Here is a 72,089-nt window from a genome sequence, read left to right as displayed (position 1 = left end):
CTTTCCCTCCAGGTACCCACAACAACAGGGGAGGTCAGAAGCTGCTTGTAATTTTATTGTATCTCTTCACTTCTTTTTTTTTTTTTTTTTTTCCCTCCCACCTTTACCTTCACTCGCTCCTCTATTCACACCCACCCTGTTACCGAGTGTGTCTTCTTACGCACCTATTAGGGGCTACTGCCGGAGGTGTATGAGGGCTGTAAGCAATCAATCCTTCCTGTGAAATTACAGGTGGGGTGTCAGGTATAGGTGGTGCTGCGCACGCTCCTGGAACAAGGATTTATCCATACAGTTCACTCTTAAATAGGGTTTTAAGTAAAGTAGAAAGTCACTTACCCTCCTTGCTGGGAATAAAAGGAAACTTTGCAAGATCTTACCCACCAGGCTTACTATCTTACTGTTGCCTCCTTTTCCTTTTGCAGTTTTCCTGATACCTTTCCTTATACCTCCTGGGTGCTTCCACTGCTTTTCAATCTCTCCTTCACGGTGCTGTCATTCGTGAGTGTTTAGCCCCTGCATCGCTGGCCTTGGCTGCGGTCTCTTTCTGTGAGGCTTCCTGATGATCCGCCGAATCGCTGCATCAAGCGGGGGGGGGGGTGTGGCGCGGCCAAGCGTGTAATCCCGGCCGCTCACTATTCCTGTCAGCTGCTGCTCTGGTGCCCACTCTCCCCCCTGCTTTTGCTGTCAGAGCCGGGGAGGGGTCTCGTATAAGGCGGAGGGGTGAGAGCCGCATACACTGCACTACTCTCCGGGATGTGGGGACGGGAGGACGGAGGATTAGCTTTCGATCCGCGGGCTCCTGGAGCACATCACGGCTGGAGGGACGCCGAGCCTCTAGCTCACAGCTCTAGCAGTCCGACCTCGCCCACATCCGGCTCCTCCCTCCTAGCATATGAATCCTACTTAAACCCTGCTTGATACCTGTTGCTGAACTTGGCTTTCCTTGATCCTGCTTTTGGACTCTGTTACATGCTTGATTACTGGTTCTTACTGGTTCTTGATTTCGGCTTCCTACTGACCTTGCTACTGCCTAATGCCATGGTACCTTACTGCCCGCCTGCTACCAAACCCGGCTATCCTAGTGACCTTGCTCCTGTTCCCTGCTTGGCTCAACGCTGTCTCCGAAGGCCTGTGCTGGCTGCCCTTCACACTAGCTCCATTAGGTCCAGTGTACTTCTGTCTCCAAACTACAGAAAGTTCCGGCAAGCCACGTATCCTGAACGTGCAAGCTGGTTGGAGTTCCCCTTTAACCTCGGTTGATCTATCCAGCATCATTCCAGTTCTTTATCTGATGTTCTGCCTGAATCACTAAGCCTTCTGCCGCAAGTTTGTCAAGCAACACTTACAGGCACCCATGTTCCTTCTGACCATAGCCACCATCTGTTCCACCATCGGTGGGGCCTGGGCTGGAGATACAAGGGAGGCCGCCCTCGTAATTTCAGTCTCCTACCAGGTACGTGACAGGCTTGGTGAGTGCTTCAGCAGTCATCTCCTCTGATGGGCAGCATGAAATGTCAATAACACCTTGCTCTTGATTGTCTCTCAGTAAGTGATACTTGACGTTGATGTGTTTGGTCCTAGGATTGACCCTTTTTGATTGCGTAAGCTTTATACATCTACGGTTGTCTTCAAAATGTGAATTGGTTTTGGCATGACTTTCCCAATGTCCACAAAAAGTTGACGAATCCATATTGCTTCTTGACATACGTGTGCCAGTTGTCTGCCTTCGACTAGACCAATTTATGGTTCCTTCCCCATACTGGAAGATGAACCCACTTGTGGATTTGCAGTCTGTACAGTCCCCGGCCCAATCAGCATCCACATATCCAACCAGAGTTGGATTTGATGTTGCTGGTAGCCGTAACTTCATCTGAATTGTTCTCTTAAGGTATTGTATCACTCTTTTTACTGCGTTCCAGTCACACTGACAGGGAGCTGAGACTTTCATTCATAGTATGCCCACTGTTGTGGCTATGTCTGGTTTTGTCACAGTGGTAACATATAGCAGCTTACCGAATGCTCTGCAATACATGTCATTGTTGGGCAGCAAGTTTTCTGCTTCATTGCTCTTTAGCCTGGTTCCATATGAGTTTTCACTTCCTTTGCATCTTGCATATGGAATTGTTCCAAGATATCTGAGATTTTCTGAAATTGGTTAAGAAGATAACTTCTTCTCTCTCTATTTGGATTCCTAGATAGTTGCTAATGTTCCCTAGCCACTTACCGACCGGCCACTGTATATATACGTCATTAGTTTGAAGGTGGATATCTCGGTAACGGCAGCAGCTGCTGCCACAACCGAGATTTCCATCTTTAGGGCCGGCAGTTCTGTTTACGATAATGGTAGTCTCTGCAGCCGATTTGCCGCGAGATCACCGTTGTCGGCGGCGGGAGAGGTGCCAGCCCCCTTCTGCCGCTCTCCCGCGCCCTCCGCCGCTTACCGGAGCCGTCGTAGCGGCGGAGGCGATCGGGACCTGTCACGTCCGTGGTATGGAGGCGAGTGGGGGGAAGATGGCCCCCACCCGTCTCCATACCATAGGAGGGCAGAACGCTACGTCATAACGTCAGCTTCGCCAATACGTCCTAAAGGCATATTTTTTTGTTGTCACTTTTTTAAAATGACAATTTTTTTTTTTTTTGCATTTAAGTCCAAATATGAGATCTGAGGACTTTTTGACCCCAGATGTCATATTTAAGAGGACCTGTCATGCTTTTTTCTATTACAAGGGATGTTTACATTCCTTGTAATAGGAATAAAAGTTATCCAAGTTTAAAAAAAAAAAAACAGTGCAAAAATAAATAAAATAAAGTAAAATAAATAAGAAAAAAAAAATTTTTTAGAGCGCCCCGTCCCAACGAGCTTGCTCACAGAAGGAACGCATACGTGAGTAGCACCCGCATATGAAAACGGTGGTCAAATCACACATTTGAGGTATCGCCGTGACCGGTAGAGCGATAGCAATAATTCTAGCCCTAGGCCTCCTCTGTAACTCAAAACATGCAACCTGTAGAATTTTTTAAATGTCGCCTATGGAGATTTTTAAGGGTAAAAGTTTGACACCATTCCACAAGCGGGCACAATTTTGAAGCGTGACATGTTGGGTATCAGTTTACTTGGCGTAACATTATATTTCACAATATAAAAAAAAAGGGCTAACTTTACTGTTGTCTTATTTTTTTATTCAAAAAAGTGATTTTTTTTCCAAAAAAAGTGCGCTTATAAGACCGCTGCGCAAATACGGTATGAAAAAAAGTATTGCATTGACCACATTTTATTCTCTAGGGTGTCCGAAAAAAAACAATATATAATGTTTGGGGGTTCTAAGTAATTTTCTAGCAAAAAAACCTGTTTTAAACATGTAAACACCTAAAATCCAAAACGAGGCTGGTCTTTAAAGTGGATGTAAACCCAATGTCATCCTTTCTAAACTACTCCGATGACAGGGAGCAGAGATCAGTGACACTGTCACTAGGCAGAACGGGGAGTTGCTGTTTACATCAGCATCTCCCCGTTCGTCCTCTCCGTGAGGCGATCGCGGGTGTCCCCGCGGCGATCGAGACCGCGGGACCCGCGACTCGACTCATGGAGCTCGTGGCAGGCGCACGCACACACGGCGGCAAATTCAAAGTAACCTACGGGTACGTTACTTTGCGCAGCCGTGCCATTCTGCCGACGTAAATGTACAGGAGCCGGTCGGGAAACGGTTAAGTAGCTAGCTTTTTGATTTCAAAATTTTCTTACAGCTTGTGAACTATCTGATTGTAATCCCCTTCTTGTTCAAAACAAGTTATAATATCATCAACATAGATAAGGATGTTCAGTGCCTTGAAAAAGTATTCATTCCATTTGAAATTTTCCACATTATTCATGTTACAACCAAAAATGTAAATGTATTTTATTGGGATTTTATGTGATAGACCAACACAAGGTGGCACATAATTGTGAAGCGGAAGGGAAATTATAAATGGTTTTCAATTTTTTTTACAAATAAATATCTGAAAAGTGTGGCGTGCATTTGTATTCAGCCCCCTGAGTCAATACTTTGTAGAACCACCTTTCGCTGCAATTACAGTTGCGTCATTTTTGGGTATGTCTCTACCAGCTTAGCACATCTAGAGAGTGACATTTTTCCCCATTCTTCTTTGCAAAATAGCTCAAGCGCCATCAGATTGGATGGAGAGCATCTGTGAACAGCAATTTTCAAGTCTTGCCACGGACTCAATTGGATTTAGGTGTGGACTTAGACTGGGCCATTCTAACACATGATGAATAGGGATGGCCGAACACCCCCGGTTCGGTTCGCATTCAGAACATGCGAACAGACCGAAAGTTCGTGCAAACATTCGAACACTGTTAAAGTCTATGGGACTCGAACGTGAGAAATCAAAAGTGTGAATTTTAAAGGCTAATATACAAGTTATTGTCCTAAAAAGGGTTTGGGGACCCGGGTTCTGCCCCAGGGGACATGTATCAATGCAAAAGAAAGTTTTAAAAATGTCCGTTTTTCCGGGAGCAGTGATTTTAATGATGCTTAAAGTGAAAAAATAAAAGTGAAATATTCCTTTAAATATCGTACCTGGGGGGTGTCTATAGTATGCCTGTAAAGTGGTGTGTGTTTCCTGTGCTTAGAACAGTCCCTGCACAAAATGACATTTTTAAAGGAATAAAAGTCATATAAAACTGCTTGCGGCTTTAATGTAATGTCGGGTCCCGGCAATATGGATGAAAATGAGTGAGACAAACGGCATGGGTACCCCCCCCCCCCCAGTCCATTACCAGGGCCTTTGGGTCTTGTATGGATATTAAGGGGAACCCCGCACCCAAATTAAAAAAAGAAAAGGCTTTGGGCCCCCAGGCCCTATATACTCTGAACAGCAGTATACAGGCAGTGCAAACAAGACAGGGATTGTAGGTTTGTTCTTATGTAGAATCTGTTTGTAATTTGGAACAGGTACATTTTGTAAGTGTAGCTCCAGCCAAAAAATCTATTTTAAAGCTTTTTGGAAAACATTGGGAAGGGTTATCATCACCTCTGTAACATTTGTTTTGCTGTCTGTGCCCCTGTTCAGAAGGTTTGGGTTTTTTAAGGGAAACAAGGATTGGTGATAAATCAGTGGAGGAGACACCTTTTTCCCATATTAACTCTTACAGGAGAGAATTTCCCTTCCTAGGGGTAGATTTCCTCTCACTTCCTGTTTTCTCCCTGTGTTTGTAAGTAGGAGTCGTTTGTAAGTAGGAGTCGTTTGTAAGTCGGATGTTTGAAAGTAGGGGCCTGCCCTATATACTCTGCAGAAAATTGGGCCTTAGGTGTCGGTGGTACCAGAACACTGTAAGCCCTCACAGTTACTCTTGCTGGGTGCTGGAACGGGCCCTGCTGTGAAATATTATATCAAGAATTGTAATTACATGCCTCTGTTGAACAGGGTCAGAAAACTTGGGTCTTTGGTGGTGGTGTGGTGGTGTTGCCACAACACTGTAAGCCCTCACAGTTACTCTTGGTGTACGCTGGAACGTGCCCTGCTGTGAAATATTATGTCAAGAATTGTAATTACATGCCCCTGTTAAACAGGGTTAGAAAAATTGGGCCTTTGGTGGTGTGGCAGTGTTGCCACAACACTGTAAGCCCTCACAGTTACTCTTGGTGGGCGCTGGAACGGGCCCTGCTGTGAAATATTATATCAAGAATTGTAATTACATGCCCCTGTTGAACAGGGTCAGAAAAATTGGGCTTTAGGCACTGGTGCTGGTGCCACAACACTGCAACCCCTCATAGATACTCTAGTTGAGTGCAGGAATGAGCCCTGCTGCAAAATATTACAGCAAACATTTTAATTACATGCCCCTGTTAAACAGGAGCAGAAAAATTGGGCTTTAGGCACTGGTGCTGGTGCCACAACACTGCAACCCCTCACAGATACTCTAGTTGAGTGCAAGAACGAGCCCTGCTGCAAAATATTACAGCAAAAATTGTAATTAGACGCCCCTGTTAAACAGGAGCAGAAAAATTGGGCTTTAGGCACTGGTACTGGTACCACAACACTGCAACCCCTCACAGATACTCTAGTTGAGTGCAGGAACGAGTCCTGCTGCAAAATATTACAGCAAAAATTGTAATAACACGCCCCTGTTAAACAGGAGCAGGAAAATTGGGCTTTAGGCACTGGTGCTGGTGCCACAACACTGTAACCCCTCACAGATTCTGTTGTTGTAACGGTTCATGGCACCAAAATAGACAGAATGCTGTCTGCTCTACAGCATTCCCAGTGTGCCCCTGCTAACCAGTATCTGATATCTGTTCCTGTTGTTTGACCACAGCTTGTTCCTGACATTCCTGCCTTCTGTCTGCATCCAACCCCGGCTTGTCTTTGACTCTGCACCTGCCTACTCCTTCTACTACTTCGCTGTCAGCCTGTTACCGATCCGGCCTGTACCCTGACTCCGCTCCAGCCTCTGCATCAGTTCCTGATTTGTCTGCCTGTGTATGACCCGGCCTGTCTGTACCTGCCTTCTCTCCAGCCCTTTGGGAGCATCCATCCCGCCTGCAGCTGCATCTGCTCCTCAGCCTGTGGTTTTCAGTACCAGTCTGTTCCAGCTTCCTGCTTACCGCTGTTCCTTTTCTTCCACTGTGTTCCTCCACAGTCCCACTAGGAGTTCCAGTCCAGCTCTGCCAGGCACTCCTGCAACTCTGCACTCCCGCGCCTCCTGTCTGCTCTACCAGGGGCCTCGAGTCAGAGGTGTAAGAGAGGCCGTCCTCTGCATATTAGGCTCTACCACCAGGTACGTGACAGTCTGTCTGTATTTAGCGCCAAAAGTCCTCCTTGCTGAGAAACATTTCTAGCTTAAACTTCCACAGCTGGTAATTGTTCAGCTTTGCAATTGCAAACTTCACATCTGAACCACTTGCTATCATTCAGTAGCTTGTATACAGTAATCACAGATTTCTCTCCGGAGTCTGGGTGCCTGGGCCCATAACCTGTTGTCAGAGTATTGAATGATACGCTGGAAGCTTGTTGGATGCAGAGATTAGCTTTACTTTCATGTAGAATTGCAAAGCATGTCTTTACATCATGGAGACAGGAACTGAACATATAATAACATGGAACAGGAAATAAAAGCATACAAGAGAACAGTTAGGAAAGCAAACACTTCCTCTCATTATATTACCATAGAATACACATTATAACACTGCAGTGCCACCTACTGGTATAGACAGGTATAATGCATATATATCGTACACAGTACAAAAAACTACTTTCTGTTGCTCTTCCAACAATGTATAGCCTCCAAATGGCTATATCCTCTATCCCCTATGTTTGAGGAGTGGCACACACAGGTTAATACTACCCTTCTTTGAAAGCAACATATATTCCAACAAAGGGATACCTCTTGCAGATTTGCAAAGCTATGGGATCCATGGTTACAGAACCCAGGCCTGACTCCGCTAGCCCTGGTGTCCTTACGGATTTGCCAAAGCTAATGTTTATGACACATCACATGACCTATACTTTATTATTTACAATCTTATACGTACTTAGTTACTTATATACGTTATTGTCAAATGAGTAATAGTTGTGCACTGATTTTGAGGTAAGTTTTAGTTGTGCAATTCTTTTTTGTTTTCCAGTGGAGACAGTGGCACTTTTCTCGCTGATACATTGGATATGGTTTACATCGCAATATTTAGATTTTCTAGTAGCCATCTGCAAGAGTAGGGGATGAGTAATGAAGTGTACAGCTTTAGGATACATGCAACGCCGATCCTGACCTCCCTGGGGCCCTAAGCAAAATTCTGCTAAGGGGCCCTCTACCTGCCCCGTGATGCCGTGAGCTATGTAAACCATTTGCCATTGCCACACAGTCACACCTGACACTTCAGTGCTCCCAATACAATCCTCCCTACTTTAAACAAAATCATTCAAAGAATAAGTAAAACAATATAGAACAGACATGTATATAATATACGTGTGTGTGTGTATGTGTATATATATATATATATATATATATATATATATATATATATATATATATATATCGTTACATATCTGAGTGCGGATCCCCCACTTACATCAGGGCCCCCAGAGATCCCTTACTTACATCAGGGCCCCAGAGAGTCCCTCCTTACATCAGGATCCCCAGAGAGCCCCTCCTTACATCAGGGTCCCCAGAGAGCCTCCCCCTACATTAGGGTCCCCAGAGAGCTTCCCCTTACATCAGGGTCCCCAGAGAGCCTACCCTTACATCAGGGTCCCCAGAAAGCCCCCCTTACATCAGTGTCCTTAGAGAGCCCCTCCTTACATCAGGGTCCCCAGAGAGCCTCCCTACTTACATCAGGGTCCCCAGAGAGTCTCCCCCTACATCAGGGTCCCCAGAGAGCCTCCCCTTACATCAGGGTCCCCAGAAAGCCCCTCCTTACATGAGGGTCCCCAGAGAGCCCCCCTTACATCAGTGTCCTCAGAAAGCCCCTCCTTACATCAGGGTCCCCAGAGAGCCTCCCTACTTACATCAGGTTCCCCAGAGAGTCTTCCCCTAAATCACGGTCTCCAGAAAGCTCCCCTTAAATCAGTGTCCTCAGAGAGCCTCCCCCTACATCAGGGTCCCCAGAAAGCCCCCCTTAAATCAGTGACCTCAGAGAGTCTCCCCTACATCAGGGTCCCCAGAGAGCCTCCCCCTACATTAGGGTCCCCAGAGAGCCTCCCCTTACATCAGGGTCCCCAGAAAGCCCCTCCTTACATCAGGTTCCCCAGAGAGCCCCCCTTACATCAGTGTCCTCAGAGAGCCCCTCCTTACATCAGGGTCCCCAGAGAGCCTCCCTACTTACATCAGGGTCCCCAGAGAGCTCTCCTTACATCAGTGTCCTCAGAGAGCCCCTCTTACATCAGGGTCCCAAGAGAGCCTCCCTACTTACATCAGGGTCCCCAGAGAGTCTCCTCCTACATCAGGGTCCCCAGAAAGCCCCCTTAAATCAGTGACCTCAGAGAGTCTCCCTCTACATCAGGGTCCCCAGAGAGCCTCCCCTTACATCAGGGTCCCCAGAGAGCCTCCCCTTACATCAGGGTCCCCAGAAAGCCCCTCCTTACATCAGGGTCCTCAGAGAGCCCCTCTTACACCAGTGTCCTCAGAGAGCACCTCCTTACATCAGGGTCCTCAGAGAGCCTCAGTACTTACATCAGGGTCCCTAGAGAGTCTCCCCCTACATCAGGGTCCCCAGAAAGCCCCCCTTAAATCAGTGTCCTCAGAGAGTCCCCCCCCTACATCAGGGTCCCCAGAGTGCCTCCCCTTACATCAGGGTTCCCAGAAAGCCCCTCCTTACATCAGGTTCCCCAGAGAGCCCCCTTTACATCAGTGTCCTCAGAGAGTCCCTCCTTACATCAGGGTCCCCAGAGAGCCTCCCTACTTACATAAGGGTCCCCAGAGAGTCTCCCCCTACATCAGAGTCCCCAGAGAGCCTCCCCTTACATCAGGGTCCCCAGAGAGTCTCCTCCTACATCAGGGTCCCCAGAGAGCCCCCCTTAAATCAGTGACCTCAGAGAGTCTCCCCCTACATCAGGGTCCCCAGAGAACCTCCCCCTACATTAGGGTCCCCAGAGAGCCTCCCCTTACATCAGTGTCCCCAGAGAGCCTCCCCTTACATCAGGGTCCCCAGAAAGCCCCTCCTTACATCAGGGTCCCCAGAGAGCCCCCCTTACATCAGTGTCCTCAGAGAGCCCCTCTTTACATCAGGGTCCCCAGAGAGCCTCCCTACTTACATCAGGGTCCCCAGAGAGTCTCCCCCTACATCAGGGTCCCCAGAGAGCCTCCCCTTACATCAGGGTCCCCAGAAAGCCCCTCCTTACATCAGGGTCCCCAGAGAGCCCCCCTTACATCAGTGTCCTCAGAAAGCCCCTCCTTACATCAGGGTCCCCAGAGAGCCTCCCTACTTACATCAGGGTCCCCAGAGAGTCTCCCCCTACATCAGGGTCCCCAGAAAGCCCCCCTTAAATCGGAGTCCTCAGAGAGTCTCCCCCTACATCAGGGTCCCCAGAGAGCCTCCCTACTTACATCAGGGTCCTCAGAGATTCTCCCCCTACATCAGGGTCCCCAGAGAGCCTCCCCCTACATTAGGGTCCCCAGAGAGCCTCCCCTTACATCAGGGTCCCCAGAAAGCCCCTCCTTACATCAGGTTCCCTAGAGAGCCCCCCTTACATCAGTGTCCTCAGAGAGCCTCCCTACTTACATCAGGGTCCCCAGAGAGTCTCCCTCTACATCAGAGTCCCCAGAGAGCCTCCTCTTACATCAGGGTCCCCAGAAAGCCCCTCCGTACATAAGGGTCCCCAGAGAGCTCCCCTTACATCAGTGTCCTCAGAGAGCCCCTCCTTACATCAGGGTCCCCAGAGAGCCTCCCTACTTACATCAGGGTCCCCAGAGCGTCTCCTCCTACATCAGGGTCCCCAGAAAGCCCCCCTTAAATCAGTGGCCTCAGAGAGTCTCCCCCTACATCAGGGTCCCCAGAGAGCCTCCCCCTACATTAGGGTCCCCAGAGAGCCTCCCCTTACATCAGGGTCCCCAGAGAGACTCCCCTTACATCAGGGTCCCCAGAAAGCCCCTCCTTACATCAGGGTCCCCAGAAAGCCCCCCTTACATCAGTGTCCTCAGAGAGCCCCTCCTTACATCATGGTCCCCAGAGAGTCTCCCTACTTACATCAGGGTCCCCAGAGAGTCTTCCCCTACATCAGGGTCCCCAGAGAGCCTCCCCTTACATCAGGGTCCCCAGAAAGCCCCTCCTTACATCAGTGTCCTCAGAGAGCCTCCCCTTACATCAGGGTCCCCAGAGAGCCCCCCTTAAATCAGTGTCCTCAGAGAGTCTCCCCCTACATCAGGGTCCCCAGAGAGCCTCCCCCTACATTAGGGTCCCCAGAGAGCCCCCCCCTTACATCAGGGTCCCCAGAGAACCTCCCCTTAAATCAGGGTCCCCAGAAAGCCCCTCCTTACATCAGGGTCCCCAGAGAGCCCCTTCTTACATCAGGGTCCCCAGAGAGTCTCCCCCTACATCAGGGCTCTCCTCCTGATTGGCTCTGACACAGCAGCGGCGCCACTGGCTCCTGCTGCTGTCAATCAAAATCAGTTAGCCAATCAGGAGAGAGAGGGGGCAGAGCCGAACTGAGGCTCCATGTCTGAATGAACAGAGGGAGCTGTGACTCGGCTCGGGTGCCCCCATAGAAAGCTACTTGCTGTGGGGGCACTCGACCGGAGTGAGGGGCCAGGAGAGCCGAAGAGGAACCTGAAAAGAGGAAGATCTGGGCTGCCCTGTGCAAAACCACTGCAACAGAGCAGGTAAGTATAATATGTTTGTTATTTTTAGAGAAAAAAAATTAGACTAGGTCTGGAGACATCTTGGTCTCATCAGACCACAGGATATGGTTCCAATAATCCATGTCCTTAGTCCGCTTGTCTTCAGCAAACTGTTTGTGGGCTTTCTTGTGCATGATCTTTAAAAGAGGCTTCCTTCTGGGACGACAGCCATGCAGACCAATTTGATGTGTGCGGTGTATGGTCTGAACATTGACAGGCTGACCCCCCCGCCTCTTCTACCTCTGCAGCAATGCTGGCAGTACTCATACGTCTATTTCCCAAAGACAACCTCTGGATATGACACTGAGCACGTGCACTCAACTTTGGTCGACCATGGCAAGGCCTGTTCTGAGTGGAACCTGTCCTGTTTAAACCGCTGTATGGTCTTGGACACCATGCTGCAGCTCAGTTTCAGGGTCTTGGCAATCTGTCTTAGCAATCTTCTTATACCCTAGGCCATCTTTATGTAGAGCAACAATTTCTCACATGCTCAGAAAAGTTCTTTGCCATGAGGTGCCATGTAGAACTTCCATTAACCAATAAGAGAGAGTGAGAGCGATAACACCAAATTTAACACACCTGCTCCCCATTCACACCTAAGACCTTGTAACACTAACAAGACACATGACACCGGGGAGGGAAAATGGCTAATTGGGCCCAATTTGGACATTTTCACGTAGTAGTATACTCACTTTTGTTGCCAGCGGTTTAGACATTAATGGCTGTGTGTTGGGTTATTTTGAGGGGACAGCATATTTACACGGTTATACAAGCTGTACACTCACTACTTTACATTGTAGCAAAGTGTAATTTCTTCAGTGTTGTCACATGAAAATATATAATAAAATATTTACAATAATGTGAGGGGTGTATTCACTTTTGTGAGATACTGTACATAGGTGGAATCATAAATGTCTTTGAAATGAAATGCTGTTGCAAATTAGCCTGTCAGGTCAAAAATAATTCAGAGGACAGGTCCCTGCAATAGAAATGATTTTATACTCCCCTCCGGTGGCCTGTTCCTTCTACTTTCCTTCTGTTCCAACTCTGTATCCTCCTTAAAACTCTTCACTATTCAAAAAACCTGGGACCCCTAGGTCACCGCAGGACTCAGCAGTCAGGAGACAGCAGGGGACATGAATATCAGAAAGAAGTGCAGAATGCTGACAGAGGCTGCACCGTCAGAATGAAGGAAAAGTAGGCAATGCTGGCCACCAAAGAGGTAAGTATAAAAGCTCTTCAATTGCAGACACCATTCATCTGGATTATTTCTTAACCTGACAGGGTCACTTCAAGGAACAGGCACACTTTCTAACAAAAATTTACTAGCTCATCCTCCTTAGCCCCCTAACATATTTTACCTAGAACCCAAACACACACAGCTCCCCAATTACCTTTTTATGACATCGGCCTCCTCTGGTGTTTATCCTACTCCTGCCCAAAATCTTTTATGATGATGGCTTAACTTCTCTTGTGTTACTCGATGCAAGCCTATACATGCACACAGTGTAGGCACAGACAGGCTGGGGAAGATTTTGGAGTTTGCTGAAGTCATAGAGTGATAACTAAGCATCTATACGAGGAAATCATTCTAGGTTAAATTAGGTTAGGGGGCTAGGATGCTTTACATGCCTGTGTAGTTATCCACCATACCTTTTTTTTGGTAGGAACTCGAAAATAGCTTTAGGAAACACTGATGTAAAGGATTGATTATAGCCACAGTTTTTTCAATAGGTCAGGTTCTGGACTGTAAATAAGCTTTTGTGCCATTGAGGAATTAGTTAAACCTATTAATTGGATATTGATTTACCAGCTTCTCCTTTCAAAAACAGTGTCCTGTAAGTTCATTAGCCCGAATAAGCTCTTGATAGACCAGTTTTGGTAGGATTCGTTATTTTGTTGTAAATTGAGCAGTAAAATATAATTTATGAAATATATAAGCAATTCTTAATGAAAAAGAGTGCAATGGTGAACCTAGCATAAATCCAATTGTGAATTTCCCTTTATAAAGGTATCCCCTTCAAGCTTGTTAAGCACATAGCTATGTAATGTCCCTTTTTCCAGTGTCCTGATCCAGCCCCTCCCTTCCTCTGATTTTACTCATCAAGGTCCATTATTCATGCAAAGTCTTTTCGTCTTGAGTTCTGTCTCTTTCATTTTAAGCAGAGTTGAAATGGCACAGAGAAAAAAGATAGAAAATTTCCAAATGTGGAACGCAAAGACAGAAACTGGATAGGAAGAAGCTTGTGTACTTGATCAAACACATTTATTAAAAGGCCAACGCAGAAAGAAAAAAACAAAATTAACTTTTATTTTTGAAATCTCAGTTTACTTTCAGCTGTTATCATAAAAATACTATTATCACAGTAACAAGATCAAATATTTTACAAAATAAACCAATAATAATTTTTTCATAGCTACTGTTTTTAGGGGGAAATACAGTATAGATTTTTTTTTTATTCAATAGAATAAATAAATAAATAAATAAATAGGCTTCTAACTCTAATATAGAAAAGAATAAGTAGGGTTTAACTCTCCAAGGATTACATACATTATAATACTATTTGTATTCTAATGTCAGCACAATCCTTGGTCAAATTCAGAGCTGTCTACCAAAAGAAGAAACAGTTAACAGGTCAATATCATAGGATTATAATATAAAAACATATTTATATAGTATAGAGCTTACATTAAACCATTGGAATGTCTTTTTTGTTTGTACTGGCTGAAAGAAATCGTCATAAAGCTCTAAATATACAATATTAATAAACCCTTACTTTTATTTCTGCTGCCCTGGATTACAATCTCATAGGTCTAGCTAAAAACAATTAAAATCTGGCAAAAACTGGCAAACCCTACCAAAATCAAGGAGCCAGCTCTACAAAGCTGGGAGCCAGGGCAACTCAGTTATCTGTCAATAATGTTGTTTGGAAACATGTACATTGCCAAGAAAGACAGACCCTCTGTTCTGTCATACAAATCTGTCTTCTTTTTATGAGTCAGTAACTAAAAACTTTGACAAAGTAGTGGCTGTGGATATATTATATTTGGACTTTGCAAAAGAGTTTGACATAGTTCCCCACACACGGCTAATGTGTAAGTTGAAGTCTATAGACTTAGAGAATACAGTTTGTAAATGGATACTAAACTGGCTAAAAGGCCATATTTATAGAGTAGGGAATAATGATTCATACTCTGAATGGTCTAAGGTTATTAGTAGTGTACCCCAAGGATCAGTGTTGGGAATCTTACTTTCTTTCTAGATAATGTTTATATCATTTATAAATCATGTAAAGTCATTTTTTATCATTTATAAATAATATAGAATTTGGGACTAAAAGTACCATTTCAGTGTTTGCAGATGATGCCAAGCTGTGTAGTAAAATAGTGTCCCTACAGGATGTCTCCAACTAACAAGTAGACCTCTGTAATTAATGAGTATTTTGTGAGTGTGTGGTATTCAGCACATGTGTGTGTGTGGTGTATACATGATTAGGCTTAGACTGTATTAAAGATATATAAAGCTTTGTTTTAAAAAATAACAAACATGTCATACTTACCTCCTCTGTGCAGTTGGTTTTCCACAGTGGGGCGCCGATCCTCCTCTTCTAGGGTCCCTCAGTGGCGCTCATGGCTCCTCCTCTGCTCGAGTGCCCGGTTAGAAAGCCACTCTCCCTTGGGGCAGTCGTGCGGGCATGCTCCCGTGTCCTGCTGCTGTGTCTATTGACACAGACAGCAGGACTCGGTTCTGCCCCCCGGCTCCCGCATCATTGGATTTGATTGGCAGCAACGTGAGCCAATGGCTCTTGCTGCTATCAATCTATCCAATGAGGACCTGACACACCGGCTAGAGCTGGTGTGCTCGTCCCCATCGCTGGAAAGACCAGGTTCAGGTAGGTAAAAGGGGGGCTTTGGGGGGCAACTGCATCACAGGAAGTTTTTCATCTTAATGCATAGAATGCATTAAGATGAAAAACCTTGAGGGTTTACAACCACTTTAAGCCATACCCAATATTAAGCACAGTTTAACCATGTCTACTTTTCACTGTGTCACACTATGCACACTGCAGGTCGTAATCTCCCTGAGGTATCCCTCTTTCCCTAATCCTAAAGTTCGGAGGTATAGAATGATCATTTCTATGGTACAGGAGGGACCTTTTATGTAGAATGATCAGTGATTGTTTCAGGAGGTCACTGATTTGCATGGGCGTGCGCACGGGCACACCCTAATGTGTGTCCTGAGATCTGCTGTAAAAGGCTGAAAGAGACTGTATAGCATGCTGCCTGTGATATATGTTAATGGAGACAGAGGCTGAATTCAGATTATAGTGTTAAAAACTACTTTTTACCACACAAGTTGTCCTGTGTTTTACTATAATTTTTGCACTTGCAAAAAAAACCTACAAAAATGCTGAAAAAGTGGAAAAACATGCATTAACGATGTAGGCTAACACAGCTATAGCAGTAAAAAGCAGTAAAAGAGAAAAAGCAAGCACTTGCAGTCTGTATTTTTATAGAAGGTATCCTTCAAAACCATGTGTGATTACCTAAAGTGCTGAAGTGTGAACTGAAATGTAAACTGTAGCCCAGAGGCGTAATTAGAACCTTCAGGGCCCCGGTGAAAAAAACCATGAAGGGCCCCCCTGACCTCCCCGCCCATTCGGATCCTGGGGCCCTTCCGTGACATGTTGCCAACCCCAGATTCCTTTTTTTATGGAGCACATTTTTTACTGCACTCCTACATCAGTTCCCCCAGAGTGCCCCATCACATCAGTGACCCCCTACATCAGTGTCTCTAGAGTGCTCCCTTACATCCTCCAGAGTGCCCCCTTACATCCTCCAGAGTGCCCCCTTACATCCTCCAGAGTGCCTCCTTAGTACCTCCAGAATGCGACCTTAGTACTACTGTACTAAGGGGCACTCTGGAGGAGGATGTAAAAGGAGATCCCTAGTGAATGTAAAAGGGAACTTTGGAGGTACTATGGGGGCACTCTGGCAGGGGCTGTAAAGGGGCACTCTGGAGGGGCTAAGCGGGCCCTCTGAAGGTACTAAGGGGGTGCCCTGGAGAATGCACCACCAGACCCTCCCCCTGTTGCCTGAGTAGTAGCAGAAGTTCCGAGCCATAGCACTCTTCTCCTGTCATGGACATATGGACAGGACAAAAATGCTTGGTTTTTACAGCACCGATTGGCTGCCAGAATGCCAGGGCCTGGTTGCCAGTGCAACCTTTGCGACCCTGGTAGTTCCACCACTGGATCAGTGGCAGCGGTGGTGGTGGGGTGGATTCGGTGGTGGTGGTGGTGAGGGGGTTTGGATCAGTGACAGCGATGGTGGTGAGGGGGGTGGGATCAGTGGTAGTGGTGGTGGTGAGGGAGGTGGGATCAGTAGCAGCTGTGGTGGTGAGGGAGTGGGATCAGTGACAGCTGTGGTGGTGAGGGGGTGGGATCAGTGACAGCGGTAGTGGTGAGGGGGGTGGGACCAGTGACAGCAGTGGTGGTGAGGGGGGTGGGATCAGTGACAGAGGTGGTGGTGAGGGGGTTGGGATCAGTGACAGCATTGCTGGTGAGGGGGGTTGGGATCGGCAGCAGTGATGGTGAGGGCGTGGGATCAATGACAGCGGTGGTGATAAGGGGGTGAGATCAGTGGCAGATGTGGTGGTGAGGTGGTGGGATCAGTGACAGCCATCGCGGTGAGGTAAGTGGGGTAGGTAGGGTTGAGATTGGTATTGGGGGGGGATGAGATCAGCTGGCTTTCTCATTCAGTGTCCCTTCCCTACATGGCTGCGGGACGGTCTACAGTGTCAGTGCTTAGCCTCCCTTCAGAGGCGAACAGGCAGTGGCCGCCCCCCATCCCACAGTTGGGAGAGGGGTGAGTGGGCACCCCACGGTGGCAGAACAGGCAGTGGGCGGGCCCCTCAGTGGCAGAATGGGTGGCAGTGGGCTGGGCCCTCAGTGGCAGAATGGGAAGCGGCCGCCCCCCTGTCCCGCAGTGGTGAGAGGAGCTGGCAGGCCCCTCACAGTGTCAGAACGGGGAGCGGGCAAGCCCCTCAGTGACAGAACGGGCGGCAGGGGGTGGACCCCTCAGTGGTGGAGGGGGCAGGCAGCCCCCCCCATGGTGGTTGAACTCCAGGGCCCAGTCTTAAGTGCGACGGTTGCAACCCTGTGTTGCCTTATGGGATTATGTGAAATCTCCATTAATCGCTGTAAAATATTGCAATTAGAAATATATTTCAGTTAGAGGGAAATATATTTAAAATACTGAGTGTTGTGTTGGTGTTATTGTAATTAGTTCAACTTCAAAGGTTGGCCTTTTGTTCTCCCTGAGAACATCTTCCCTGGGTAGTAAACAACAGCCTTCTTTGACTCATCCAATCAGGCTGTGCCCAATATACATTTACTAGGTACAGTGACCAATTAGGGAGAATTATATTAGCCACACTACAGAAAGGAGGGGGGGGATATAATGCTTTGTGACCAAGCTAACTCACTCTTTGGTGTGGGAACAGACAGCAGTCACCATGGGCTGACCTGAAGTTAACAGGTAATCTAATATACTTGTATTTTATACTGTACTGTAAATATGAGTGTTGTGGGTAATTTGTAAATACCATGTAAGCCAGGAGACCTACACTATACATTGTGTTGTAAATACTGTTGGGTGTGTACTTTGTATAGATTATGTAACCCTATTAATAAATGTGTATTGCGGAACGAACTACCTCTTTGTTGTAAGATCTCTCAGATCTAGATATGTATATGTCCATACTACTACAATGATTGAGGTGTATGCACAAAATACAGAACTAGTCAACAAAATGGCGAACACGAAGGGACAGAAAAATTTGGTGGTCTCTTTCAGAAATATCTCAAGGGGTTGCAATATCTACAAAAGGCACACTTTGAAAGGGTTTTTCATTTGAATGCTAAAAAAATGAACATTGTGTGCTCTATGTGCTCGATATAGAAATGGGCTATAAGAAATAGCTGTGTTCTACAGTGTGTAATTAATAGGGAGCTTACGAGGAACACATAACTTTTGTTAAAAGCTAAATATAATATAGAATTGGTACATGAAGAGTCCAGATGCATTAGAAGGAGATGAAAAGAGCTGTTGCCCAATGTTTCTATGCATGAAGGTTCAGTCTATTTAAAAAAAAAAAAAAAGAGAGCTGTTTCCTGTATGTATGCATATCAACAGGAATTGAGAGCACAGCACAAAAGATGGATAGGGAGGACAGACAGTCTTTAGAAAATGTGCTACTTGTAGCTAACAATATTGGTAAACTGTTGCCAGGAGTGCACATAACATTTCATGCAGATAATGTCTTGCAACGATGTAAATTGCTGGGAGTTGCCAACTCCAGAGATCAGGTTAAAGTTTTACTATTAACAGTTAACTTAGACACATGGTCTTCCCTACCAGACCATGTTAAAGAAGGAAGAGCAGATTACAATGAAACTGTAGATGAATTGCTAAAAATAATATATCCCTTTGACCTAGGCTTAAAAGCAGCGTATAGAACAAAACAGGAAAATAATGAGAATCCACTTCTTTATGCAAACAGGCTATGGTCAGCTTACTATGTAGGCAAACGGAGAAACGTACACAGAGAGGACCCAGAGTACAAAACCCTCCTAATAGCTAATGCCCATCCAAAATTTAAAATTAAATGTGGATTTTTTATAAATCCCCTTAGAGATTCATATCAATGCATCATGGACTGTATGCACAAATTTTTTCATGTAGCCAGAAGGTCTAATTCTGTGAAATCAAAGATTTATCACCAGAGTACAAACAACAAAACCTGTTTAGCAAGTCACACTACAGGAGAATTTGCCACCTTTTCAAACAGAAAGAGGCACCATTACAATTACAATGCCTCCAAAGATAAGATCTATAGCAGGGGTCTCAAACTCAAATTGCCTGAGGGCCACATGACAAGTTTTCATATCCCATGGGGGGCCGCATGCAAACTTTTAAAACTTCAAAAGCAATGAACTATACCAGCAATAATATACTATACTATACCCAGCACTGGTGTCAGCAAACGCATTATACCCAGTACTGGTGTCCGTAAGCGCATTATTAACCCAGCATTGGTGTCAGCAAACGCATTATTAACTACCCAGCATTACCCCTCCCACACTGCACAAATAGCCACACACTGCACAAATAGCCCCACACTCCATAAAATACCCCCCACACTCCATAAAATACCCCCCACACTCCATAAAATACCCCCACACTACACAATTACCCCCCACACTGCACAATCACCCTCCACACTGCATAAAATACCCCCCACACTGCACAAATTTCTACCCCAGTCACCCCACTAAGGACTTTGCCTCAGTGTGATGGCTCACTCACCTCTCCTGGCAGTCAGGATCATCTGCCTCCCAAATCCTCTCCTCCTGGCTTCCATACAGGCCTAGTGACAGGGGACCCAGAGAACACAATCTCCCGCCCTGAGGTGGCAGCAGGACCCTGGTTTGGAGCTCTGGTCGATCGTCAATGCCTAGGTGGGCGGATCGATGAGCGGATCCTTCCTCCGCTCCATTCTCAGCTCTGTTCTCTCTCTGGGCTGCAGCAGCGTGCAGCGGAGAGGACAGAAGAGATGGAGAGGTAAAGCCGATGGCCGATATATGATGACGATTTTTGTGGCCGATATTTTAGGCCGATTTGAAAAAAAAAAAACCTCACCCACTCCACTCCTCCCTGCTTGCTCCTGTCACTCTACCAAACACTTGATGTCCTCAGTACAGATGGCACTGGTTGGCTTAGGCAGGTGGCACTGGCAGGTGGCACTGTCTGTCACTGGCAGGTGGCACTGGCAGGTGGCACGTTGCACTGTTTGGAGGGTGCACTGATTGTCACTGACAGATGGCACTGGCAGGTGGCACTGATTGGCAATGGCACTGGCAGGTGGCACTTATTGGCAGTGGCACTGGTTGGCACTGGAAGGTGGCACTGGCAGGCATTGGCAAGTGGCACTGGTTTGAAACTGGCAGGTGGCACTGGTTTGGAACTGGCAGGTGGCACTATTGGCACTGACAGGTGGCACTGATTGGCGTGGCACTGGCAGGTGGCACTGATTGGCGTGGCACTGGCAGGTGGCACTGATTGGCGTGGCACTGGCAGGTGGTGGCAGGTGGCACTGGCAAGCACTGGTTGGCACTGGCAGGTGGCACTGATTGGCGTGGCACTTGCAGGTGGCGGAAGGTGGCACTGGCAGGTGGCTTTGATTGGCAGGGGCACTGGTTGGCGGTGGCACTGGCAGGCACTGGTTGGTGGTGGCACTGATTGGCGGTGGCAGGTGGCACTGGCAGGTGGTACTGGTTGGAGGTGGCGGGTGGCAATGGCAGACTGGTTGGCACTGGCAGGTGGCACTGATTGGCAGTGGCACTGACAGATGGCACGGACAGATGGCACTGATTGGCACAGGCAGGTGCCACTGGCAGGTTTCACACTGAGCGGAGTGTAACAGTGTGTGAAACTGACAAGGAGCTGTCCACACTCAGCGCTTGATGCTTGTGTGAAGCTGACACGTAGCACAGAGGAGAGAGACAGAGGGATCTGTCAGAATTGAGGTTGATGTCGGGGTGGGCGGGACCCGGCCGAGGTGGGCGGGGCCAGCAGCTGTCAAACACCAGCCAATGATTGGGCTGCTTAAGAAAAGGGGCGGGCCACATACACGTAGCTGCCCGCCCAGATCCCATTGGCTGGTGTTTGATATTGGCCGGGTCCCGCCCACCCCGGCCGGGTCCCGCCCACCCCCGACATCAACCTCAAATCTGACAGATCCCTCTGTCTCTCTCCTCCTGTTACGTGTCAGTTTCACACAAGCATCAAGCGCTGAGTGTGGAGAAGGAAGGAAGAGCAGCGGCCAGTGCTATATATCGACCTAATGGCCAAATATCGGTCGACCTCTAGTCCTTTATCAGCCCTGCCTGCGGGCCATTTTTAACCGGTCCGCGGGCCGCAAATGGCCCGCGGGCCGGTACTTTGAGACCCCTGATCTATAGGCATGGCCCCCCAGGTACTAGTCAAAGGCAAATAGCCTCATGCTCCCCTTTGAATGTAAATTCCATGGAAAGTGATCTCAGATTACAGCACAGGAAATCAGTTCTGAAAGAGGTTAAGTTAATTAGCACAATTACCTCTCTTGAAAATGAGATTGAACTACTGAAGTCGCGTATTCATAATTGGGAAAATACCAATAAAATAATGGAAACATCACAACATGTTCTTAAGGTAAAATATGAAGCATGCCATGCAGATGTGGTACAGTGTAGGAAAGAACTGAAAGAAATAAAACAATCTTTTGATCAAATTGTTAAGGTCCCACAGAAAACCATCTGTTCCATTCAAGCAGAAAATACTGGAGGGGGGGCCAACCTATCTATGCTATCTGCTAGGACTTCACCTTACTGGGAACAAACCTTAAATATAAGCAATGTAGAAAAAGCAAAAGAAATACCAGATCTAATGTGTCATTCAGATGTCTATGATCTGAGTCATTTGTTTTCACCAGATACAAGGGTGAAGGTCAGTGAACATATACCAATGTAAATATGTAAATGTAACAATGTGGCAGTGTTTGTTTTCTTTGTGTGAAAGAAAGGGAAAAGGGTAATAACTTTTGTCTAAGTTATATTTTCCAGGTGCAGGGAGCTCATGAAAAAGTATTTACATATTAATCAGGTGTATCAATATAAATGTATTTATACATAAATACATACACCTAAGGTAATGTATATTAGGCTAGGTATTCAAACATGGTTATTAGTAATACAGGTGTTTATCTTCCCCAAAGGATCAGAAGACTGCCATAAATATTCAAAGGTATAGGGTACAAGTAGTGTTTAGTACAGAAGCCTACTCTTGCTTAATTTTATATATTTTTTATTTATGTATTTGTTTTTGGTTGGTGTTTTTGGTTTTTGTTTGTTTTTTTGTTTCCTTTCTCCTGTTTGCGTAAACACATAACAATTCATTTGCGATTTATCAAAGCTCTATCCAGGATGTATGGGTTCAATCTAAATGAATGTGTGTGTCTGAGTGATGGAATGCATGTGTATGAACTGTCCATGTGTAAAGAAAGATTTATTTTTTTTTTGTAGGGGTATACTCACCATTGTTTTTATAGCCAACAATAAGTGTGATCACACTAATGCGCATGCTTTGTACTGTTTATGATTATTTTATAAATTTTTCTCGTTTGTAATGAGCTCAATACTGGTACCAGTTTAAATTAATACTTTTTTTTTTACAAGTTTATATGTATTCGCGAATAAATAACCTGTGCACAGATAAGAGATCTCCATCCCTATAACTCTGAGAAACTGTAGGGATTTTGTTTTGATAATTTTTCCTTTTCTGTGGCTTAGAGTGAAGTTTCATTCACTCTAATACGTGGAAAATACATAACAATGCATTGCTTTGCACCCTGTGGCATCTTATGCATTCAGTAGATCTGGTGTTTTGTTTTTCCTTCCAAATTGACACATGTGCTGTTAATACGTGTAAAGGTTTTATGTCTACAGGTTGTCTTTTTAAACTTTAAGTACTTACAAACACACCAGGTTTCCTATAACTTTTTGTTTGTCAGAGTACAGATATGTGGGTGTGTCTGTACATTTTCGACTGTACTTACTGTGGATGGACGCATTATCTCAGCTGGAAGTCTGTTCCAATCATCCACTACTAGTTTAGTCCATTATGAACCTCTCAGATAGGTACAGTGAGGTGTTATTAATTTTTGAGTTTTGTATTTTAGGAGAAATACACAGACAAGGACAAATGATTGGACCCAGATTGGACAAAGTACTTTGAAACACAGAGGACCTTAAAACATAATTTTTATTTTTTTTGTTTTTGTTTTAAGGAGAAGCCTTGAATCCAATTAATTGCAGTCAGGCCCAACTAAATTCTAAAAAGAAAAACATTTAAACATTTTTTTTTTTTTTTTAAACAGAGATCCTGCTCTCTGTAATACAAGTTCTTGTGGCCTGATTGACGTGCAAATAGATTTGCACTGAGAGTCAATTAATATGTTAATCACCACCGACAGAGGGTGTTGCCTTTTGAATAGCTACAATGTTTGAAGGCAGTTTCAATGTTTTTTGTTTTTTTTTGACAGAATACAGATTCAATTTTTTTTTTTAATTTGTTACATTTTTTTTTTTTCTCTCATTTTTAGTCTTCTTTTTTCTTAACGGTAATTTTTTTCTTTACAAAAAAAAAACAAAGGGGGGAAGAACGATTTTTAATTTTTTTTTAATTCTTTTTTTTAATGTTTACGATTTTTCTTTCTTTCCTATAGTATTATTTATTTATTTTTTATTTTTTTTTTTTGTATGGTGATTCTTGAGTTTGGTGTCACTAGGGTGAAATAAATAAATAAACAAATTAAAAAAAATAGGGGAGTAGGGGGGAACATTATATGGAGAATATTTAAAATGGTTAGAAATGTTGATATAGAATATTAAAGCTTCCCTACAGCATTTTGGGGATGGACCAAGTTCCAACAGTTTTTCTTCTCTCTTTCGACATTGGATAATTGTTATATAAATGTATGTGATTGTAGCTATTACCAACTATGACAGTAACACCTGGGTGTTAGCAACAGTCATGTGACTATTTTCTGTGTATATGTGACATACAATCCTCTCTACAGTTCTAATATTGGGCAGTCATCATATGTGGTCATTGATCAATTTTTTGTTTGTTGGTCAGTTTTCTTTTTCGTGCCATAACTAAGTTCAAAGAGCATTGTGTGAATATCATATAGATATACTGGGACTGGTGAGACTCATAGTGATTGGCAAATAGCAGGGAGTATAGTACAATTGTACTTAAGAGTAATTTAGTTTGATTGTTCCTGAAGCCACTAGTGACTGATGACTTCACACTTATCCGTATTCTGAAATCAAGTTATTTTGGTCTGCATAGGCGACACTGCCTAATCTGCACTGAAAACTCTTAAAGTGATGACCTCTTCCGTAGCCTGCTAAAGGCAGGATTTATACAGTAGCTACACACGGTAGCCAAGGACGGAGCTATATGCCCAAAGGTTTGGCACCAGCCAAGGTTGAACTGTACCCAGTTTCAGTAAAAGGAGTTAGTGGTGAGTTGTGATGGCAACAAAACTCCCCGGAACACGTGAAGGGTCATACACGCACACACAACGTGGTATTCCACAGAAGGTGGGGCAGAGGTACTTGCAGGCATATGACAATGGAGGAAGAAAGATGGGGGGATGAAAATCAGACACCTGGCTGAAGGGCGTAACCATTCAAATTGTTACACATGTCACTGGGAAAGGGGTCTCATTACTATGTCGCAGTATATCTATGACAATTCTAATCAAAGGTCCTTACGGCTCAGACTTACCAGACAAGCATTCAGTTGAATGCATATGTTTTAAATGTACTTGTGTTTTTATTTCTCTACCTTTGTCCACATTAATAAAGTATAATCTTAGAAAGCCAGGAAAAGCTGGTCCCCAGGCTATTATTGTATGCTGTATCCACTTGGAATCACCAGTGAAGGCCGTCCCAGAAGCAAGGGCAACAGGACCAGATTCGCCTTATGGACTTTCGTACTGTTATTATCGGACTATTGTTATTATTGGACTGTTGAGAACAAGGATCCTCATGTTTTTGTTTTTTTTTCTCCTTATTGTTTTGTTTTGGTGCTGCTTCTCATGATTTCTATTTTGGACTTATGACATCCAGAACAAGTGATGACTACCAATACTGGGATCCAGAAGTGTGAACTGTAGAGATGGAGAGTTTAAAAGTTTTTTTTTTTTCTTCTCAAAGAGTTTTACTTCATTTCAGAGGACAAAGTCAAACGTGCCAGATATTGAAGGAGATTGCACATAAACCATTATTCTAGGTGTGGCCGAGTCTCATATTTTCAACTGGCCACAAGGGGCCATCTGTTGCCTTATGGGATTATGTGAAATCTCCATTAATCGCTGTAAAATATTGCAATTAGAAATATATTTCAGTTAGAGGGAAATATATTTAAAATACTGAGTGTTGTGTTGGTGTTATTGTAATTAGTTCAACTTCAAAGGTTGGCCTTTTGTTCTCCCTGAGAACATCTTCCCTGGGTAGTAAACAACAGCCTTCTTTGACTCATCCAATCAGGCTGTGCCCAATATACATTTACTAGGTACAGTGACCAATTAGGGAGAATTATATTAGCCACACTACAGAAAGGAGGGGGGGGATATAATGCATTGTGACCAAGCTAACTCACTCTTTGGTGTGGGAACAGACAGCAGTCACCATGGGCTGACCTGAAGTTAACAGGTAATCTAATATACTTGTATTTTATACTGTACTGTAAATATGGGTGTTGTGGGTAATTTGTAAATACCATGTAAGCCAGGAGACCTACACTGTACATTGTGTTGTAAATACTGTTGGGTGTGTACTTTGTATAGATTATGTAACCCTATTAATAAATGTGTATTGCGGAACGAACTACCTCTTTGTTGTAAGATCTCTCAGATCTAGATATGTATATGTCCATACTACTACAATGATTGAGGTGTATGCACAAAATACAGAACTAGTCAACACCTGGTAGTTCTGCCACTGCTGTAACCCCATTAAAGCCCATCTCTAGGATGAAGATTACCTCCCTCCTGTCTCTCCCTTATGTAGTGCTACCCCTGCAAGGGCCATTGGTTTTGTGTCCTAGGTAATATTCCCGCTAGTACAACCCCAGCCAGACAAACAGCAGCTTCCACACTTGGCACAGAAAACAGTCTAGGGAGTTGCCTCTTTAAAGTTTATTGCAAGATAACTTGGATGGAGTTCAGGGAGCTGTGGGATACTCCAAGACCCTAAAATGAAAAATGAGGACACTTCCCTTGTAGCAGCTTCTTGTCCCAGTCCAATTAAAGTGGTGTTCTGGCCGAAATTATACTTTTTAAATAAAAATACCCCTATAATACACAAGCTTAATGTATTCTAGTAAAGTTGGTCTGTAAACTAAGGTCTGTTTTGTTAGTTTATAGCAGTAGTTTGTTATTTTATAAACTTACAGCAGGCCGTGGCCATCTTAAGTGTGGGCATCTGAAGCCAGACTGTATTTCTTCCTGGATCTCATCCTTGCAGATCTCCCACATGCTCAGTGCAGCACAAGCAGTGTAATAGGTTTCAGGTCAGGTTTCCATAGCAACGGCAGTTTCAGAGGAAGTTGCCGCCCCTTCCCAGAAGGCATTGCAAACAGGAAATGATGCGACGGGCCGCGGCCAGGGAGGAGGAAGTGAAAAATGAATACAGCAGATATACAGTAAGTGCTGAGGAAAAAAATTTTAAAATATCCAATTCGTTTACAGTGCACAGTTTAGTGAGGGATGCTGAAGAGTTGTAAAAGTGGGTGGAACTCCACTTTAAGTACACAAACAACCCAAACAAACTAAATGGGAAGGACTTTACCGGTACCAACAGAGTAAAAAGATATAAAAATATTTATTAATACACATTTAAAATGTAAAGGACATAGAAATGTATACATGTACCACAGATATAAAAAAAAAAACAAAACAGTATACTGCTCTTCTTAGTGTTGATTCTCATCGACCCAGTGCAGTAGGGGAAGAAAGACTAGCTGTAGCTTCCGATGCAGTTGCATTTCACGGGGCATAGCCTGCTTCTTCACGAAAATATATTGCAGCTGAACACTAAAGTAAGAAATATTGTGAACATCAATTTCAATCTCTATCAATAAGTAATTTGTTGCCACATACCTCAAAGTTTGTACAAAAACATATAAATGGAGTCACAGTATATGGTCTTCCTACAGTCAGCCTCTGCCACCTTCTGGTCATATGAAGTAGTCCACAGACAACTCTTTGAGGAGAACAAGCTCCCATTCACAATTCCATGTGAATGTCTGAAAAGATATATTTTATAGAGATCCTAATACCGGGTGTGACTAAAGCCGTGTACACACAGGCGGACTTTTCGACCGGACTGGTCCGACAGACTTTCAACTGACTTTTGACGGCCTTCCGACTGACTTTTTAACGAACGGACTTGCCTACACACGATCACACCAAAGTCCGACAGATTCGTACGTCATGACGTACACCACTAAAATAAGGAAGTTGATAGTTAGTAGCCAATAGCTGCCCTAGCGTCGGTTTTTGTCCGTCGGACTAGCATACAGATAAGCGGATTTCTGGGTCTGGCGGAGTTACGACGTAAAGATTTGAAGCATGTTCCAAATCTAAAGTCCGTCAGATTTTCGACTGGAAAAGTCCGCTGAAGGTCCAATGAAGCCCACACATGATCGGATTGTCCGCCGGACTTGGTCCGTCGGACCAGTCAGGTCGAAAAGTCCGACCGTGTGTACTCTGCATAATAAAAACCCATCACTACAAGCTTGTAACACTACATATAAAAATGATAGGGCAAAAGGATGGATTTATGGTTATAAACTACACTCCTACTGCCCAGTTTGAGAAACATGTCTACTGGAATCACACATACTGCCTATAGTTATCAGCAGTAGCAGGAAAAGTATTCACACTCCTTATCAAGCCCTCATATGAAATATGAAAATGTCCAAATGTAAGCTATATATGTGAGTATATCCAAGGTCAGACACTTACCCAGACTTTACGGTGTTGGATCCATTAGCCACGTGTGAGATGGAATCCACTGTGGGAGAGATAATAATGTAGGGTAGCAGACCAGAATGGTGTCCCTTGTGTCAGATCACATAACTCCTCAGCCCCCTCATGCAGTGAGAAGACCTAAATAGGACAGGGCGCTCCAATTCCCAAAGTTCAATTTCTGGGGGATTGTTGAATTCTGTTTGAAATTCATGAAACCGAAACTTAACATGAGATCCTGTTGAAGTATATAGGGGAAATTACTGATACTAAATTATGGCCATGTTCCATACTAATAGGCAAGCTTTCATCAAAAAAGACATGGGACTGCAGTGAGGGACATTTCACAAAGCAAGAAAGAAAAAGTAAAAACACTGTACAGCGGGAAGAAGGTCCTTTCAATGTGACTTTAAAAATGACATGGAGGAAACACTAATCCTTCCCCATTCTGATCCAGTTCAGCTTGAAAAATAGGAAATTTTAGATAATTTTAGCTGCAACACTTGATTTATTTTGACAAGTAGAAGTAGCAGCCATAACAGAAAGCCATAGAAAAATGTACTCTTAAAAAAAATCTAAACTTTGAATAAATTAGCCATTGGCAAAACAGTTTAATCCTTTCTGCCAGGCAAGCCAGGGCTGGATATGACCATTTAAAGTAGGCCAAATCTTCCTCTGCCCTGACGAAGGACCTTTTGAAATATGGGGTAGTTTATGACAAACTGTTGCACCACCAGACAGAGGCCATGATAGGATGTTGAAAGTGAGGAAAGACGAGAAATGTGGGCTTTTTGCTGACAACTTGCCTTATTAAGGTGCAGCTTTACCTGAGCTCTGTGGTGCATTCATGTGTTTCCTCATGAGTTGATTAGAAATCTAGAAATAATTCCCTGCTGGACATTCTCATTTCAAATAACACAAAGCTGATTGCAGGTATGGAAATAAGAGATAATTAGTAATAACATTCACAGAGTAATCACATTTGCCATAAGAAATTGGATCAAATATTTGCAACAAAGAACATTGAAGAAAAGTGGGAGTGCTTTAAGGAAATGTTAAACAATGGCATTTATCTTTGCATTCCGCTGGGCAACAAATATAAAATAACAAAAGTTAAACCGGGGTGGCTAAATACTAACTGAAAAGGCATATTCATGAGAAAAACCTGTCCTTTAAAAAGTATAACACCAAAGGGTCACCATCAGCATTCCAAAACTAGAAAGAATGCAATAGGAAATGCAAGAGTGCAATCAAGGAAGCTAAAATAGATAAGACATACAGTCAGGCCCATAAATATTGGGACATCAACACAATTCTAATCTTTTTGGCTCTATACACCACCACAATGGATTTGAAATTAAACAAACAAGATGTGATTTAACTGCAGACTTTCAGCTTTAATTTGAGGCTATTTACATCTAAATCAGGTACTGAAGACAGTTGCAGTAGAGGCCTGGCAGAGCATCACCAGGGATAAAACCCAGCGTCTGGTAATGTCTATGCGTTCCAGACTTCAGGCTGTAATTGACTGCAAAGGATTTGCAACCAAGTATTAAAAAGTGAAAATTTGATGGATGATTGCTAATCTGTCCCATTACTTTTGGTCCCTTAAAAAGTGGGAGGCACATATACAAACTATTGTAATTCCTACACCGTTCACCTGATTTGGATGTAAACACCCTCAAATTAAAGCTGAAAGTCTGCAGTTAAAGCACATCTTGTTCGTTTCCTTTCAAATCCATTGTGGTGGTGTATAGAGCCAAAAAGATTAGAATTGTGTCGATGTCCCAAGATTTATAGACCTGAATGTAAGTAGTTGTGTACCTGGAATAGTCATCAATGAAAGTCAGTAGATATCTGTGCCCACCTGACGTGGGAGTTTTCATTGGACTGCATACGTCACTGTGTATGAGCTGCAGGGGGTGGGTAGTTTTTCTTTGAGATGCCTGTGGAAGGGGATCATGCTTTTGCTTCAATACAGCATTTGCATTTCATGAGCACTTTGCAAGCCATTATTGTCAAATCTTCTGATAAACCTCTTTTTATAATGTGTTGTATAGTTTCTGGACTTCTGTGCCCCAGCCACCTGTACCATAAGTGAATACATTTGCTATGTATGTCATTAGAGACTGTATTGGCTTGCTGGTCTGTGGTGATGAGCCTGTATAGGTGATCATCCAGTTTTCTTTTTGCGAGGAATTGCTTATTATTGTGAGTTGTGCATTCATCACCCTGGAACTTAACTGTGAGACTGTTGTTTGCAAGACTTTTCACTGATAGAAGGCTGCCTTCTAGTTCTGGAACATACAGCACTTTCTTTACAAGGATACTTTGCTTGCCTTGAGGTATAATGCAGTTCAGGAAGCCCTGGCCTTTACCTTCTGATGTGATGCTTTTCCCGTTTGTTAGGAAAACATTGTCTTTTACACCGTAATCAATGTTTGTGAAGAAGGAGTCTATACTCCAGCCCCATGGCTTGCCGCTCTGTGTCACTTTAACCACTTCAGCCCCAGAAGATTTGGCTGCGATTCGGCACTGCCTTGATTTAACTGACAATTGCGCGGTCGTGCGACACTGTAGCAAAATTTAAATCCTTTTTTTCCCACAAATAGAGCTTTCTTTTGGTGATATTTGATCATCTCTGCGGGTTTTATTTTTTGCGCTATAAACAAAAAAAGAGCGACAATTTTGATTTACTAAAGGCAAATCCACTTTGCACTACTTTGCACTACAGGTGTACTGCCAGTGCACTGAAAGTGCACTAGCATTGCACTTGGAAGTGCAGTCACTGTAGATCTGAGGAGGGCATGCAAGGAAAATAAAAAACAGCATTTTAGCTTGCACATGATTGGATTATAAAATCAGCAGAGCTTCCCGTCATTTCAGATCTCCCCCTCAGATCTACAGCGACTGCACTCCCAAGTGCACTGAAAGTGCACTTGTAATGCAGAGTGGATTTGCCTTTAGTAAATCAACCCCAATATTTTGTACTTTTTGCTATAATAAATACCCCCAATTTTTTTTTTAAAAAGCAAATTTTTTCCTTAGTTTAGGCCGATATATATTCTTCTACATATTTTTGGTAATAAAAATCGCAATAAGCGTATATTGATTGGTTTGCTCAAAAGTTATAGCATCTACAAAATAGGGGATAGATTTATGGCATTATTATTTATTTTATTTTTTTACCAGTAATGGCGGCGATCTGCGATTTTTATCAGGACTGCGACATTATGGCGGACACATCGGACACTTTTTTGAAACCATTGACAATTATACAGCGATCAGTGCTATAAAAATGCATTGATTACTGTGTAAATGTCACTGGCAGGGAAGGGGTTAACACTAGGAGGCGATCAAAGGGTTAACTGTGTTCCCTGATTGTGTGTTCTAACTGTGGGGGGAGGGGACTGACTATAGGAGATGATAGATCATGGTTCCTAGCTATTAGGAACTCACAATCTGCCTCTCCTCACAGAACAGGGATTTGTGTGTTTACACACGTCCCTGTTCTGCCACTCGTGCCCGCGATCGCGCTGCCTGCTGCCTGCGACCGCCGGCCACGAGCATGCAGCCAGCGCGCGCGTGTGCCTTCAGCATCGCACGTGCCTGCTATCCCGCTTAAAGGAGCCGATGTACAGCTACAATGGTTTGCGGGATCATGCCGACCTGCCACAGTATAATGACGGCGGCTGGTCGGCAAGGGGTTAAAGGTGCCACTCCATGCTGTGTCTTCAGTTTCCTTTGTGATTGCTTTGACTCTTTCTTTTGTGAATAGCTCTAGCTTTTGCTGCTCGGCTTTCCAGATAGAACAATCCTTTTTTAAGCGACCGGTCTTCTTACAGCGAAAACAGGCTCTGCTTTCTTTGTCGTGCTTTATGCCTTTGTACATGTTAAGAGCTTTGTCATCATGGTGCATATTGTCTTTCCTTCTGTCATATTCATCGAATAATTTCCCTTTGACATATTCCAGTGTCAGCTCCTACTCGGGTCTGGTTTCTAAAGCGTTAATAAGAGTAGTATATGTCTCTGGAAGCCTGAAGAGGAGAAGGGCAACAATATGATTAACTTTGATGTCATCTTCGATGGCACTCAACTGCTCTATGATCTCTAGCATAACATTCACATGGTAAGACATTTGCTGGCCTTCTTGTAGTCTCATCTGGTACAACTTTCTGAGCAAAAACAGTTTACTGTTTAGACTTGAACGCTCATGCAGCTTTTGTAATGAAGTCCACATACCTTTGGTCATTTTCTCTGTTCTTATGTGGATAAGCTGGTCAACTTCCACTAGTAAGCTTATAATTGCTTTTGCCTGTCTGTCCTTCCTATCCTAGTCCTCTGTCTCTCCATTTGTGGGTCTGTCTGTATTCAGCACTGGCCACAAGTCATCCTTTGCGAGAAACACTTCCAGGTTAAACTTCCACAGCTGGTAATTGCCATTGTTCAGCTTTGCTATTGCAAACTTCACATCTAAAACCACTTGCCATCTTTCAGTAGCTTGCATACAATACTCACAGACTTCTCTGTACTCACTGAGCATTCTCTCCAGTGCCTGAGTGCCTGTACATAGTGTAATAATATGACTGAACAATAGTGACTTCATCTTGCTTTGGCTATAAGGCAATGTGCCTTTAATTCAGTCTTAAGATCTCATTCTCAAGTTTTGTTCTGTAATCTCAGTTTTTTAGCTATATGTCGCAAGAGCATGAATAAACCTGCTTGCATAAGCATTTATGAGTATCTCATATTATATAAATAAGATGTATTATTATACGCCATGCCGAGGGTTAATACAATATTTGTCCTTACAGATACCACTCAGATTTGGTCCATTTTATTTTCCACTCTTATATGAGGAAATAAGGTGATCCTTGTGCCAGTCCGCTGAGATGGTTAGAGGAAGAGTGCTGACACTTGACCAAGTATTGCATATCCTTCTGTTAATGAGCATATTTGACCTCCTTAGCTTGTGAGGTCTCATCTTCTGGAGAGCAGTGATATTGCACGTTTGTGCACCACGTGGTTTTGGTTGAAGACTAACTTATTGCAATACATATAGTGGACTGATTTAATAATACACCAGGGTGGAGCATAATTTGGTGCTTTTTGCTAAATGTAGTTTTTGCACATTTATTTTGCATAGTAACATAGTAGGCGAGGTTGAAAAAAGACACAAGTCCATCAAGTCCAACCTATGTGTGTGATTTTATGTTAGTATTACATTGTATATCCCTGGTCATTCAAATGCTTATCTATTAGTTTCTTTAAACTATAGATGCTTCCCGCTGAAACCACTGCCTGTGGAAGGGAATTCCACATCCTTGCCGCTCTTACAGTAAAGAAACCTCTACACAGTTTAAGGTTAAACCTCTTTTCTTCTAATTTTAATGAGTGGTCACGTGTCTTATTAATCTCCCCTCCGTGGAAAAGTTTTATCCTTGTTGTGGGGTCACCAGTACGGTATTTGTAAATTGAAATAATACCCCCTCTCAAGAGTCTCTACTCCAGAGATAATAAGTTCAGTTCTCGTAACCTTTCTTCATAACTAATTTTGTGATAATATATTGTATTATTTCAGTTTATTGGAGCTCTGCACAAGTTTCTATGCATATTTGATTTGTATGTGTGTGATACACATATTAGTGATAGCTGTCCTATATTTTCATTCACTTTATCTAATTAATTCTCATTGGTTAAGAGAGGTTGCATGGAGAAACGCTCATTATTTTTTTTAACTAGTGCCCTGCAAGCTGCCCTTGTTCCTGGGCAAAATCCTTCTTCCTTGCTTTTCTGCCCCTTACTCAGAACATTCCTACTCTCCAATCATTGGCACCCATTAATGGTGTGCCACCTCATCATCTACCCCCCTCTTCATAACTGAAGCCTACTTTACAGTAAGCTCCAGCTGCTGGAACATCATTACCTCTTCTTACTTCCTGTCTAATGTCTTCTCCTTTTATGGTAATGGGTCCATATATCTATCTATTTATCTATCTATCTATCTATCTATCTATCTATCTATCTATCTATCTATCTATCTATCTATCTATCTATCTATCTATCCTCAATGTCTAAAAGGAAGAATATTCATGCATGACCAAGATAATCCTTCTGCAGCAAGTCAATCATCGTGTGATCAAATAATTGCACCAATACCTCATTGCCCGTTTGCAGGGCTATAGTGAAATTACCAGTAGGGGAAGAAGAGGGCGCATTACCAGAAGTTGCAGACAACTGGTTGCTTTGTGCGTGGAAGAAGGAAGAAGAACCACTCAAATACTGCCTGCACATGCCAAAGTACAGTCACTCTGAGATAGAAAAGCCACTTGTGCCCTTCCTCTAGATGGTGTGCCTGACCACCACCTTCTTCTGCAAAACATTCTCAACCTCTACTACTTCTATGTGCAGAACCTCTGCCTTTTACATAAGACCTGTATGATATTTTCATTCAAGGGGACGTCCTAAATTTATTGGTAACTGTACAGGGAGAGGAAATATGTGGTTATTTGGTGCACACTACTTTACCACACAATGCAAAAATGTACTGCATTATGATTAAAAATCATTTTTTTTTTAGTGAATTTCTGTGTTAATTCTATATCCATGGTAGCGGTAAACCTGAACTTGATTTTTAACAATAAAAGACTTAAAATTTCCTTTTGAAAATCTTATAATTCTAAGCTGTTATGGGACCAGCAACATAAGTTAAAAATAGTAGATGACATAGCAGGGGAATGAAAATGTGTGCCTTGGATGTAGGACCTTTTTTGATGACTCGTTGCCAGGCATCACTAGTTGTTGGCAGGAACTCTGTAATCAGTGGGGTGATGATGCAAGGCTGGCTACAGTAAAATATAGTCAATGTGTCATAAGCATTGGGATGATAGCTGAGGCCAAAAGAATTAATGAGGCATTCCAGAAAGAGAATGAAAGACATCTTAGACAGAGCCTAGCATCAAATGAGCACTGAAATAAAAAGCCATTAGCTTTTGCAAAGACTGTGGTGATTCTTGGCATGTTACCAATATGCCACTTAATCAGACACAGTGGAAAGTCAACAGCTAGATCAAAGATTTGCCAAGATAATGTCAAAGGGAAATTCTGAGGGAAAGGGAAAGTTTGAGGACTGTTCTGCTTCAACGTACTTGTAACCAATTTGATTACAGCCTGACTACATAGGAAGTGTATATTTCTGAAAATGAACTTGTGTTTCAGATGAAGCCACAATGTTTTAATGTCTACTAGTGAGAATAGTGATAAATTATCTGGTAGAACGTGATCCAAATCTGGTCATAATGAACTGTTGACTGGGTGATCTAATATGATCTAATCTAATCTAATATGATCCAGGCTTCTCATACAATTATTTAAAGTGTTGGGAAACCCATGATCCTGTGTTCACTATATCTGATCTCCCACAGTATACAGAACATGGAAATGCAATTATTTTAGTAAATATAAATTGCTAAATAAATGTTCTCATCAGCAGTTAGAGCAGTTGTCATGGTTATGCAATAGAGTTTCTCTGTCAGCTTACCTGTCTCCATGTGTTCATCTCTAAAGACCAACTGCCTCTCACCTGGTTTTATAACCTCTCCTCTAAGCATGGCCCCACCCCGGGCCCTATCAGGGAACCCTTTATTAACCTGTGCACTGCAAGCCAGCAGTGCTAATCAACCATTGTGTGTTAGCCTCCGTGTGTACGTGCTGTGTTTCCTATGTCTGATTCCAGTTACCGACTTTGGCCTGTTCTTAACTATTCCTGTCTGCTCGTAACCCTGACCTTTGGCGTGTCCCCGACCATCCCTGTTTGGCTGTGACCCTGACCTTGTCGTGAACTCTGTTGTCCTTGTCTGCTTGTGGCCCCGACCTTGGCTTGTCCTTTACTTTCCTTGTTGTTCCAGCCTGCTGCCTCCTTCCTCTTCTCCTGTAGCCTACCGTGAGCTGTGAGACCCTGGGGGCCGCGACCTGGAGCCAGACTGCAGCGCAGTCCATCCTCACCACTAGAGGCTCTGGTGAACACCTGCTGGCTCTTAGACTCCGCGCCCTGGGGAATCTATGCTCTAGTTCCCAGTGGGATCTGTGTCAGTGATCCAGTAGACCTGCTTCCTGAACCTCCCAGGGTTCAATCCGCAGCAGTCAGTCCTAGGATCCACTACCTTAGCGGTGCACTTCTGACTCCTACAGAGTGCATCTGTCACCTAGCCTCAAGGTGACCTGACAGCAGTCTTGAGACTTCAGTCAGTGTCTGGTTAAAGCTTCTAGGAGGAGTTTTCATTCTCCCCTGATTGTCCTATGCAGATGAAGGACCCCTGACCCTCTGTCTGGACAATGCTGATTGGCCCTGTGGTGATCACATGCACTCTTCCAAGAAAAAAGGAAAGCTCTCTACCAATACACACCAAACTGAGCATGTGCAGCATGTCCCCTAGCTCTGTACTATCAGGAGATATATTGGGGACAGTGGAAGATGGGGAGAATCAGAGAAGACAGGCTCAAACAGCCTTTTTTACACAATGCAGAGGATTAACCCCTTAGGTTCCACAGTGAGTATAACAAGCATGCTGCACTGCATATACAGACTGATTCGACTGTTGTGGATTTAGTAACACTTTAAGTAAATCTATGCATTTTAGGAGACAAAAATTCCATTCCCTCCCTTCCCTTCTCCAGGCGGTCGGCGTTGCGGCACTGACAGCACCCCCCTCCCCCCGGGTGGCCCACGATGGGGGACTAACACCGCCCCCCCACACCCTGGGAGGCTGGCGGCCCAGAACTGACACCAAGAATCCCCTCTCTGGGAGGACGGCAGCACAGCACTGAAACCCCCCACCGAGCGGCTGACAGTCAGGCACCTATCTGCTCTAGGGCTGGCAGGCTGTGGTGTCCTCTCCTCTCCCGAGGTGTGGGCAGCGACTCTGGTGTCCACTCTTCCCACAGCTTCCTCTGCCATGTGTCTCCTCTCTGTTCCTCCTAAGCACTGCAAGCACACTCACCTTTTTCTCCTTAAACCAATGTGTGGTAATATTTGCTGTGTGCTTTGGGTCATTGTCAAACCTTCCTCTCATTGACAACTTTCTGGCAAACGGCAGCAGATTTTTCTTAAGAATTTGACGGTATTTTGCCCATTCATTTTTCCTTCTAACCTGACAAGTGCTCCAGTCCCTGCTGAGGAGAAACACCCCTTTAACAGGATATTACCACCTCCATGCTTTACTGTAGGAATGGTGTTATTTAGATGGCGATCTGTATTGGATTTCTGGCAGACATATCATTTGTTGTTGAGGCCAAATAATTCAAATTTAGTCCCATCTGACCATAACACCTTTTTCCATGTGACCTCAGAATCTTGGCAAGGCTCAGTGGTGACTATATGTGGCCTTTCTTGAGGATTGGCTTTTTTTTTGCAACCTTTCCATACAAGCCACATTTGTGGAGGATTTGTTTTATTGTTGTCACATGCACATAATGACCACTCTTTGTCATAAATTCCTGCAACTGCTTCAGAGTTGCTGTAGGCCTCTTGGAAGCCTATCTGACCAGTTTCCTCCTGGCTCTTTTATCCAGTTTGGAGTGACGTTCTGATCCAGGGAGGGTCTATGCTGTACCAAATACCTTTCACTTCTTAATAATATTCTTCACGGTGCTTCTAGGCATTGATAAAGTCTTTTAAACTATTTTGTATCCATCTCCTGACTTTTGCCTGTCCATTAGCTACCCATAGTTGATTCATTGCTTCAGTAGCACTACCAGGGCTGAAATGCTCCAGGAAAGCTCTTTTCATGCTGAGATAATCAAAATGACCACAGCTGATCACAGTTGAAATGGCTTTCTGTGCCAGTGAAAAGGTGATTAGCTACACCTAATTGAGTTTCCAAGTCATTAATTAGGAGGGGGTGATCCTTTTTCCAACTAAGTGATTCTGTTTTTGATTTTTTTGAATTTTTTTCTGACATGTTGGTGTTATATCTTTCACTTAGATGTTATAAGTTACAGTGAGTAAATACAGCTGGATAAAACAAAAAATGTGTCTGTCTTTATTTCAGGCTGCAAAGCAAAAAAATTGGAGGGGGTGATTCTTTACTATACCCACTGTACATTAAAAAACAGCTTGTTAAAAATTATAACTGTGTGAGGTGAGTGTAGGACTTAATTACTGGAACAAATGGGTACAACTAGCTGCATTTAAATTAAATGCCAATGCCATGTCACCCTGCATTTCAACCAACCCATGTATGAGACCCCCCAAATAGAGACCAATGTGCCTTCTGCACACAGTGTATATATGACTTTATGCCCTTTAGTGACTGACTGCATAAAGCACAATCCTCAATTCATACCCTGGCCTGTGTTTCTGCAGATAACTCAGAATGCTATTGACTGCCATTGCAGACCAGATTTAAATCATGCTGTTTCTTTAGTTCTGTTTCTTAAGTTTCAAAGCTTTTTTTTAAGTATTTGATCTGAAACTATAAGTACACTGCCTTGAAAAAGTATTCATAACCCTTGAAATTTTCCACATTTTGTCATGTTACAACCAAAAACATGAATGTATTTTATTGGGATTTTATGTGATGGAGCAACGCAAAGTAGCACATAATTGTGAAGAGGAAGGAAAATGATAAATGGTTTTCAAAATTTTCTACAAATAAATATCTGAAAAGCGTGGCGTGCATTTGTATTCAGCTACCTCTACTCTGATACCCCTAACTAAAATCTAGTGGAATTGCCTTCAGAAGTCACCTAATTAGTAAATAGAGTTCGCCTGCATGTAATTTAATCTCAGTATAAATACAGCTGTTCTGTGAAGCCCTCAGAGGTTTGTTAGAGAACCTTAGTGAACAAACAGCATCATGACGGCCAAGGAACATACCAGACAGGTCAAGGATAATGTTGTGGAGAAGTTTAAAGCAGGGTTAGGTTATAAATAAAATATCCCAAGCTTTGAACATCTCGGGGAGCACTGTTCAATTCATAATCCGAAAATGGAAAGGGTATGGCACAACTGCAAACCTACCAAGACATGGCCATCCACCATCCACTAACAGGCCTGGCAACGAGAGCATTAATCAGAGAAGCAGCCAAAAGGCCCATAGTAACTCTGGAGGAGCTGCAGAGATCCGCAGCTCAGGTGGGAGAATCTGTCCACAGGACAACTATTAGTCGTGCACTCCACAAATCTGGCCTTTATGGAAGAATGGCAAGAAGAAAGCCACTGTTGAAAGAAAGCCATAAGAAGTCCTGTTTGCAGTTTGTGAAAAGCCATGTGGGGGACACAGCAAACATGAAGAAGTGCTCTGGTCAGATGAGACCAAAATTGAACTCTTTGGCCTAAATGCCAAACGCTATGCATGGTGGAAAACTGACACTGCACATCACCCTGAACACACCATGCCCACCATGAAACATGGTGGGGACAGCATCATGTTGTGGGATGCTTTTTCTTCACTAGGGGCAGGGAAGCTGGTCAGAGTTGATGGGAAGATGGATGGAGCTAAATACAGGGCAATCTTAGAAGAAAACCTGTTAGAGTCTGCATAAGACTTGAGACGGGCGAAGGTTCATCTTCCAGCAGGACAACAACTCTAAACATACAGCCAGAGCAACAATGGAATGCCTTAGATCAAAGCATATTCATGTGTTAGAATGGCCCAGTCAAAGTCCAGACCTGAATCCAATTCAGAATCTGTGGCAAGACTTGAAAATTGTTTTTCCAAGATGCTCTCCATCCAATATGACAGAGCTTGAGCTATTTTGCAAACAAAAATAGGCAAAAATGTCACTCTCTAGACGTGCAAAGCTTGTAGAGACATCCCCAAAAAGACTTGCAGCTATAATTGTAGTGAAAAGTGGTTCTACAAAGTATTGACTCAGGGGGGCTGAATACAAATGTACACCACACTTTTCACATATTTATTTGTAAACAATTTTCAAAACTATTTATCATTTTTCTTCCATTTCACTATTATGTGCCACTTTGTGTTGGTCTATCACATAAAATCCCAATAAAACATTGCCTTAAGGCCACAAATGATCACCCTCCAGAAGGAAATTAATTCTTTGATTCTTTTGTCCACTCCTGTTATGCACTTTCTGAGATCCTTAATAGACATAATCCATATTAAGTGTCCTCCCAGGCTTTACTAACTCCACCATACCTGCAGACTCGAAAAATACATACCATTAAGTTTAAACAGAGTTATGACATTTCAGTGTAGATATACCTCTAAACATTCATTGTTTAGGTTCACGGATACTAGTTATCCCGCATTGATACCACCTGTGGATTTAAAAGAATTGTTTGTTTCTCTCTAGTCCAACATATTTTTATTAATTTTCTTAATTTTTATACAAATTCACTAAAGTTCTAATTACTGAATCATTTAACTTTCTTAATTATACATTTCTCCAAAAAAAAAAAGGAAGAAGAAAGAAAAGGAGGGAAGGAGAAGGGAAAAATAGATAAAAAACATAAATAGTGGTGTCTCACATTAATGAAATCATAGAATCTCTCTTCAACCTTTAAAGATGTTTTAAACAAATGAAGTATATATGCTCCAACATCAGTAAATTTGAAAGTTAACAGATTTCCGAAAAAGTTAATGAATTTTTAAATGTTATCCAGGTCTGCCACACCCCATTGAACTTCGGTATAGTATCCTTATTTTCAGCTACCAGTTTCTCCATATGCATAATACTATTAAGAGTCTCAATCCATTCTGAGATTGTAGGAACCGTTGTGGATTTCCAGTGTCTTGGTATCAGTTGTCTAACTGCTGATAAAAAAAAGCAAAGAAGAGATTTTTTGGCTTTAGGTAATAGTTGAGGTAAGAAAGAAAAAAGAGCCAGTTCGCCAGAATTATTCATCAATTCATCCAAAGCAATATTCTATATATTAATTACTTGGTACCATAGTTTGTAAATAGAAGGGCAGGCCCACCATAGATGGGATAAGTAACCTATAGCAACATTACAACGCCAACATTGATCTGATTGTGATGGGAAAATTCAGTTTAAATTAACTGGAGTGCGATACCATCTGGATAGCAATTTCAAATTGCGCTCTTGGGTATCACAAGCTATTGAGAATTTATGAGTATTAATAAAATTTTGATCCCAATCTTCCTTTTGAATTAACCGGTTCAATTCCAGCTCCCATTTGGTCGTATATGATTCTAAACCCGGTGAATTGAGGGTAGATAATAACGTATATATCTTAGATATAGTGTGTTTTAGTGGGTCTAAAGATATACACAACTGCTCAAAATCTGTAAGCAGTCGATGGATAGAACATTTGGAGTCAAGGAAAAGTAAAAACTTCGTAATTGCATGTAAACAAACCATATACCTTTCCTCTGATCATGTAGAGTTAGAAAATTTACAAATGACATAAAGGTACCTTCCAATATCGTATGTCTAATCTGGGGCCAATAAGAATTGTCCCAGCTTAGGATAGCATTTGAATGAATACCAATAGGAAGAGAAGGATTATCTATTAAAGGAATAAGTGGAGCTGGAATAGAAGACAAAGGAAATAGTTTTAAATAGTGATGCCAGTGCTCCAAAACCGTATAGGTGAGCAAAGGCCAAGAAGAACGTAATCCTATATCCTTGAAACAAAGCCATAGAGCAGCTTTAGGATTCAATGGAGAAGAACCTATTTCCAACTGGACCCATTGTTTATCATCGGGATGATGGAACCAGTCTAGAACACAAGAAAATATCACTGCTTTATAGTAGCACTCAAAATCTGGCAAGCCTGCTCCTCCGCGATCTTTGGATCGCCAGAGTGTCTTCCAGTTAATTCGAGGTTTAATGTTTTTCCAGACAAATTGCAATAAAAATTTGTTCAATTTTTAAAAAAATGTTTTAGGTAGTTTAATAGGTAAGGTTTGGAATAGGTATAAATACTTTGGAAGAATGTCCATCTTAATGGAGTTAATATGGCCAAACCATGATAAGGAAAGCTTTGTCCACGATAGCAGTTCGGCTTGTGTTCGAAGTAGAAGTGGAAGAAAGTTTAGATCATAAACCAGAGTAAGATCTGTTGGGATTTTAACTCCTAGATATTCCACTGCTACTTCTTGCAAATGAAAAGGAAATAACGCTGCTAGTGAAGAGATCTCACCTCTAGGTAGTGAAATATTCAGTAAATCAGATTTGGTTAGATTTACCTTAAAATTACTTAAATATCCGAATAGATTGATTTCTTTTAAGACAGAAGGAAAGCTAATCTTGGGTGATGTTATATAAAGTAGAACATCATCTGAATAAACTGTTGCTTGAAAAAGCAACCTGATTTCTCCCGTCCGTAGGACAGGAGAATCAGTCTGTAAATTTAGGGACCGGTGGCTGCAACTCGAGTCAAGTTTTTTGTGACACTCTCACACAGTCCAGCGAGCACACTGCCCTCTCCCCGCATGGACAGGAGAGAGGAATAAACCCTGCTCCTCCCCCCCACCCCTGTTCCCCTTGTGTCTGTCCAGCCTGCCTACTGTTCCACTCTCCTATCCCAGGAGTGCAGCTGTATCTGACACAAAGGAGATGTGTGGGTGGGGAATATGAATGATGCCGCTGCCTGAGCCACCAGATATCAGCCACGGCCCTCGGGTGAGTGAGCACCGCAGTACACTGTGATCTCTGAACTGTCCCTGTCACCCTCCTGTCTCTTACCCATCTCTCTCCTTCCCCTCTCTGTTCTTCCAAGAGCTTCACAAACTTCCTCAGTTCCAGTTAGGACTTACAGTCCATATACTGATCTTTTTTTCGTTAGTTGAACGGAAAAATAATATGATCCAATTCCCCATCTACACATTCAAGGTGGTTGGGGGAATCCTCCCACTAAGACAGTGGTAGAACTGCCAAGGTTGCAATTGTGACCAGGACCTGGTGTTTCGCCACAGTGGGGGTTCCCAGCCTGCTCTTGCTGGTACAGCGTCTCTGTCTCCATGGCATTGGCGGCAGCAAATTAGGCCCCAGTGCCAGTTACATTATGGGGCTGATGGGCACATGCACGGGAAGGCCAGGCCTTGGTTGTAGACAGCTGAGCACTCCGCTGGTCACCTAGCAGTGGTGAGGCTGCATAGCCTTTTCTGTTGACATGCCGATCAGGATGCGACCTGGGTGATGCTCCTGGGTGATGCTCCTGATCGAATATAAGGTTTAGGACTGTGTCTATGTGAATGTTTAATTATTCTTCCAGAAGTGCATTTGTGAGGTCAGGCACTGATGTGGACGAGAAGGCCTGGCTCGATGAGAAGGCCTGGCTCGCAGTCTCCATTCTAATTCATTCCAAAGGTGTTCTATCGGGTTGAGGTCAGGACTCCGTGCAGGCCAGTCAAGTTCCTCCACCCCAAACATGCTCATGCATGTTTTTATGGCTTTTTAGGATTAGGTTTAGCCTAAGTGTAAGGATTGCACGTTGATTTGAACTATTGGCTGCGGGGACTGGTCTAGCAGCACAGAGGAGCCTGCAGAAGCGGAGGATCGGGTAAGTAAGGTAAGGTATGTTTTTCCTAGTCCCCCAAACCTAAATGAGCAGTTATCCCTTCCAGGGCAGGGACAGCCCCACTGCAAAGAAGGATGTTTAGGTTTCCTGTAGTTATACTTTAATGAGGGAGCACACAGAGCAGAGATATGACAGGAGGCTGCAACTACCTTAAGAAACATTGTAAAAAGGGGCTTAATATAGCAGCAAGATAATCCATAAAGCTAATAATAAAAGCAAACCGTGAAGTCTTTTTGACATGTTTTCTGGACAACATTTGATGGTCTCAAATTAATTGTACCTGTTTTAAAGCCAAATAACTTAACGTTCTAATTCAAAAATTAAATCTGTGGGTTTTTATGAACATGTCAATCTGTGTTGTGTATACACATTTCTTTAGATGTGTCACTACAATGTGATCAGAGGAAGAACATTCAGCATGTGTGTGTCACAGGGACCTGTCATGAATTATGTAGGTTGCAGGGATTATCTATTTTTATGATATGGCATCAATGGTATAAAAATTATCTATAACCTAGGTTAGAGATTTGGAGGAAATTACTGTCAAGTCTTAGTGCAATCCCCAAGGAAACTCTTCAATATTTTCTAATAGAGAAGAGGTTAAAAGAGGTGAAATTGCCTGTTCTCTTTAACCACATGGACCTCACACTAGATCACAGTGCATAAATCTGTCACAATCTGCCTGGGCGAAGGGGTTAAGAAAGAGAGATGAGGAAGGACTGGTCTTTCTCATTCCCTTGTTAGACAATCCTTCCGCATAGTGCATAATTGACATGACTTCCCTCATGTACATTTCAAAACCTATTAAAAAGGAATGGAATGCAGATATCACTACTGGGACAAGAAATGCAGGATATTAACCTTTTTGCACCAAAAAAGAGTATTGACTGGACCTTCAATTTCAAAGTATAAAAAAAACACACGCTTGTACATGTGCTTCTGGCATACTATGTTAAAAGGATGCAAAAAAAAATGTTTAAATGCATTTTTATTGAACCTCATCTACATGCAAGTATTTTTAAGCCCCACCCCATCACTTTCAACCATTATTCTAACACCAAAACCCTCCAAAGTAGTTTTTCACTTACCTAAGTCCTTTGTCATGTGTTTTTTGCTGGCTCCTCCCTAAGTAGAAATTGGTCATTCAGTATGGCAGTCTGGTCTCACCACGGGTCTTGTTGCTGCCTCTTGGACAGCCGATGGTAAGAGCCCTTGTCACTAAGCCAGAGGGACTTTTACATTATTTTTTTAAAATTACTGTAGTATATAGATAGTGAAGTGCGGGTAGTACTGTTTATTGTTGGGGGGGGGGTTCCCTCATTGGCCTTAGATTTTTAGTAAAAATTCGACACCATGTCACTAAGCCAGTGATGTGGGCATCCAGTGAGAAGGACCCTGCCACTCCTCAGTGAGAAAAAAATTAGATCTGGAGATCCAACATGTCAGGCAGATTCAGATTTAAGTGAGTATTTAGGGCTTTTAGATCATTTTGTTATTTTTTTCACCTTAATGCCTCCTATGCATTAAGGTGAAAAAACATTAGGCGATTGCAGGACCTCCAGCCCCCCCCCGTTTACTTACCTGAGCCCTCGAAGGTCCCGCATCGAGAACGCTTGATGTCAGCCCGGTCTTCTCGGCTGTTCTCGGGTCTTCATTGAATAGATTGATAGCAGCGCAGCCATTGGCTCGCGCTGCTGTCAATCAATTCCAATGATGCATGGGCCGGGGGCGGGGCCAAGTCTTGTAGTCTGCGGCTTATGGACACTGGATACAGGACTCGGGAACGCACCCGCAAGCTAACCCCCCGGGAGAGCGCTTCCCAGAGGGGGTTAGCTGATGCAGAGAGGAGCCGAGACAGCTGCCGAGGGACTCCAGAAGACGTGGATTGGGGCCATTGTGTTCAAAACGAGCTGCACAGTGGAGGTAAGTATGACATGTTTGTTATTTAAAAAAAAAAAAAGTGAAGCTTTACAACCCCTTTAATTGCATATTTGCTTTAGTAAATTAACCTAATAATCATGTATTGTAAGAGGATACAGTAAAGCACAGCCTCTGGGAGTCCTACAGAGCAGAAAGCAGACCACAAGCAAATATGTATATAAAAAATAAAATTAGATAAAATTAGAAAAATACCGCGCTATAGTAAGTAAATGGTATCGTGCAAATTGTGACACAAAAAATGAATACTGGAGAAATCCATACAAAACCTCCAAACAATATATGGAAAAATATTGGAAAGCAGCCGCTACATGTGGGATACACACAAAAACATATAATATAAAAAGGTAGCAGCGCTAGTAACACCAAGAATTATAAATATGTGATTGAAACATATAAATAATGTATAACCGTGAAATTGCAAATAAAACGTAAACAAATGGAAAACAGTGTTACATAAATAAAGAATAGTCCATATGCATATATGTGAAGAAGCCTTAGGCCCAGATCTCAATCTTCATAGTGGTGTAGATGCACTAATTAAGTGAATGTTTCCTCCACCGCACCACTGTGATAACACCAATAAAAATGCTCGCTTACCGCAAGGCAAGCAAAAAGAAGCTTGCGACCTTAACCCGGTCGGGGACTTTATCCAGGAGAAATGGTTGAAAAGCAATGGTCCACCGAGCCACACAAACGTTGTGCCCCAGACGACGTCAGTGTGTGACGACGTGCCCCAGACGACGTCAGTGTGTGACGAAACGCGCGTCGGGAGGAGCTGACGTGCTGACGTTCCGCATGTACCGTCTGCTGGACGGGTGATCGCTTAAGCCGGCCGGCTGATTTTTTATGCTGCTTTTTATCTACTACACTGTAAGTGTTTTTTTACTTTCTTAATAAAAGATCGTTACCAGGATTAAGCTATGTTGTTTCCCTTTCTTTTCTTGGGGAACCCCTGAATGGGAAATATCCCGGTACCTTGGCGTTACTTATACATTTTTCCATGGTGTTACTGATCCCTTTGTGTGGCTCGGTGGACCATTGCTTTTCAACCATTTCTCCTGGATAAAGGCCCCGACCGGGTTAAGGTCGCAAGCTTCTTTTTGCTTGCCTTGCGGTAAGCGCGCATTTTTATTGGTGTTATCACAGTGGTGCGGTGGAGGAACCATTCACTTAATTAGTGCATCTACACCACTATGAAGACTGAGATCTGGGCCTGAAGCTTCTTCACATATATGCATATGGACTATTCTTTATTTATTTAACACTGTTTTCCATTTGTTTAAGTTTTATTTGCAATTTCACGGTTATACATTATTTATATGTTTCAATCACATATTTATAATTCTTGGTGTTACTAGTGCTGCTACCTTTTTATATTATATGTATATAAAAAGTGCATGTGCAATATAATCGATCGGTGTCCACTTCATCCAATAGCTATCACCATCCAAAGTGCGCCACTCGTTTCCCCCAGCATCTCACCTCAAACGAAGACCCCTATGGGTCAAATCGAGCTTTAGTATGGAGTAGAAGCAAGATCCCCACAATTAATCGACCTCCAGCGATTGCCACAGCAATAGCGGTATTTTTGGAAGATGGCTTCTGGCTTCAGACTCATCAGATGCAATGAGGGTATGAAATAAAGAGGGATGGCTCCATCGTGCAGTCTCTTGTCACACTTCACAAAATAACGTGTGCATCGTGTCATTTCACGTGAGAGGCTGGATGAAATGAGTGGCGCACTTCGGATGGTGATAGCTATTGGATGAAGTGGACACCAATCGATTATATTGCACATGCACTTTTTATATGTATAAACTGTTATATGGAGATCTGCTCCCTTCTCATTGGACATTTCACCTTATTATGTTACATGCACCTTATGAGATATTAGAGTTTTTTATCACATTTGTGTTATCTATTTGCACTTTATGAACTCTATTGCACTTTATATTGCTAGCACGTATGCTTTATTGAAGAATTGTCACACTTAGTGGTTTCACACTTGTTGTTTCAGCACATCCCTGTCAGTTGCTGACAGTTAGTGTGTTGTATATATATTAACTTCTATTTTGCTTATTCAATCTTTTTTTTTTTAAAGGGTAAATTTTATTGAAGTTCACAGATTTTTACATCGTTATGTCACATTTTACTTTTACAGCTCAATCTTTTATATTACAATATACGGTAAACTGGAAACAGTCACTTATATCCAATATTTGTCATCATAAAAATAATGCACTTTTATTAAATAAAATAAACATTGCTCTTATGTATCATTTTACTGTGTCTTTAGTTGGTCCCCTACATTTCCAACCGCTTTGTATGCTCTATTATTAAGTCTTTAGCGTAGGTTTGGTTCATGCCACACTACTATCGCACCTTTACATACACATTTTTAATAATAACCAGGAAACTTTTATACTTCAATTTCTCCTGATATATTTGTAATCCATTTCCCCCAAATTTTATTGAACTTTTTATTACTTCCTCTAGCTTGGTAAGTGAGTTTATACATAGGTAAGGCATTGCTAACTAATTTCACCCAGTCCCCTAGAGAGGGGGGGTTCTGCTCCCTCCATTTGAGGGCTAAAGCCTTCTTGGCATAACAAAATAATATGCGCAGAAGGGTTTTCTGTGATATGGATAGATCCTCCTCCTCCAGGTCTCCGAGAAGACACCTGGCCGGAGAATATATATTAGGGAGTTCAAGCTTTACCTCCATATATGTGAGGATCTCCCCCCAGTAAGCCGTGACCTGGGGGCATTGCCACACCATATGGAAGAAATCTCCCACCTCCGCTTTGCAACGGGGACACTCCGGGGAATCCCTCCCTCCCATTCTGTGCAGTCTTTTTGGGGTGTAGTACATCCTATGTAGATAATTGAATTGAAGCATTTTATCTTTAGCCGCGATCATTGATGACACCGTAGTGTCCAGTACCTCCTGCCATGTTTCCTCTGTAAGAGATGGTATATCTGCTTTCCACTGTATAGCCACCCTGTCCAACCCAAAAGAAGAAGATGGCAGCAGGACTGAGTAATATCTGGAGATCAATTTTGAGTGATCAGCTTCAGCAATAAGTTTTTCCAGTGCTGATGGGGAGAGATTTACCTCAACCCCGCCATATTGAGCCCTAACGGCATGTCTCAACTGTAAATATCTAAAAAAAAAGGTATTAGGTATGTTATATTCAGTCTTCAGATCTATAAAGGATCTAAAGATTCCAGTCCTAAACAGTTGATGTGCATATTTTATTCCGTAAACGGCCCAACATGCTCCATCCGGAACCTTGGCTATTTCTGAGAGCTGCGGGTTATGCCACAGCGGCGCATTAGGAGATTCTGCTAAGCTAGATCCCCCCATTAACTTATTACATATATGAAATATTTTATATGAGAGTTTCAAAATGTTAGATCCCTTGTTTGGGTATGGCCCGTTTCTAAATAGGACATTGATTAGTGCTTCGTACGAGTGAACCTGGGCTGCGATCGCCACATATCTACCCATAGGATCCGATTTAACCGTTTTGACGGTATAGAGAAGGGACTTAGCCAGTAGCACAGATACTCCTCTTGCGTAACTGGAGTAGGTAGAGTGAAATGCTCTTCCCACATAAGCCCTATGAAGGGCTAGCGTTTTGGACCCCACTAAATGTGATTCCTGGAGAAATATGATATGTGGCTTTCGCTTTAGGATATATTTAAATACTAGAGCTCTCTTAATTTTAGAGTTGAGACCCCTCACATTCCACGAGAGGATATTAAGGGACTGCATCATAGTAAGAACAAGGCATAATAATATCAGAATTTGGTTTATGAAGCGACATTGACCCATCAGGTCCACCCCCACGGGAGTGTTTGGCACATTTATCCTTTACATTTTTCTTCTTAGAGTAATATGTGAGTATATACTTCTTATCTATGAGTGTAAGTAAGCAATACCATAATCTTAAGTACAGATATAGACTTTTTGTTTCCTCCCCCTGATACCTTTCCTTCCATTGCTTGAGCATCAGTAAATATGTAAGGTACCCTGCAGTAACATGAACAAACGGCAGAACCAAAAATAAAAGAAGATAAACGAAAAGAGCGAAGCCCAATCTTGCGATCAATGTACTTGATCCAAAACCCTGCTTCACATTGCTTAAGCAGCAGTAGCCATGTAAGGTGCCCTGTAGTTTCATAAAAGAACACCAGAACCACAAAGAAAAAAAAAAAGAACAAAAAACAACTTTGCGATCAACATAATTGATCCGAACTCCCTGTCCCCCCACCCTGCCTGTAGCCCCTAACTTCCCACAGACTTTTACCCCTAACATGAACTCCAAGAAAAACGTTTCCTAAAGGGGGGGTTATTCTTCCCGTACCAGCCAGTCAGGAAGCTTTAGGAATAGGTATGTGTAAGCTTACAGAGTTTGTCCCCGGAACCACGTTGCTTGTAGAAACTATATCAATGTTCCTGTCTGGTTGAATGTTCACAGAATCTTGTAAACCGGCATCCAATAGATATAATGGTCGTTGATAATATTATACAGATTGTAGAACATCAGGATTATGTTTATCGCTTCTTCCCAAGATATCCCCCAGGTGTCTGTTGCTGATAGTTCTAGCTGACAGGATCTTCACATCTTCACCCTGGTCCCAGGGATTCCAGCCATCTATTTGCCTCCTTAGGTGACATAAAGAATTGTGTCTGTCCCTTGTGAACCACCTGGAGTTTAGCTGGGTAAATCATACTGTATGGTAGGCTGCGTTCTCGCAGGCGCTGTTTCACACTTTGAAATGCTGCCCTTTGTTTCTGGGTGGCTGCAGAAAAATCTGGGAAGATGGAGATTCTGTTATTGTTATGCATTAGTTCAGGTAGATTGCGGGCCTTTCTTAAGATGGTTTCCTTGTCCCTGAAGTACAGAAATCGCGCCAACATAGGTCTAGGATATCTCCCAGGGACTGGGGCTCTCAATGGGATCCTGTGTGCACGTTCTATAGCGAACAAATGAGAGAAGTTTTCTGCCCCAAATACCTGTTTAAGCCAGGACAGCAGGAATTCCTCTGGGTTTTTCCCTTCTGTGCCTTCCGGGAATCCCAGGATTGTTCCTTCTCAGTCTGTCTTCTATGTCTCCCAGTTTGGCTTCCTGGGATTTGTTGTCCGCCGACAGATCTCTGACTTGTAGCAATAGGGGGTTAAGATCATCCTCCACTGCACTGATCCTGTGTTCCGTTTGAGTGACTCTTTGCCGTACCTTCTGTACATCATCTTTGAGCAGTGCAAAGTCCACTCTGATAGTTTCAATCTGTGAGGACAAGGCCGCATGGCAGCTCTTAATGGTGTCCATGATCTGTGCCAGCGTCGGTTCACCTTCCTGAGCACCGGAGCCACTCTCCTCAGATTCCGATCCTGGAGAGGGCAGGGGACGAGCCAGCGGGTCTGTCGGATCCATCCAGTCTCTATCCCCCTCGGTCCACTCACGATCTGGCTGAGCTGCTGTACTAGGCCGCGCTCTCCCCATCCGGGTGCCATCTTGGGAATCCTCATGTGCATATTTCGCCAGCTTCTCTGCGGGCGTCGGTTCCACACTCGGCCCGTATTTCACCATCTCTGGGTGCCTGAGGCGATCCGTTATCCTTTCCGGTTGTTTTGGGGTGAGATAATACAACCTACAGGTCGTCAGGATTCGTCAGGATGATAACGCGGTCGGAGCTCTGGAGAGAAGCCTCCTCACATACCGGAAGTCGGACACGCCCCCGCTTATTCAATCTTTAGTTAGGGCCACATACCTTCTTATTTACAGTACTTATTTCAGTGTGGGAACACTTATATATGCTTCTCACATCCTTTATATTTACATTTATTTTTACCATTCGTAGTGAGTTTTGGTTTTGTGCACCCCCTTTTTCACAAGTAAATATGGTTACCACCATGTGCATACAGTCAAGGCCAAACATTTTGGCAATTTCTGTCAGATAATGCACCACTTTATGACACAAACAAGTGGGGAAAACGAAAAGCCCAATCTGATACATTCAATGCAAAACTTTGAAAATGGACTGGACAAAATTATTGGCACTCTCAATTTAAAATTTGGAAGCACACCCCTTGAAATAACTGAAATCAATTGCTTCCTGTAACCATCAATGATTTTCTTACACCTTTCTACTGGAATTTTGGACCACTCTTCTTTCAACAACTGCTCCAGGTCTCTCAGATTGAAAGGTTTTCTTTTCCCAACTGCTGTTTGAGATCTCTCCACGGGTGCTCTATGGGATTTAGATCTGCACTCATTGCTGGCCAGTTCAGTACTCTCCAGCGCTTCGTCTTAAACCATTTCCGGGCACAATAGAAAGTTTATCTCTTAGTGGGATTTTGTAGGGCAGAAGTCTCAAAATAATACATCAAAAAGTATTAAAATAGTAATTTTATTTATCAAAAGATTAAAAAGCATAACGAATAATAATAAGAAAGGGGGAGAGGTGGATGCCAAAATTACAAGTGATGATTATACAGCAAATATACAAGACAGATCAACAATAATACATGCCGGTATGGGTATCAGTCCGAACGTGCAGCCACTGTGATCCTTCAAGCTACTGACTATAGGGGCTCTATCGGTGCTTTCTTCCTGCACAACGGCACTAGAGACCAGACAGTGCCGCATGCGATACCCTCCTTCGAGCCAGCACAGGGATAATTTACCCCTCATGTGCCACTAGCTGACACTACATCTTACAATAATAAACATTCGCGGTGTCATCAGCTGTCGGACGTGATGCCCTTTGTGTCTTGTCCTGGTTTGTGGACGCGTTCGCCTCCCTTGGTGGCAGCGGCGGTTTCCGATTCTAGACCCCACTGGCAAATCATTCCTTCCCTCCCTCTCACTGGATGCTACTGATGCTGATTTTGCAACAATACGACAGATATACACCTCACCACCAGCCCCTGAAGAAGAGGTCTCAACAATTATAAAACCTCGAAACGCGTCGGACTTTACTGTTAACCAGCTTTTTGCTGAAACAGCTCTTGTGGGGTTAAGTGTATTATTGTTGATCTGTCTTGTATATTTGCTGTATCATCATCACTTGTAATTTTGGCATCCACCTCTCCCCCCTTTCTTATTATTATATGTTATGCTTTTTAATCTTTTGATAAATAAAATTACTATTTATATACTTTTTGATGCATTATTTTGAGACTTCTGCCCTACAAAATCCCACTAAGAGGAAAACTTTCTATTGTGTATTGATAAAGGGAATGAGCTGGTAGTCTCTTTCCAGAAAGTCCCTGTCACTATCTCATGTTCGTAAACCATTTCCGGGTGACATGTGCTTTGGGTCCTTGTCCTGCTGTAAGACCCATGACCTCTGACGGAGACCCAACTTTCTGACACTGGGTCCTACATTGCACCCCAGAATTCTTTGGTAGTCTTCAAATTTCATAATGCCATGCACACGGTCAAGACATCCAGTGCCTGAAGCAGTAAAGCAACGCCAAAACATAAGTGAACCTCCACCATGTTTGACTGTAGGGACTATATTCTTTTCTTTATAGGCCTCATTTATTTTTCAGAAAACAGTAGAATGATGGGCTTTACCAAAAAGCTGTAATTTTGTTTCCTCTGTCGACAGAACATTCTCCAAAAAGGATTTTAGCTTCCTCAGGTAGTTTTGGCAAATTCCAATTTGGCTTTTTATGTTTTTGTGTCAGCAGTGGGGTCCTCCTTGGTCTTTTACCATAACTTCCCTTTTCATTTAGATGGGGATGTATAGTGTGAGCTGACACAGTTGTACCCCATGCCTGAAGGTCAGCTTGAATTTGTCTGGAAGTTGATCAAGCTTCTTTATCCACCATTTGACAATCCTTCATTGCAATCTTTGATCAATTTTCTCGTTTGTCTGCTGGTCTCCTCTCCTGATCTGATAGCTGCGGGGGGTGGTGCTGGGAAACCCCCGCTGACGTCAGCCAAGACGACAACAAAGCATTTAACAAACGCTTCAAGATCTCTGGAGATGGACTTGTAACCTTTTTGGAGTTTTGCATGGAATGTGTCAGATTTTGCTTTTTGTTTCTCCATTTTTTGTGTCATTCCAATATAAACAAAAGAAATAAACAAGAGAATGCCTAAACATTTGTAATTGCAATAATTTTCTAGGTGAAGTGGTGCATTATCTGACAGAAATGCAGGGGTGCCAATAGTTTTGGCCATGACTGTATATGATTAAAAATTATAAATAGAAACAAAGCATTTTAATTTTAATGTTATTTGTGTACATTGAAAAGAATATTATGTACATCAAGGCAATCTCTTTTAGATGTTTATCTTAAAAAAAAAAAAAATAACGTAACATAATCTCAAAATGTCTTAAGGAAAAAATTTTGGCCTCTAGTCATCAATGACCTCTGGTCAGAAAATGGTTAATAGAATTTCACAATTAAAGCCAGAAGGAGGCTGGCAGCATTTTAAAGAGTTAAATTATGTGTGTAATGTTAATGCATTGATTTTTACATACAAAATGCTAAAATTATTAAAATCACATGCATGTGTCAAATTCATCTGATCCATGTGATAAAGCCTTTTGTGAATTAATCCAAGTTTGTCATCTTCCATGACCTAGTAAATTTGACACTTCAAGATGGTTCAAATGGGGACAAATATTTACATATATTAATAATATTATTAGTGTTAACTAGATGAGAGGATCTAGCCTTACTAATATTTCATTTATGGCATAATTTAGGCTGTAAAAAAAATCTCTCCCTGTAAAAGTCAGTGGTGGAACATTCTTCAGACAAAGGCAGAGGAGGCTCATATTGGAAGTACAAATAAGAAATTTTAAAAAGAACAGTAAGATAATACCCAAATGTGCTGTAGTTACATTATGGGAAGGGGGATGGGACAGGCAATTAACACCATACTTAGGCAATAAAATGTTTGCACAAAATAGGTGTCAGTTGGATCACCCTTACAATGGTGTCAGTGTGAGTTCCCCAGCAGACTGCTATTCAAATTGACATCAGCAGAGACCCAACCCAACTACACTAATGTTGTCAGGTAAATTGACCTTCTACCCAAAAATGATTGTGTAAGTTCAGAATTTTCAAGGAGATTTCTCGTGGTGTTAAACACCAAACCCTCCTGATAGCCATGAATTCCTGCTGGGACTAGAGAACACACGGGCTTGGTTTCAACAGATTCATATTCTGATCTATTCAGAAAATAAGGTCACAGGAACTGTAAAGAGTTTAGAAGCAGGGAAGTCAGCCAAATACCATGATGCCAGGATGAGAATCAGCACAATTTGGCAGTCAGGCTGTTTCCCATGAGTAAATGTTCATGTTTGACTGGAGTTTACCTTTAATTAACTCAGTTCACAAAGCTAAAACACCAGAATGAGAATCTTTATTGAAAAAAAAAAAATGACAGTTATTTTTAGCTATATTCAAGAGATTTGAAAATAACAATTACAGGGCTGAGTTAAGGTCCTCATCCTTGTGTAAAGCTCTGTGAGTTGAACCCATTGTCTCTCATCCATAACCATTTACATTTAAAAATGACCGTTCTCTTTAACTTTAGATGATCCCATCATGAAATGTATTGCTGTATTCTGACCCTTGTGTTTGGGTGCACCAGAACGTTCTTGAAAATTCTCTTTTAAAATGTTGACATGTTTAAATTGGTACCTAGAAGTGGTTTACATAGCTTAGTTTTATATAAAAAATCATGCATGGGTTCATTAATGTACATTGAACTAAGCTAGACTCCTATTTTCAATTTTCACTACAGTCTTGCCTTGCATTTTAATCCTGTCTTGTACACTTTATTTGCATCCATGAGGGAATTCTGCCTCTAAGTTATTATAAATGTTTCAGGGACAAGTTGCATGTGTAATCATAATAGCATGAGATGGTGGGAGTCTGGGACATTTACGGGGGATGAGGCTTTGGCATTAAAGCACCCGCCTGCACTTCGAGTCCCTTGCAGCAGTGCCAACCACCACACAGCTGGTGAAAGCTCTACGTCTTGATTAAAGGCCAGAGAGGCAGTCTTGTTGTCATTTTGATTTGACATGGACACTTAACTCTTCATTCTACACTCTCTCGTATTAGAGAAAGATCTCTGTTACTTCAAGTCACTGACAAATTACAAACAAATACGGATACATTTAAAATGTGACCTATTAAATGTATTGTATTTTATGCAATGTAAAAATACTAATTTAGGATATAACCCTAAAAACTACACACATCTTACCTAGTCTGATATAACTAGAGCATCAACTGGTGACTCGTGGATGAAATTGGAGTTGACCTAATTGAAAGTGAGCTTTATTCCCCTATTTACATTTCCTTGTTTTGTTTCATCACTCAGTATCCTTTGTATTTCTTTTATCAAGATATAGTCAATCTGTACGTAAAGTAGAACTCCAGCATATACCTATCTAGTCTTAAAAATGTTCCTTCCCCTCCTAACACCTATGTTGTCTAAGATGTGTAAAAGAAATATGTGTACTTACTAGGGCTGCGGAAATTAACGATTAATTCCTCAATTAATCGTTAATTTTTTTGATCGATCAAAATTTTTTTGATTGGTAGGCTGCCTGCCCTGGGCCACTTTGGGCCAAGCTGTGGCTGCAGCGCTCCGCTCCCTCCTCCTCCACTATATGTCATACACAGTCTGAGGGTATCTCCCGCAGACTGTGTAATCCAGGCACAGGCACTGACTACAGTGGGGCTGCGGTTATGTGCACAGTGAGACTACATTATAGGCACGGTGAGACTGCATTATGGGCACAGTAAGGCTGCCATTATAGGCACAGCGAGGCTACGATTATGGGCACGGTGAGACAGCATTATGAGCACAGTGAGACAGCATTATGGGCACGGTGAGGCTGCGATTATAGGCACAGCGAGCCTGCGATTATGGGCATGGTGGTACAGCATTATGGGCATGGTGATGCTGCATTATGGGAACGGTGAGGCTGCGATTATGGGACCGGTAAGTCTGAGATTATGAGCACGGTGAGACTGCATTATGGGCACGGTAAGGCTGCGATTATGGGCACGGGGAGGCTGCGATCATGGGCACAGTAAGGTTGAGATTATGGGCACGGTGAGGCTGAGTTTATGACGTGTGACGTCCTAGCCATGCCCCACTATGTCCGGCTTCGGCCATTGCCATAACAACGGTGCTAAATCAGCTAAAGTAGTTGGATCTGTATGTGCGTTATAATTAATCAAAATTAGTCGATTAATCGATTAAGGTGAGAGCACATGGCTCAAGCGGTGGAGAAGGATCTGAGAGAAACACTGGAGATTTTGCACAGAGTGAGTGAGAAGTGTTTCCCTTTACATGGGACTAATCTCTTTTTTCAAATGCACAGTTGGACTACAATACTTTATTGTGATATTTGGCACTAAAAGTTATTTTTACGGCACAAAATGTATATGTGATGGGATTTAAGGTTATATGACATGTATGGGGGTAGCGCTGGACAGTTACATTTTATGATTTATTGTTAACTTGGGAAGCACATAGTAATGTTAACTTGCTAGCAAAAAGGAGGTGCAGAAAAATGGCAGCAGGTGCTGTGGACTGATGAGTCAAAATTTGAATTGTTTGGCTGTAGCAGGAGCCAGTTTTTTTGCAAAAGGCTGAAGAGCGGTACAATAATGCATGTCTGCAGGCAACAGTGAAGCATGGCAGAGGTTCCTTGCAAATTGGGGGTGCATTTCTGCAAACGGAGTTGCAGATTTGGTCAGGATCAATAGTGCCCTCAAAGCTGAGAAATACAATACTTACCCATCATGCCATGCCACCAGGAAGGCACGTGATTGCCCACAAATGTATTCTGCAACAGAATGACCCCAAATTTGCAGCCAGTGTCATTAAGAACTACTGTATATTCAGTGTAAAGAAGCTTAAGGAGTCCTGGAAGTGATGGTTGGACCCCCCCAGGCCCTGATCTCAAAATCATTAAGTCTGTCTGGGATTACATGAAGAGACAGAAGGATCTGAGGCAGCCTACATCCACAGAAGATCTGTAGTTAGTTCTCCAAGATGTTTGAAACAACCTACATTTCCGAGTTCCTTCAAAAACTGTGTGCAAGTATAAGGTAAGCAAAAGAAACAGCACAATCATTTTACACAATAAGTTATATATGTAAAACCTTTATCCCAAAAAGAAACTGTTGCTGTATCTGCTTATAAAATGTTGGCTGGAGCATTTTTTAGTGTGGCCAAATCTCCTAGTACACCTAATTCCACGTACACACGAGCAGTTTTCCCATCGGAATAAACTCAGAAGGTTTTTCCGACTGAGTTGCGATGAAAATGTCTTGCCTACACACGATCTCACCAAAGTCCGACCGTCCAGAATGTAGTGACGTACAGCACGTATGACGGGACTAGAAAAAGGAAGTGCAATAGCCACTGCGCCACCCTTTGGGCTCCTTCTGCTAATCTCGTGTTTACCTCATGTTAGTAGAAGTTTGATTAGAGACGATTCGTGCTTTTCAGACTCCAGCTTTTTCAGATCGTTTTACTGCTGTTCAGTTTGTGCTTGTGGGTTTGTATCTGGTTTTCAGTGCGTGTAGTCAGTTCGTATCTGGTTTGTCAGTGCGTTCTGGTCCACTCGTTGCTGATTTTCAGCTCGCTCTTCACAGGCCTTGCTGTTCTTCAGTGCATTCTGGTAAAAGTTCGTTCTGATCAGTCGACCGTTTTGAAGCCATGTTGCGTGTACGTACTCATCGTAAAGTTCGTGCTGTGTGGGGGCTTGGTGTTGGGGTTCATTCTTTGACCCAAGCCCAGTCCATGAACAGGGTGGGGAGAAGTTCATGGACCAAGAATTGGTTACTCCAGCATGACCAATTCTCGCACATGCCTTTGCTTCGTGAGATCCAGAAGAATAATTCTGATGATTTCAGGAATTATCTCAGGATGACTGACCCCGTTTTTCACTTTCTTTTGGCTTTGCTGACCCCTTATATCAACAGGCAGGATACCTGCATGCGGCAAGCCATCACTCCGGAGCAGAGGCTAGTCGCCACCTTGCGGTACTTGGCAACTGGGAGAAGCCTGCAGAACCTCAAGTTCTCAACAGGCATCTCCCCCCAGGCTCTGGGCATCATTATTCCAAAGACCTGTTCTGCCATCATTCATGTCCTTCAGAAGGACTATATTAAGGTAAGTTTTCTCCTTTAAAATCACATTATATGTATTTAATGTTTGCTAATGTATTTATTTCATCATTCCCTAAGTACCATGATTGGAATATGCTGTGAATGTCCCCTTTGTTCTGCATGCTGGAAGCTTTTTTGGCCTACATGCATATTTGCCTTCACTAACCTCCCCAGGATGCTATCCTGGGCCCTATATATGCCTATAGCCTAGTCCCTTAACAATGTATATTGTCAGCTCCATTGTACTGCTTTATTTCCCCGAAATACCCCCTAAAATGTGTCCAAATGTTATGTGTGTCCTTAAATTCATTTATAACCCCCCCAAATGTGTCCAAATGTTATGTGTGTCCTTAAATTCATTAATAACCCTCCCCCACCCCTCTAAAATATGTCCAAATGTTATGTGTGTCCTTAAATTAATTAATAACCCTCCCCCACCCCCCTAAAATGTGTCCAAATGTTATTTGTGTCCTTAAATTCATTTATAACCCTCCCCCAACCCCCTAAAATGTGTCCAAATGTTAGGCGTGTCGTTAAATTCATTAATAACCCTCCCCCACCCCCCTAAGATGTGTCCAAATGTTATGTGTGCCCTTAAATTCATTTATAACCCTCCTTCACCCCCTAAAATGTCTCCAAATGTTATGTGTGCCTTAAATCAGGCAGAGTGCTGGAGGCTTTTTTTTGGGCTCCCAAAGTCACCTCAAACCCTCCCCCCCATACAATTTTATCAATGGGCCATCAGAGGGGGTAAGGAATCTGATAAGTGGGCCTTATATTTTTGTCTTTAAATACTTCTTAAAATAAATGTTATACTGATGTTGTGCAAGAGCGTTTTTTGTGTAATCGGCTTGCAATGTTATGTGCAAAAGTACTTATATTTTTTTTCTTGTTTGATTCCAAAGTTTCCTTCAACACCACAGGAATGGCAGACTATGGCCTTCCATTTTGCTGACCGTTAGGACTTCCCCAACTGTGGAGAGGCTATAGATGGGAAGCATGTCCACCTTGTGCCACCACCCCATTTGGGGTCTTACTATTATAACTATAAGGGGTTTAATAGTATAGTGTTAATAGCGGTGGTGTCAGCACAATATGAATTCCTGTATGTGGACGTGGGGAAGAATGGTCGGATGTTGGATGGAGGAATCTTCGCCCAGACGAAGTTTTACCGGTGTCTCCAGAGTGGTGGCCTGGCATTGCCACCTGATGCGGATAACATGGAAGGACTCCCCTTTGTCTTTATTGCAGATGAAGCCTTCGGTCTGGGCGAGCACCTGATGAGGCCATTCCCCCAAAGGACCCTCACCCCAGAGAGGAGGGCTTTTAACTACCAGCTGGCCAGAGCGAGAAGAGTTGTTGAGAATGCCTTTGGGATAATGGCCAGCCGGTTCTGCCTGTTACTGACAGCAATCCATATGGTGGACTACAAACTCAAACATATCATACTATCATCCTGCATCCTGCACAATTATTTAAGAAAAAATTCCACTAATTATCTAGCCTCAGTTGGTCCTGGATACTGGCTGTACTGGCTTGGCCCCCAAAGCGCCCGTGAAGTTCGGGAGAAATATGTAAATAATTTTATGGGTAGGGGGCCATTGCAATGCCAGGCAATGTCTAATTTTTATTAATAAAAAAAAATGATCAGATAAAATCTTGAAATTTCTTTATTGCTTGCTTTTCTTTTTGGCTGTCTTCTAGGTTCTCCTATTGCACTTGTAGTGCCAAGTGGATTTCCCTTTAGTAAATAAGCCCCATTGTCACTGTAAACACAAAATTACTTACAAAACTGGTATTGAGCATTGAAAGAAGAAGCCACACATTGTTGTTTTTCAAAATTTTTACTCTGTGCACATTCACATGTGCGTTCAAAAAATGTATACATTTTTTTCCCCTCTCCAATATTTTCTTTTTTTTTCCCTCCAATTATTTTTTTAAAACATAACATACACAACGTCTAAAAACTGAAGGCAATATCAGACATTATAGTGTCAAAAATGTCTTGATATTGCCTTCATCAGATGGGGTGATGTCACCCCTGTAAAAGCCAAATTTTGAAGATGCACACAACTTGGGAGTCCAAATGGGTAATGTCAACAAGTGCTATCTTCCATCAAGGGGGATCAATGGACGTGTTTTGGGGGTGCAACCCCTTCCTCTCACCTACTAGAGTTATGAGGAAGGGGTTGCACCCACAAAACGCATACATTGAGATCCCCTGATGGCAGATAGCACATGTTGACACACCGTGTGCATCTTCAAAATTTGGCTTTTAAAATGTACAATATAAACATTTTTGGGGGAATATAAAAACAAAAATAAAACTTGTGATTCTAGGGAGATTCTAAGGTGATTAGATTCTCCCCAAAACATCGATCATGTTCTTAATTTGCTGTTCCATAATGTTTAGTCTATTTCTCATCGTGTCAATTTCCCCATTCCAGGTCATAATTTGCTGGATGAGTGTTTGGGCGCTGGCCCTAGTGAAAGGTTCCACCGCTTCCTCTTCCACAACCAGCACATCACCTAAAATTGTTTAAAAAACATGTATTTAGAAATATACAGGCATACATAGATTACCTGAAGCTGGGGTGTCAGACACTCACTTGGTGGGGTGCCCATCTCGCCCACTTCCTCCACCTCTCCTTCCTCAAGATCCTCGGGGGGCTTGGGCTAATTTGCTAATCAGGTTGGCGATGTCGGGGGTCCCTGGTATCCTCTGACTGCTGTCTGAGTCTTTTCTCCCCTATGAGAATGAAACAAAAGGTATGCTTAGCACACGGATATTTGAGTCCAGAACTAGGAATATGAAACATTGCTTTGAAGTGCTCAGTTTGAAGCTGTGGAGCTTGGTGTAAGTGGAGCTTTTTTAAGTGGGAGTTATAAACAAGAGTTAGAGTATACAAGTCTTGCTGTCTGTTGGTGTGTGTATTGCTGCTGTCTGCTGGTGTGTGTATTGCTGCTGTCTGTTGGTGTGTGTATTGCTGCTGTCTGTTGGTGTGTGTATTGCTGCTGTCTGCTGGTGTGTGTATTGCTGCTGTCTGTTGGTGTGTGTATTGCTGCTGTCTGTTGGTGTGTGTATTGCTGCTGTCTGTTGGTGTGTGTATTGCTGCTGTCTGTTGGTGTGTGTATTGCTGCTGTCTGCTGGTGTGTGTATTGCTGCTGTCTGCTGGTGTGTGTATTGCTGCTGTCTGCTGGTGTGTGTATTGCTGCTGTCTGCTGGTGTGTGTATTGCTGCTGTCTGTTGGTGTGTGTATTGCTGCTGTCTGTTGGTGTGTGTATTGCTGCTGTCTGTTGGTGTGTGTATTGCTGCTGTCTGTTGGTGTTTGCTGGGTTGCATTTTGGGGACTTTTCCTTTTAGTTTTTATCTTGCCTTTTGCTGTCACTTTTTAAATAGCTTTTTTTTTTTTTTTTTTTTTGTTTCATCAGTCTATCAATTAAGGGTGTGGTTAATTGCTCCCAGGTGACTATTTAACTTGTTGTAGGACTCAGTTGAGCGTGCTCAGTTTGAAGCTGTGGAGCTTGGTGTAAGTGGAGCTTTTTTAAGTGGGAGTTATAAACAAGAGTTAGAGTATACAAGTCTTGCTGTCTGTTGGTGTGTGTATTGCTGCTGTCTGCTGGTGTGTGTATTGCTGCTGTCTGTTGGTGTGTGTATTGCTGCTGTCTGTTGGTGTGTGTATTGCTGCTGTCTGTTGGTGTGTGTATTGCTGCTGTCTGCTGGTGTGTGTATTGCTGCTGTCTGCTGGTGTGTGTATTGCTGCTGTCTGCTGGTGTGTGTATTGCTGCTGTCTGCTGGTGTGTGTATTGCTGCTGTCTGTTGGTGTGTGTATTGCTGCTGTCTGTTGGTGTGTGTATTGCTGCTGTCTGTTGGTGTGTGTATTGCTGCTGTCTGCTGGTGTGTGTATTGCTGCTGTCTGCTGGTGTGTGTATTGCTGCTGTCTGCTGGTGTGTGTATTGCTGCTGTCTGCTGGTGTGTGTATTGCTGCTGTCTGTTGGTGTGTGTATTGCTGCTGTCTGTTGGTGTGTGTATTGCTGCTGTCTGTTGGTGTGTGTATTGCTGCTGTCTGTTGGTGTGTGTATTGCTGCTGTCTGTTGGTGTTTGCTGGGTTGCATTTTGGGGACTTTTCCTTTTAGTTTTTATCTTGCCTTTTGCTGTCACTTTTTAAATAGCTTTTTTTTTTTTTTTTTTTGTTTCATCAGTCTATCAATTAAGGGTGTGGTTAATTGCTCCCAGGTGACTATTTAACTTGTTGTAGGACTCAGTTGAGCGTGCTCAGTTTGAAGCTGTGGAGCTTGGTGTAAGTGGAGCTTTTTTAAGTGGGAGTTATAAACAAGAGTTTAAAACAGGAGGTTATAACAGGGGTCATAGTACCTGTGTAGTGTGAGTATCTGAGTGTTGTCTGAGTAGTGTGTGTGGATCGTTAGTACTTGTGTATTGTGTACCTGTGTATTGTCTTGAGTATTAGTGCCAGGAAGCTAGTTGTTAGGTAATTTGGACAGGGTAAAATCCCCAAATCCTCACTAAATTTAATAGGTACGATGCCCGGCGGGTGTGGAGAGGCGACTCTTTGTACATCTTGCCGCATGTATGCGTTCCTTGATCATCCGATCGAGGGCGAATACTGCTGTGCAAAGCACATTGTTTCCCTGGAAGCCCAGGTTCTGAATCTGGGGAAGCAACTGTCAGCACTGAGAAGTCCCTCCATACTAAAGGTGAGCCAGGAACGTACACGGCAGGTGCCGGCAGGGGCCAGCACAGAGGCGGGTGGAGACAAAGAGGTGCAGGCACTAGCAAAGAGTAGATGGGTGACAGTCAGGAGGGGTAGAGGGGGAAGTGCCAGGGAGGCCGATCCAGGACTGGAGCATCCCAATAAGTACGCTCCATTGAGTGACATTGGTGTAACCAGTCAGGGACCAGCACTGCTGGAGTTGAGGGACTCTCCTAGCTGCCAGGGGAAGAACTCCTCCAGTGAGAGTGGGGGGGCAGCAAAGGGAAAGGAAAGACAGATTCTGGTGGTAGGGGACTCAATTCTTAGAAGGACAGAGAGGGCAATCTGTAACCAAGACCTGAAGCGCCGAACAGTATGTTGTCTACCGGGCGCTCGGGTTCGGCACATCACGGATCTTGTGGACAGATTACTGGCAGGGGCTGGGGAAGACCCGGCTGTCATGGTGCACGTTGGCACCAATGACAAAGTCAGAGGCAGATGGAGTGTCCTAAAGAACGATTTTAGGGACTTAGGAGCTAAATTGAGGAAAAGGACCTCCAAGGTAGTGTTCTCAGGAATACTACCGGTACATCGAGCCACACCAGAGAGGCAGAGGGAGATTAGGGAAGTAAACAAGTGGCTGAAGAGCTGGTGTAGTAAGGAGGGGTTTGGGTTCCTGGAGGACTGGGCCGACTTCTCAGTCGGTAACCGGTACTATAGAAGGGACGGACTGCACCTAAATGAGGAGGGTGCAGATCTGCTGGGAATGAAGATGGCCAAAAAGTTAGAGGGGTTTTTAAACTAGGCGATGGGGGGGAGGGTCCAGAGACAGTGATAGCCAGCGCGGAAGATATTCCAGAGGGTAGTATTGGGGGCATTAGTGGTAGGTTAACCAAAGCACAAAAACACAAGGTGAGTATAGTAGCAAGTCCAAGTTGCAATCTTGAAACACCCAATACGAGGACAATATGCGACCGGTCTAAACTATGTGGCATGTTCACCAATGCCAGGAGCCTGGCGGACAAGATGGGTGAACTAGAGATACTGTTGTACAAGGAGGATTTGGATTTTGTGGGAATTTCAGAGACCTGGTTCAACAGCTCTCATGATTGGCTGGCAAACATTCAAGGGTATACCCTATACCGCAAGGATAGAGAGGGTAAAAAAGGGGGAGGGGTATGCATATATATGAAGAATAATGTACAAGTGAATGTGAGAGATGACATCACTGAGGGGGCTAGGGAGGAGGTGGAATCTTTATGGGTAGAGCTCCAAAGGGATGAAGCTAAGGGGAAAATAATACTGGGAGTATGCTATAGGCCCCCTAACCTGAGGGAGGAAGTGGAGACGGATCTCCTATCACAAATTGGATTAGCAGCAAGGATGGGAAGTGTTATCATAATGGGGGATTTTAATTATCCAGACATAGACTGGGCGGAGGGAACCGCGCATTCATTTAAGGCTCGCCAGTTCCTTAATGTCTTGCAGGACAATTTTATGGGTCAGATGGTAGACGCACCAACTAGAAATAAAACATTACTAGATCTACTGATTACCAACAATACAGACCTGATAACAGATGTGGAAATACGGGGCAATTTAGGTAACAGCGATCACAGGTCAATTAGTTTCAGTATAAATCACACAAATAGGAGACATGAAGGGAACACAAAGACACTGAATTTCAAAAGAGCCAACTTCCCTAAACTACAAACCTTGCTAAAAGGCATAAATTGGGATAAAATATTAGGAACAAAGAATACAGAGGAGAGATGGGTTTGCTTTAAGAGCATATTAAATAAGGGCATTAGCCAATGTATCCCATTGGGTAATAAATTTAAAAGAGCGAACAAACATCCTGGATGGCTTAACTCCAATGTAAAAATGCATATAAAAGCAAAGGAGAAGGCCTTCAAAAAATACAAGGTTGAGGGATCATCCACAGCATTCAGAATTTATAAAGAATGCAATAAGAAATGTAAGGGTGCAATTAGGATGGCTAAGATAGAACATGAAAGACACATAGCGGAGGAGAGCAAAAAAAATCCCAAGAAATTCTTTAAGTATGTAAACAGTAAAAAAGGGAGGACAGACCATATTGGCCCCATAAAGAATGAGGAAGGACATCTGGTTACAAAGGATGGGGAGATGGCAGAGGTATTGAATTTATTCTTCTCCTCAGTATTCACGAGTGAATCGGGGGGCTTCAGTAACCAAAACTGCAGTGTTTATCCTCATGACACAACACAGGAAGCACCTACATGGTTAACAGAGGACGGAATTAAAATTAGACTTGAGAAACTTAACATTAATAAATCACCGGGACCAGATGGCTTGCATCCGAGGGTACTTAGGGAACTCAGTCAGGTGATTGCCAGACCGTTGTTCCTAATTTTTACAGACAGTCTATTGACTGGAATGGTGCCAGCTGATTGGAGAAAAGCCAATGTAGCACCAATATTTAAAAAGGGCCCAAAAAACATCCCTGGGAATTACAGACCAGTTAGCCTAACATCAATAGTATGTAAACTCTTGGAGGGGATGATAAGGGACTATATACAAGATTTTATTAATAAGAATGATATCATTAGCAGTAATCAGCATGGATTCATGAAGAATCGTTCTTGCCAAACCAATCTATTAACCTTCTATGAGGAGGTGAGTTGCCATCTAGATAAAGGAAGGCCCGTAGACGTGGTGTATCTGGATTTTGCAAAAGCATTTGACACAGTTCCCCATAAACGTTTACTGTACAAAATAAGGTGCGTTGGCATGGACCATAGGGTGAGTACATGGATTGAAAACTGGCTACAAGGGCGTGTTCAGAGGGTGGTGATAAATGGGGAGTACTCAGAATGGTCAGGGGTGGGTAGTGGGGTCCCCCAGGGTTCTGTGCTGGGACCAATCCTATTTAATTTGTTCATAAATGACCTGGAGGATGGGATAAACAGTTCCATCTCTGTATTTGCAGACGATACTAAGCTAAGCAGGGCAATAACTTCTCCGCAGGATGTGGAAATCTTGCAAAAAGACCTGAACAAATTAATGGGGTGGGCGACTACATGGCAAATGAGGTTCAATGTAGAAAAATGTAAAATAATGCATTTGGGTGTCAAAAATATGAATGCAATCTATACACTGGGGGGAGAACCTCTGGGGGAATCTAGGATGGAAAAGGACTTGGGGGTCCTAGTGGATGATAGGCTCAGCAACGGCATGCAATGCCAAGCTGCTGCTAATAAAGCAAACAGAATATTGGCATGCATTAAAAGGGGGATCAACTGCAGAGATAAAACGATAATTCTCCCGCTCTACAAGACTCTGGTCCGCCCGCACCTGGAGTATGCTGTCCAGTTCTGGGCACCAGTCCTCAGGAGGGACGTACTGGAAATGGAGCGAGTACAAAGAAGGGCAACAAAGCTAATAAAGGGTCTGGAGGATCTTAGTTATGAGGAAAGGTTGCGAGCACTGAACTTATTCTCTCTGGAGAAGAGACGCTTGAGAGGGGATATGATTTCAATTTACAAATACTGTACTGGTGACCCCACAATAGGGATAAAACTTTTTCGCAGAAGAGAGTTTAATAAGACTCGTGGCCACTCATTGCAATTAGAGGAAAAGAGGTTTAACCTTAAACTACGTAGAGGGTTCTTTACTGTAAGAGCGGCAAGGATGTGGAATTCCCTTCCACAGGCGGTGGTCTCAGCGGGGAGCATTGATAGCTTCAAGAAACTATTAGATATTCACCTGAATGACCGCAATATACAGGGATATGTAATGTAATACTGACACATAATCACACACATAGGTTGGACTTGATGGACTTGTGTCTTTTTTCAACCTCACCTACTATGTAACTATCTATGTAACTAAGTGGTGTATAATTGTCTGTTTGGGAAGAGATCCAAGTCGAAGACATGATTAAAATTCCCTTTTAACCAAGCTGGAATACTTACCTTTTTTGGCCAAGTTTCACAGATGGAGACACCCCAAGTATCCACTGGAGCACCTGTGTGGGTTACCCTAAAAAATGTGCTCTAGTGTGTCCCACACTAGTGCTCCTGAGTCCAGATGTGTAAACAGCTGCTGAGTGTCCTCTCCTTACATTCCACTGAATCAAGTTTGCAATTCATTCAAATTTCAAAGACATCTAGACAACAAAGTCCTAAACTTCTTTTAGTAAGACAAATTAGCATGACCAAAATATAGTTATAACCCTGTATGAGCTAAATACATCATAATTATTGGCAAATGATCGATGTTTCCTACGAACGATGTTTCCTACGAATGCTTACTGTGACCACGAACATGAAAGTAGCCATTTAAAACTGTACAACAGTAAAGAAAAGCACATGGAGCAGCATGCAAGTTAATAATCATAAAGGAACACACGACAAGTACTTACTTTTTTGAAGCACCTTCTTTATTTTGCGATACTGATCTGGCTCCCTCAGTTTTATGTCGGACCAGCGCTTCCTTAATTGGTCTTTGGACCATCATACCCCAAACTTGTGCTCCAGAGTGTTCACAACTGTAGTCATGATTTGGTCCTTTCGCAAATTGGGATGGGTGTACGGACCATGTTTCCCATCATAATCCTTCCTGCGCAAGATCTCCACCATCTCCATCATTTCATCAAAGGCCATGTTGGTGGCTTGAAATCTCCTCCTGGATCCGGCTTTCCTCCTCACTAGATGACAAATTGCCAAACACCTGTGTCTCCGCCATGTTGCTCCTACTGCACACCGAAGAGAGAAGGGGCGGAGAATATTCGAGAAAAAGAATGTCAGGGGTGGACGACGCAAGCCGAGTTTCACGCATGCGCAGTCTATATCAAGCTAACACGCATTGTACGTCCGATCTGTGTGTGTGTAGGAAGGACGAACAGAAGTGGCGAGCATCCTAAATGAAGGTAAAATTTTAACTTGGCCCATCACAGTGGCCTATACTGCTTCAAGATTGAGGCCTATATTGGGATAAGATTATGAGAGTTTAGGCTGATATTACATAGTTACATAGTAGTTACATAGTAGGTGAGGTTGAAAAAAGACACAAGTCCATCAAGTCCAACCTATGTGTGTGATTATGTGTCAGTATTACATTACATATAATTGTATATTGCGGTCATTCAGGTGATTATCTAATGCCGCGTACACACGGTCGGACTTTTCGCCTACAAAAGTCCAACGGACGCCGACGGACTAAAGCTGGCTGGTAATCCGTTCGTGTGTGGGCTTCTCCGGACTTTCAGCAGACTTTTTCAGCCTCAAATCCGACGGACTTTAGATTTGAAACATGCTTCAAATCTTTACGTCGTAACTACGACGGACCCGAAATCCGCTCGTCTGTGTGCTAGTCCGACGGACAAAAACCCATGCTAGGGCAGCTATTGGCTACTGGCTATGAACTTCCTTATTTTAGTCCGGTGTACGTCATCACGTACGAATCCGTCGGACTTTTGTGTGGTCGTGTGTAGGCAAGTCCGTTCGTTAAAAAGTCTGCTGCAAGTCCGCCGAAAGTCCGCCGGAAGTCTGTCGGACAGGCTGTCGGACTTTTGTAGATGAAAAGTCCGACCGTGTGTACGCGGCATAATAGTTCCTTGAAGCCTTCAATGCTCCCCGCTGAGACCACCGCCTGTGGAAGGGAATTCCACATCCTTGCCGCTCTTACAGTAAAGAACCCTCTACGTAGTTTAAGGTTAAACCTCTTTTCTTCTAATTGTAATGAGTGGCCACGAGTCTTATTAAACTCTCTTCTGCGAAAAAGTTTTATCCCTATTGTGGGGTCACCAGTACAGTATTTGTAAATTGAAATCATATCCCCTCTCAAGCGTCTCTTCTCCAGAGAGAATAAGTTCAGTGCTCGCAACCTTTCCTCATAACTAAGATCCTCCAGACCCTTTATTAGCTTTGTTGCCCTTCTTTGTACTCGCTCCACTTCCAGTCCGTCCCTCCTGAGGACTGGTGCCCAGAACTGGACAGCATACTCCAGGTGCGGGCGGACCAGAGTCTTGTAGAGCGGGAGAATTATCGTTTTATCTCTGCAGTTGATCCCCCTTTTAATGCATGCCAATATTCTGTTTGCTTTATTAGCAGCAGCTTGGCATTGCATGCCATTGCTGAGCCTATCATCTACTAGGACCCCCAGGTCCTTTTCCATCCTAGATTCCCCCAGAGGTTCTCCCCCCAGTGTATAGATTGCATTCATATTTTTGCCACCCAAATGCATTATTTTACATTTTTCTACATTGAACCTCATTTGCCATGTAGTCGCCCACCCCATTAATTTGTTCAGGTCTTTTTGCAAGATTTCCACATCCTGCGGAGAAGTTATTGCCCTGCTTAGCTTAGTATCGTCTGCAAATACAGAGATTGAACTGTTTATCCCATCCTCCAGGTCGTTTATGAACAAATTAAATAGGATTGGTCCCAGCAAAGAACCCTGGGGAACCCCACTACCCACCCCTGACCATTCTGAGTACTCCCCATTTATCACCACCCTCTGAACACGCCCTTGTAGCCAGTTTTCAATCCATGTACTCACCCTATGGTCCATGCCAACGCACCTTATTATGTACAGTAAACGTTTATGGGGAACTGTGTCAAATGCTTTTGCAAAATCCAGTTTTTAGTGTTTTTGTCTTGTGTATTGTCTTACAGAAAAAATGAATCCGTTTAAGGACCACAAATTTCTGTCCAGTTTTATTGATAAGTACAGGGAGATGAGCAATCTGTGGAAGGTCAAACACAGTTTATATTACAATAAACCAGTAAGGAAGGCAACGCTAGAGAAACTTCTGGTATTTGTCAAGACTCGGGTCCCCGAAGCAAACATGAAGTTTTTAGAAAATAAAATTGGGATCTTGAGGAACAAGTATAAGAAGGAGCACAATAAGATCCAGGCTTCCCTCAGATCAGGAGCATCAGCAGATGATGTGTATGTCCCCAAGCTGTGGTACTTCAACAAACTGAAGTTTCTGGATGACCAGACTGAAGCCAGGAAATCCTAAACCCCGGCTCCATGGGATGGCAAGCAGACACCAGATGGTAGGAAATCACCCAAGGCAGCTCCTCTGCTGTTACTTTCAGTGATGAAAAGACATCACTGAAAGTAACAGCAGAGGAGCTGCCTTGGGTGATTTCCTACCATCTGGTGTCTGCTTGCCGTCCCATGGAGCCGGGGTTTAGGACAATACATGTCTTCCCTGATCCTCTGTGATGAGGGATCATGGTATTCCGGTAAGGGCGCATTCTCGTTGATTTGTGGTGGTGGATCTCACTTACTATTGGGAAACAGGAACAGATTGACCGATTTATGCTAATTTGTTGGACTTTAATTTTTATTTTCACTGGTGCTCACTACACTATATTGTTCATTGATCTCTGATCGTTTGTCATTACTATTTATTGACCACTGGACATTTTTTATTGTTGTTATCGATTTATGCTATTTTGTTGGACTTTATTTTTTATTTTCACTGGTGCTCACTACACTATATTGACCAATGATTACTGATCGTTTGCGGATTTATGTTTATCGATCACTGGACATTCTTCATGGTTCACGCCGTATATTAATTCACCAATTTAACTTATCACCTGTATGTTATTATTATCACGCAGGTTTTCACATATATATTTTCACAGTACTATATATATTTTTTAAGGGTAGCGCGATTTTTTTTATATTTTTTCCTATTGTGGTAACTTGACACTCAAAAAAATAAAATTATATGGAGAACACTAGAAAATAATTTTTAATTAATCGTAAAATAAATCTGGATGAAATAAAAAATTATAAAAGATGAGTATAAAAAATAATTGCAAACATTATTATGGAGATCGGGCTTTTAAAAAATAGAATATTATTCATGAGATGAGGATAAATAATGAAGAAATCAGTTTGTGAGAACTCTGTGTGAATATGAGCAGCAAAGCAACGTTATTTTTCTAGCATTATAAAGAAGAAAAGAATGCGCTGCATTAAAATATCACAGAATTAGCAGCGTGAGGAATGTGCTAGCTCCAATACGAATGCTAGTTTTACCACACCGAGCGCTTCCATCTCATACTTGCTTCAGAGCATGTGTCATTTTTGGTCTGTCCGAATAGCATACAGACGAGCGGTTTTCCCGATAGGTATTGATTCCGTCGGAAAGATTTAAAGAAATGTTCTAGTACTAGTTCCGTCAGAATTTTTGAAAAAATAAAAGTCAGATGAGGCCCGCACACGATCGGAATATCCAATGTAAAGATTCCGTCTGACTTTTCCTGCCGGAAAGTCCGACCGTGTGTACGAGGCATAACTCTCCCCTCCTCCCCAGATTAACAATACTGCTGTCCAAAGGTGCCCCTGTGTTTCTTCATCCAGACTGGGGGAATTTTAATACCAGAGGTGTGTTACTGTCTGGATCAGCAGGTGAAAACAGAGGGAGAAGAGCCTAAAAAAAGAAAAAAAATGCAGCCACCAAATCTAATACTTGCAAAGCTGCAACATAAAATGTTTAGTTTTGGATTTAATACCACTTTAAACTGTATTTATTGTGCCTGCACTCATCTCCTGCAACACCAGATACCTACCTAAACTTCTGCCTGACCCCTGTTCCATTTCATTTTGTGCTGCCAGGCACTTACCTCGTTACTGCTACCAGCAGGGCAATTCTCAAAATTATCTTTCAACTCAACTCTATTATCACCATTAGAGGGTCTAGGGAAGACCAGATGCTCCTTATCTGACTTCCAGACACACCTAAAGCTATCTGTGCTGATACATCGATATCA

Source organism: Aquarana catesbeiana, linkage group LG02 (genome assembly GCF_042186555.1).
Source record: "Aquarana catesbeiana isolate 2022-GZ linkage group LG02, ASM4218655v1, whole genome shotgun sequence".
In the NCBI taxonomy this organism is placed as follows: Eukaryota; Metazoa; Chordata; class Amphibia; order Anura; family Ranidae; genus Aquarana; species Aquarana catesbeiana.
The sequence above is the reverse complement of the archived record's forward strand: the minus strand, read 5'-3'. Positions refer to the sequence as shown.